General features: G+C 40.0%; 3 protein-coding genes across 4 annotated transcripts in view; 2 read left to right on the top strand and 1 right to left on the bottom strand.

The window, feature by feature from the left end:
* Positions 1–37,947: 37,947 nt before the first annotated feature.
* Positions 37,948–41,469, top strand: LOC111570240 (chymotrypsin-like elastase family member 3B). Its single transcript, XM_035949374.2, has 8 exons — positions 37,948–38,096; positions 38,206–38,294; positions 38,383–38,480; positions 38,667–38,795; positions 38,884–39,020; positions 40,727–40,869; positions 40,970–41,122; positions 41,273–41,469. The coding sequence occupies exons 1-8, from the start codon at positions 38,054–38,056 to the stop codon at positions 41,288–41,290; spliced, it is 810 nt and encodes a 269-aa protein (XP_035805267.1). The 5' UTR covers positions 37,948–38,053; the 3' UTR covers positions 41,291–41,469.
* An 8,517-nt stretch (positions 41,470–49,986) lies between these two features.
* On the top strand, positions 49,987–56,793 carry slc34a2b (solute carrier family 34 member 2b). Of its 2 annotated transcripts, none has more exons than XM_023272884.3 (13): positions 49,987–50,133; positions 50,562–50,613; positions 50,701–50,826; positions 50,927–51,055; positions 51,200–51,343; positions 51,581–51,692; positions 51,796–51,991; positions 52,091–52,186; positions 52,441–52,531; positions 54,534–54,701; positions 54,999–55,115; positions 55,204–55,328; positions 55,755–56,793. In XM_023272884.3, the coding sequence occupies exons 2-13, from the start codon at positions 50,568–50,570 to the stop codon at positions 56,298–56,300; spliced, it is 1,896 nt and encodes a 631-aa protein (XP_023128652.1). In that variant the 5' UTR covers positions 49,987–50,133; positions 50,562–50,567; the 3' UTR covers positions 56,301–56,793. The 2 variants fall into 2 exon arrangements, with proteins under 2 accessions (XP_023128652.1, XP_054860016.1); XM_055004041.1 differs by having other exon boundaries at positions 49,996–50,133; positions 50,566–50,613.
* A 9,404-nt stretch (positions 56,794–66,197) lies between these two features.
* Positions 66,198–71,838, bottom strand: part of LOC111570241 (protein sel-1 homolog 3) — a 14,600-nt gene continuing 8,959 nt past the window's right edge. Inside the window, exons 12-24 of the mRNA XM_023272888.3 lie at positions 71,668–71,790; positions 71,340–71,480; positions 71,124–71,186; positions 70,868–71,044; positions 70,654–70,781; positions 70,207–70,290; positions 70,023–70,104; positions 69,696–69,771; positions 69,482–69,606; positions 69,177–69,298; positions 67,361–67,475; positions 67,068–67,131; positions 66,198–66,868 (exon numbers count right to left, since the gene is read on the bottom strand). Of these exons, the coding sequence (XP_023128656.3) occupies positions 66,633–66,868; positions 67,068–67,131; positions 67,361–67,475; positions 69,177–69,298; positions 69,482–69,606; positions 69,696–69,771; positions 70,023–70,104; positions 70,207–70,290; positions 70,654–70,781; positions 70,868–71,044; positions 71,124–71,186; positions 71,340–71,480; positions 71,668–71,790 (1,536 nt within the window). The 3' untranslated portion in view covers positions 66,198–66,632. The remainder of the gene's footprint in view (positions 66,869–67,067; positions 67,132–67,360; positions 67,476–69,176; positions 69,299–69,481; positions 69,607–69,695; positions 69,772–70,022; positions 70,105–70,206; positions 70,291–70,653; positions 70,782–70,867; positions 71,045–71,123; positions 71,187–71,339; positions 71,481–71,667; positions 71,791–71,838) is intronic.

The following is a 71,838-nucleotide window of genomic DNA, read 5'->3' as shown; positions in this document are numbered from 1 at the left end:
TTCTGATCCTGTGTTAACATACATACTTAATGACCCTCACACAGCGCACAACACAGATTATATTACAGGCTCTGTGTTTGGTGCCTTCATTCTCTCATACAAGCATTCTGGTAATATCCATGTGCACAAGCGTGTTACTTCTGGGAACCGAGCCCAGTGAGTCTCCAGCTGACACTGCCCTCATATTTCTTTGTCCGATGAACATCCCAAACAGCACGGACACTTGCTTCACGGATTCCTCCCGAGCAGTGAAGTGTGCACAACCACAGTCGGGGCTACTCCGTGCATATGACAAATCTAATCCTCCCCCTTCAGACTTCTAACAGGGAAGTCTCTATTCAGATGCGACCTTAATCACATTAACCCCCTTTTTTCCACTGTGTGCCAGACCTGCAGTTTGAACTTTGTTCCAGGGTTCCATTGCATTGGGTGAAGCCCAAGTCGAGGTCGTCCAAGAATTCAAGTTGAGCTACACAGCCAAGTTTACAGACCACAATGTGTCACAGAAAATCCTCTCTTTTTTGATAGGCAGTTAAAAGAAATAACAACAGTGAGGAGAGACTCCTAATGTAACCTGACATTCATGGGTAAAAACTAGCGTAAAGTTCCTATTTTGTTCTGACATGCACATACTCCACAGCCTCATGTATTGATGACTGTATTGCACGCATGAGCAACTGTTGTCCCCAATAATGACACTGAGGAGGAGCAATGGATTTGCATCAGTGCTATCCGTTCACATGCACACAAACAGTCAATAATGTCACAGCTGTGGTTGCATATTAATGTTTCCATTATTTGATTCGAGCCAGTTGTACCAGATGTTTGGCTTTGCAACTAAGACTTGTTGTAACACAAATGTAGTTAGTTAGATAGTTGTTTAACTATACAGCAAACCTTGAACTAACAACAACTGGCTGCAGCTACTATACAAATTATTATATCAGCTCAGGTGTGAGCAGAGGTGGAAGTGAAGCTGCAAATCTGTAATAGTTTTAAACACCATATACTGTGCTCCTGAATAATCTTTATTATTTGCATAACTACTGATAGTTGATTATTGTTTCATTAAAATAATGATTACTTCTTTGAATGTGTTATGTATTAACATGTTTTGGGTATGTAATTCCCAAACCTGTTGTAATGTGTTGTTTTTGCCCAGCTACAGAGGAAGAGGTGTGGCAGATTGATTCAGGGACCAGAGCTAGTGAGTTGCTTGGCACAACCCAGACAAAGAGCTAGAAGTCCAGCGACACACAAAGCCTGTGTGTTGTATATGTCAGAATAGCTTGTGTTAGAGTGAAATATTGTGTTGGTTGCAGCACTGCCTGAGGCTAAGTTTGTGCTGGCAGTTTTGCTTGCTGCACACCAGTCTGACTCACCAGATGTAGACTTCAGGTATACAAGTCTGCATTTTATGCTTCAACAACGAGGATTTGGATCATGCAATAAAGCAGCCCTGCTTAGTTATTTCTCTGAAAAAGCCATTTTAATGACAGTGCTGACCGCCCTATATGCAAAACTTTCACCAAAATATTTCCCCCATCACTGTTTAGCAGGAGCACAATCGCTGCGTCTGTGTTTTTTACGTTACAGCAGCTTGATAATGAGGTGCAGTCAGACCAATCTGTAGCAGTGTGGGGAATGGTTGGACTGTGCACGACTAGCTACAGACTAGTATTTTAAAAAATAAACCTTCCTTGCTTTAACAACCACGGGCATGCACAGCAATGTTGCTTGTAATGTTAGAGTGGCATCGTTTTTTATAGAACTGATGTTTCAATTGGATACAAAGTATCTGTTTCAAATCTGAATTGGTAAAATCCAAGTTTGACTAACTCGCTAGTAAAAACATTTATGAGGACATTTCACATAAACTTAGAAAATGACTTATAGTGAGCTGGTGGAGCTCTTGACCCATAAAGGAACAACCTTGTGAGGCCACCACCAAACCCCTCCTCACCACTTGAACCCTAATCCCACCAGTGTAACCTGGAAAACATGTGATTATAGTTTGACATGACTCTGGATGGCTCAGATCACGGGATGTGCGGCATGTTTGGAGAGAGAAACTTTAAAGTCTCTGAGAAATGTGCTCATTTTGATCATTATTTCCCAGCCTTTGTCAAGCAGAATATCTTTGTGAACAGGATTAAATTACCCCAATTATTCATTGTAGCATCGCTGTGTGTATTGTCAAAATAAGTAATCTTGAGAGCATCTCTAAGGTTGATTCAGATAGGTATTGCATCTGTCCTCTCTTGTCACAGCTCCTCTTCACTGCATCTCTCCTTTGGCTTCAGTGTTTCCATTGAATTCTGTAACACTTGGGAGGAGAATTACTGTATTTTAGAATAATCAAAAGAAACAAGAGACCGAGAAACGCCCTCCAACAGATGCAAGCAATGACATGCAAAAACCTTTCCAGAGGCCAGCTCAAAATGCCTTTTAATGGTCTTGTTTAACAAGCGAGGGAAGTGGTTTCCCCCCATTACCCACAAACCCCGAAATCTTGCCCAGCTAAGGACAGGGATATCCCAGAGTTCAGTGGGAGCAGCATCAATCTTCTTGTCCCCAAAGACATGTGCTTATTCAATAGAGAAGGATCAACCGAGATCTGGACCGTGTCAGAACGCGCTAAACACGCATCACACAACCTTTACTGTGCCGGTTCAGCCAAACCACTCGCACTACACTGACATGCCACCAGAACAATCTACTGTAATTGATGTTTTCTCGAGAGCAGTCTCAACACCACTGGATAAATTCAGTGAATTGTGTGTGCGCTGTCTGGATTCCCACAAAGAAACTTCAAACACTTGGATGGCTTTATTCCCAAAATGTCATCTGAATTTGCTGTGCAGTTTGACATCAAAATTTCACAAGTAACAAGGTTGAAGCACCAAAAATGTCTGATATTTTTTATAGTGTAGTGAGTCAATCCTCACTACAAACGCCTCCATTTAGCAAGCTACTAAAATACAGCACTGATTTATTGTATGTTATAAATGAAACTATTATTTTGCAGGATCTTTGGGAATTTCATACAAAGAGCACAAATAATATTAAAGCTGTAACGAGCTGGTTGAAAATGTTTAGAAAAAGGGTCATTTGCAGCGTCTAGAGTTAACTTGCCTTCACAATGATGTCCTAAAAGTGCATGAAAGCATGAAACATAACAGCTTAACGTGTCCATCTCAACGACAGCTGACTCCATACATTTAAGATTATGTGATATGACTGAGAGTTCAAAGCATTGTTTTGTAAAATTCCATGTTTTATCTGCCTAAACATGCAGCTTTATTTGCAACCCTACATTTTTACACTAAAGGTGACCTTGGGCATGTCAGATCAGGTACGTGCAGTATTTGGCTAAACATCGTCTGAGGTTTAGAGTGGGAACATTTGTTACCGTTTCTCCGCTTCTAAGAGCGTGCCATAACTTTATATACTGTTGGACTGGAAAACTGTGCCCCATAAATTCCCCTGCTTCACACTAATCCCTGAATCGACTCGCAGTTTAAGAATTGAAGTGACGTATAGCCCTAACTGTCCAACTTTCAGCTACATTCACAGAGAGGATACAGTAGCTTGGAGTTGGGCTGCTGTAATAACATTAGGGTAAAACCTTGCTTTTAATCTTCTGCCAGGACAGGCATGTACTTCACCCTCCAAACACTGCAAGCATTTTTATCACCACAGTCTACTCATAGTGATAAAATACCGATTCACATGCAGGTGGGGCTGGTTCCTCCCTGTAGCTATACGCTTTGATGCTGACTGGCATTTATGAGTAAGGTTCATGCATTAAGTGCATCCTTCTGGTCGTGTTCTGCCTGGTGAGTCAGATCCACCTACGCTGCACACCAGAAGGACACCAAATGTCTCAGGAAATGGACAAAGAGTGGACAGACGTCAGCCGATGTCAAATAAAAACATGCATTTATAGTTTTGATCTTTACATAAAGTAAATGTAACAGGACAGTCAGGCTGAGTAGGTAGATTCGATTTCCATAAGTAGCCGCTGCCTATTCTTAATGCAGCTCTAATTGTTATTACCAGAGTACACAGTTGCTTTCAGTGGAAAACCTGACAAACTAGAATGTGGACAAAATATCCAACATCTAGGAGCTACCAGGTGAACACAGTGAGACATTTGTCTGCCTTTCTGAAGCCCAACGGCAGAGCAGAAGCTAAGTATTGGACTCACAATGTGAAATGTTTCACAACAAAGACAAAAGGTTGAGCATTTTTGAACAAAGAGTAAAAGTAATTTTTTTAACTACAGAGGTTACTGCTTGGTTCCAGATCAGTAATAACATTTCACTATTATGGAAAAAACAACTATGTCATGTTAAAATGATTGTAAATTCTGGGATTTTTTAAAAATTACTTACCATATATTGTACAACTGCTTACAGGATGTGAGTCTGGTTACTATCTTCTCATGTAACTCTACAAGAAAGCAAATTAACAAGTGTACGATCCCTATACAAGATTATGAATGAACTGTGCACGGGGGACAAAGTTGTTTTTGACCTCTATGGAAAGCATTACCCAGATCTGCTCTGTTATTTTGGGGCCAGTGGAACCAAACCCAAAGTTCAGCCCTTTGTCCCAAACTGAAAATGTCTCAGTTCAGCATCAGTGAACAAAATCATGTGAAAGCTGAGGGTTCATACTGCTAGTAATCAGTGTGAGATTTTATAAACTCACTATATGCATCCAATCTGTAATATCCGCTCTGCTCCAAGGAAGCAGAGAGGGAAGGAAACATTAAAGCAACCCCCTGATGTTTCCTATAAGGCACAAAGACACACTGAACATTATTGCATTGTATAGAGGAACTATTATCTCCCGAGAAGCTGCTGCTCCCCCTATTTAAACTGCCATTTGAATACAAATTAAAAATGTTTTTGCCACTTGTGTGCTGATATTTTATTCATTCAAAACATTTTTATCCCGATATTGGCGACTGCAATACTATTAAAAAGTTTATGCGGTTTGAAGTAATTTCCTGCTCACAGTATGAAACAGTACTTGTTATATGCAGCAGAGTGTAATTTGACATGTGAAATGGATCCAGAGGATAAAATTCTGCTTAGTACCAAGAATGTTTTCAAAAAAACACTATATTTCCTTTACACCCGAGCGTTTCACATTTCACACGAGTAACAGCTCTGTTTTCTCCCGTTCCTCTCATTTCCCTCTCCTCTTCCTCTCATGCCTCCTCTTCCCTCTATCTGTCATGTTAACGATCCTCCCAGTTGGGGCTTCTGATATCCCGGCTCCTCTCAGAGGATCCTGCTTGGCAGAAATAGAGTTTAGAGCAGCAGAGCTGTTTCCTCATTGATTTTGGATCTGACCTTCCTGTAACCTCGCGTAAAACAATCGCCTGTGTGCCCAGCGTCCCCCCAGCAGCAGGAGGAGACCAACCGGCCGACAGCGGAGACAGTCAAACATAGAAACAGGCAAAGAAAGGGGAACTTTATCACACTTCCCTCCTGACAGCAGTGAAAACACAAGAGGGACAATAGGGTCACACAACATGAGAATACGAACACCCGCTGCATCCCAGAGCGGGTGGATCCCTGCGAGGCATCGGTCAAGAAAGTCGAGTTGAGCAGTCGAGGTTCGCTTCATTACATGGAGTCAGACATGTCCTGTGTTCTCCGAGGAAACAGATAAATTAAGCAGAGGGTGAGGGGGTGAGCCAGGAATATCCTGCTGTGTGTTGGCCTGAAAAGCGTGACTGTGCCAAACTGAAGATGACAGACAACTCCAGGGTCATTACTCAGTGATTAAATGCTGTATGTGCTCCGAGTCAGATCTGGAGGGGGGATGTAGAAGTTCACATGCTATATGTGGCGCTCAGTGTGACCAGTGATTGCCCTTCCCCTCCCTGAGCCCTAAACTTCAAAAGTCCTTTTCTTCATGAAGACCCCAATAACGAATAAAGGTGTTTGCTCACCTTTTCCACTTCCAGCGTGCACTCGGTTCACCTTTACACACATCTGTTTCTACACTGTCTTGTTATCACGGTCCTTGACCACGGCAGGGAGCTCGCTCCATAATAGAGATCACAGTGATGGATGAGCTGGAGTTTGGAGAGACCTCTGGAAAGAACTCTGGATCCTGCTTATGAAGTTTGACGGGAGTCCAAAAAGCCCTGGAGAGAGGCAGGAAAGGTGAAAACCTCAGGCTGTAAGGTTATAATCAGACAAGAGCTAACTGCTCATTTTCTCACTTTTTAGGGATTAAATACTGTATTCTGCAGCCCGTGACCTATGCTGTGATTGTTGCTCATCTTACAGCAAACTGCACTGTAAAAAATGCTAAAACTACATGTTAAAACACACACGTGTTAATAGGAAGTGCTCAAATTCTGCATAATAGCACAGGTTCTTTCTAGGACACAGTCTCCATTTTAGAGCTCTCCTAAACTTAACTTTACTGTCCTGTTGCTGAGGTGAGACATTTTTCCTCAAGACATCTTTTCTCACTGTGTGTGTGTGTGTGTGGGTGTGTGTGTGTGTGTGACATTCCTCTGGCCCCATTATTGTTGTGTTTGTATGAACAGCAGCAGGACAAAGGCCCAGGCAGCTGTTCAGACTGAGTCAGACTGCTGCTTATTACCCACAGAGATATTTTATCACAGTTATTAACAGTCACTGTCATGTGTTTACCTGCTTTGCCTCTTGCACTTTATGCTCATAAATGTGACCCGAGGCCTATTTTTACTCTTTCAAGGCAATTTTTCAGTATTTTCCACACAAAGCTACAATCATTGTGGCTCTGAGCTCCTCTGAAAAGTGGGTGACCTCAAACTGAACAGTGTGCCTGAACATCCCCAGAGTAGACTCACAACGTTAGTTCTTAGATTTCCAGCTATTAGAGCGCTAGTATCAGTCTGGTTTTGAAGAAGCTGCTTTGAATAAAATAGACGAAAACTGCAAAACAGTCTGCATGAAGATTTCATAAACAAAATCAAGTAAAGACAGAATCAGTTAAAGCTAAACCTTGTTAATAATAATACAATTAAACCTCCTGGTTAAATCAGAGTAAAGACTCAGCTCTTAGCTCCAATACAATCTGGTCCAAGACATGGATTCTGTGTTGCACTGACTGGTAGTGGGGTAACATTTACATGGACTTACGTGTTTGTGAATGTAAACATCATATCCTAACCTCAGAAAACTGGAAAAACACAAATATTCTACTCTGATTACTGCGATCACTGCTGATGATCTGCACCTGGTTTAGTCAGATGACAACCAGAAACACAAACCAAGAAACTGCCCAGTTTGTACAACACTATGGACACTGTGAGTGCTAATAGCTGCTGGTCTTACTGTTGTTTCCTCTGGTCTCATGAATGGTTCAGCTGTATCACACAGCAGGCTAAAGGATGCTCTGCTCATGCAGAAATTTTCTCTCCACTCATAGTCACTGAAAAAGACAACCTGAGAAATCGAGGATATGTTTCATGTTTCCTGTTGCCCTCCTCTCCTATTGTTGACAGTAGCGTAATAAGTCAAATCTGCAACTGGTTGTTGTTATCTTATTGTGCAAAGTCCATCATTTTTAATAGCCACAGTCAATTTAATGTAAGGTTAGAGTAACAGTTACAGGAATGTCAGATTAAATTACCAGTTTGTTAAACCTCACAGGTCCCTGTGCAAACAGCACACAGTAATCAGTAACCAGAACACTCATATTTATCACGTATACAGGGAAACAAATAACTACATTTATCTGTGCTCCATGTAAACTTTGAGAATAGCTGAATATTGTCGATTCATTACCTCTCTTATTAATTTACAGTCCTGTTGTGACACTTGTTGATGTTACTAAACTTTGACTTTAGTTATTATTATGAATCATTCTGTAATTTCTTTCCATTTTTTATGTCATTTTGTCTGTCAGGGCTATTTCTCACTGAATCCCTTGTGCAATATTAGCTACAGGAGCCCACATGCAGAGTTTTACAAATGATGTGTTGTGCTCAATTTTTACCTTTAAACAATATTTTAACTGCGTTCAGGCAAGTTGCTTCATTTCTAAATATTGAAGATATCTATTAATAAGCTATGAAAACATTGTGGTGACATGTTTTCTACCCGCCCATATGTGAATTGAGTGCAAATTGGGAAATCTCTCATTACAGCCTCATAAATGAACACCTCTCTGTCTGACAAAAGTACCACAAAAGTAGGATTTATTGTGTTAACATTGTGCTGGATTGCATTATATTCTACATGTGTTCCATTTATTATATCCACCCCCAGCTGGAAGGCCACAGAGAAGTTAATTTACATTGTAGTAGGTCCATAGTCAGATCTAGAATAGCTACATGCCACAGCTGAGGTTCACATTTATTGCTTCTCTTCATCCGTCCCAGTGTAATTTCTCCTTTTGTATGGGGCCTCGCTGTGGCTGTCAAAGGTCTGTAATGAGAAGTATTAGCGTCCTCTCTGCTTGTTAATTGCTTTTCTTTGTCTAAAATACAGAGACGGGAAATTGCTCACTCTGCACATTTCAGATAGCATCGCCTCCTTTTTTGCCTCTTTTTCTGCCATCTGATTTGCTGCACAGGCAGGACATTGTCACTTCTTCTTCTCTGGAATGATAGAAATGTACGACACCAGCAGTAGCAGCAGCCTGTAACTGCAACACTGCGCAACCATCTACAGGTCATAATAACCAACAACAACTACACATAACAGGAGTTGTTGTGGAGTTGTAAGGGCGAGGATCTAAACAAGACATTTGAGCCCCGTATCAAGGGCGTAATCAGCGTGGAGAGAAGGCCGAGACCTCGACACTGAGATGCCCTTACCCGTGGCAGGCCGAATGTGAAAGTGTGTCTTCAGCCTTACATAATGACGGCTCCGGGGTTAATGGTGTCGCGGGCGTTCATATCTGTCATAACTGAGTCATATCTCAAACAGACTGGGTCATTAGTGTCGGTAGATCTATCAACTGTATGTTATGACAACATGGTATGTAGGTTGATGTATGTTTTTATGTAAGAGAGAAAAAAACCCCAGGTTCGGCTTTGTTTTCCAACCTTTGCCCCGAGCTATAGTAGGTGTGATGACTTGGTTCTTCGTCGACTCCCTCTGGATACAAAAGCATTTCTTGGCTCTTTGTGAATCTGCAAAGTTGATAGTTTGGTGTATGTTGTAAATATAACAAATTAGTTGAATTTACACATTGTTTTTAGTCTGAAGTCACCTTTTGCAATTTTTTTGCCATCTTAATTTAAGGGAATAACATGTAAACGTTTACTAATTAGAACCAAACACAGCTTTTGGGCCATAATTCATAGTATGTACCATACTAGTAGTGAGTCTGCAAAAACTTTAATGGAGACACTTAATCAAAATCCTAAAATGTCACCCTCGTAGCAGTGGAAAAGTCCAAATTTTTGGAGCTATTTTCTGTCACTGTTCAATCTGGGGGTATTATTTTGTCATTTTCAGATTTTTTTTTCAGTGCTTTCTATCAAAAACTTTGCCTTCTCTCTCAAATAGCCGCTACTCAGGTGCAAATCCACTCTGCTCCAGCTCAGGCTTGATTTTCTACACTCATTCAGTTTAAATGTGTCTCTTCACACTCAGAATACTGTGCGCTTGTGAAACCTCTACTTAGATTTGTGCTTTTGGATCTGTGTGAAACAACCCTGTCAAAAGTTCTTAGCCAGGGAAAACATAGGAAATCTGAACATAAAATGGAAAAAAATAATGCTCTCAATGTCACGGGGAGTGGTAATTTTGGAACCCAAATTGAGATGTACACAGAGCAGGAGACAGGCAGGTATAATCAGATCTCTTTATTCTGATTAACAAAATCAATAATTAGCCACTAGGGTCAGAAACTCACTAGAGTGAGGCACGACCTCTGTCTGGAGGCCAGTGCTGATTCCGGACTTAGGCGGGGGTCCAGGACCTCTATCTGGAGGTCTTCGCCGAACAAACGGTACTCCCACCGCGCAACCAGTACAATCGCTATTAAAGCCCTGGGGATTGTCATTACCCACAGGTGAGATAGTCACAGCTGCTCTCCCTCTGCGCTGATCACCAAGCCGAGCAGAGGGAGAGAGGCAGAAACCTGTGAGCCAACCACAGCAATGGAGGGATCACACGCAGTTCATGACACTTAAATCAAAACACCAGGCTCATGATGGTTCGTCCTCAGGGGAGAATGAATTTATGCATAACATTTCATGGCACTCCATCCAGCAGTTGTTGTGGTGTTTCAATTTGGAACAAAGTGCAATGAACCTGGATTGCCATCTGTAGAGACATAAATCAAAACAAGGACAAGGAGCAGAATGTCTTTAGAGGGAGACAAGTGCACATTTTATTGCAAGATAAATTTAAAAAGTCTATAATTCCTGGTAGCATTTTATTGGGTCTCAATATCTCAAGTGTTTGAGTTCATTTTGGGCTTCATTAACTTTATCTTATCTCTGCTGGGACTTGGAACCATGCTCAGCACTCAGGTGCTTGTGGTCAGGAGTAGATAAATACTGTACGTTATCAGAGCCAAAGATAACAGGTGATCGCAGAAGCCAAGCTCCTGCTCATGCAGTTCAGCCTTGTCACTGGCTTAAAATAGTTTGCTGTAAATCACTGATTAAAGGAATAAACTGTAGTGCTTGTATTTATTGCTGTGCTGTGCTGTAACATCTGCTTTTATGGGAGGCCACACACACACACACACACACACACACACACACACACACACACACACACACACACACACACACACACACACACTTGTACAAGAGTCATCATAAGCACAGAAGGTAAAGTTTAGCTGTTTTATCGAAATTGGACCTCCCTGTCTGAATGAACATGTGCAGAAACAAGTGCCAGCTCTTAAATGGGAGCTCTTGAAGGAACAGTTGCTCTCTTAATCAAGGGCAAATAGAAGAGGATCAAAGGTAATTCAGTAATAAGACTCATATCCGCAGGTCAAGATCCCTCAGTTCTGTTCCACATCTCAGCAGTCTCTCCTTCTTCTCGAGATTCACAAACAAATCTTTGGGATACTAGCGTTGGCAGTGAGACAGATAACCAAATCCTATTGTGGAAATGCTGTATTTCTGAATGAAACCCAGCTGTCTCCCCCGGTTGGAACTTTCTCATCCTTTGCCATCACCATTAAATTTCAAATCTGTTCAATTCATCCGTCATCTCTTTCCCTTTGCTGTTTCAGTGCCCTCGTCACCCCACCCTCCTGCTTCCTGCCACTCATTCTTAGTTTTTCCACCCCAATCTGTTTTTTCCTCTCCTCTAGCTTGACATCCCCCCTCTTTTTTTATTGCCCAGTCTGCTCTCTGTCTTCTTTTCCACCCTCTCCCTCTCCGAGACCTTTTCCTCTGCAGCCATATCACCTAACGCTAATGAGGGTTTTTAATCATTTATACGGAGGAAGAGAGGGATCGCACCCTGCAGCACGAGATACTGCGTCTGCAGAAAGTAGAGAAAGAGATGAGACGGAGAGAAACGAGTCACATTTGCACTCCAGAAAAAGAGAAATCATGCAGCCACACCCAGCTAGTGACTGCAGCGTAGCCTCGACACTTCACCTACAAAAAGTTATTTATCTTTCCGAGCTAAAGGTTGCACAACTAACATGCAAACTGGATCACAACATACGATTGTGTGTGTGGTTTTACCCTGAGAACGTAGCGAGCCAAACGAGACGACCTGAGGGTTTGATGGCAGATAACAGTTAAATGAATAGATGTCTGAGTAGAAGCGCAGCAACATGTTACCACCCAATTTGGCTCTAGCTGGGCCCAGCCTGCAGTATTTACACAGGATAATTTGTGTGTAAGGATCGAGTCCAAGCAGAGAATCCAGGCCCAGACCCCATAGATCCAGAGCCAGAGCGGCTCTAGTGGCCCCTGAGCTCTTGTAAAATTAAAAGTAGATGGAATGTTGATGCTTTGCAGAGTGAAAGAGCTGCATCTATCCAGCAGATCAGCTGGGATCAAGAGAGCGGTAAACACCTGTCTGTAGACGGGACGGAACCACAATCTTTGAGCTTACATTTAAACTAAATTATATGCATGCAGTTGTGAGTTTAGTATCTGTGTGTGTGATAACTTAAACAGAAATAAATGATGAGCAGGAAAAATGACATCTGTTCAGGGTGATGAAATCTCTTGATTTTTGGCTCAATTTTTGGTTAGTGTATGTAAATGATATTCCATTTTCAATGCACTGACTTTCAGCAATGGTGGAAGATGAATAAATACATTCACATTCTGTGCTTAGATAAGATTTTTAGGAATTTGTAATATTTCACTTACTTGCTATTCATTGTTGCATTTTAAACTACTTACCCTAAAAATAAAGCAGCTAAAATCTTACTTGTGTTTACATGTTATTGCATGTCAGTATGTTGTGTGTAATTGTTCATTTTGCATTAATACCTCTGTGTTAATTTCACTGTATCTGTTGCTAAAACATGTTATGCTGATACTTTTTAGTTAGCGCGGCACTGATTAATATTTATTTTTCTTAGTAATAAAATCATTATTGCAGTGCAATATTGTTTTTTATAAATTAAAATAAATATTTTATCTTAAATATTATTTTTAAAACAAAATGTAAAAATATATTTTAAGTAAATTTTAATACGCATCCATTTTACTGCTTTTCTCTTCATTTTTTGTAGGTGTCTATGTTTGTTAGTTATGCCGAGGTGAGAAGAACAGAGTAGATGCCACTCACAGATCATTTCCACACTTCTCTCAGTTTCTTTTAAATCTGTGGAGCTTTTTAGCTTCTTGTTACTAATTTTTTTTAGTTCGGTGTCTGCAGCTGAAAAGCTAAAATGTTTTTCTAAACACACTTCACAGGAACCAAACAGCAGACAGTAACGTCTAGCCTCCGAGTCAGTGAACACAGTAGAGCATTTAGCAGCTAAAAACTCATCTATTTTTTTAACAGGTGGTGGAGACCCAAACAGAGCTAAAAGAAGAGAAAAATTGGGGCGATTTCCACTTACATAGGCGACATAAATTTTTCTTCTGTGACTTTGTTTTATGATACAATAGAGTTTTAAAAATGGATGAGCTGAATCTGAGACACCACTTTATTGGCTACAACATGAGCTCTGGGGACTGTCTCTGCCCCACAGCAATAATTATTGATTCCTGCATTATTGTTTTTACTGCTTGAGGCCACAACATTACTTATTAACTTCCAACAAATAATGACATCTGCACGCTGCAAAATGGCCCACATGGCAACCCTGGTAATGATTTAAAGCTGTAACCAGGGCAGAAAATATTTAAAGCTCAGTTTATGTCTGTTTTTCATGGGGGGATGTTGTGTTTATTATGTCACATTCTTTCACACGAAGTGAAAAGGCAGGAGTTTGGGAGTCCTTGCGTCCATTCACTGGGGCATTACCATGTTCTTTGATGGACTTCATTGGGCCCAAAGGAGGACGACGTAACCCTGTTTATTTAAATGCACAGCTTTGTGGGCCCTTAAATGCTGCTCTGTCTTCATTCCTCAGTCACTGTGCTTCCATTCACAGCAAAAAACAAAAACCTTTGACCCCTTTTGTCTGCTTCATTTGTTGCTCCATTCGGTTGCAATCTTTGTGCTTCATAGATTTCTCAATTTAACAATTTTCCAGTAAAACGAGGTTGCTTCTCTTTAGACCTGCCTTTGGCTTCCCTGGCCTGGTCTGTGTGCCGTTCTGGTGGGAATCTGCACCTAAAGACCTCTTTCTGTTCTGATGTTCCGATGGGAATGCTTGCCCGAGTGACATTGGCATAATAGATTTCAGTCTTTCTGCTTTCTCCCCTCAGCTTGTTACAATTAAAACCGTAAGCAAAGACACAAAACAGATTCCCAGCCAGGCACTCACTGGGTCTGGCCAGTTGTTCTTATTTCAGATAATAGCAGGATTATCTAATTCAGAGCAGCCCATTATTGGAGCTAATATCGAGCCTTCCTCAATACAGTGCAGGCTTGACGGGTCAATCTCCCTGCACTCTGTGAGATTATAATATTTCATCTCACAAAGGAGGTTTTAAACTTCATGTCTTAATTCAGTGCTCCATTTACTCCTTTTTTTGTTGATTTTGAACTCGCAGTCAAATCACTTCAGGGTGATTCACGGGTCGCCTCTTAATGCAATGACATTATAAGTGGAAGACTTTAAGAAGGCACTTTGATATAAAGTTTTAATGCAGTTAAGTTGAAACAGTTATCAGTTTAAAGCCTCTTTAATCTTGTGCTGCTCTAATGGTCCCATTCAGGTGAAAAGAACCGCTGGCGCTTTAAATTGTTGTTAATACCGAGCAGTTAATGCGTTTGTGTGTAGCTTTGAATGCTTTATGTATCTGGGCTGAGCCGGCTCTGTTAGTGTCAGTTTATGGGCAGCTTTACGAGCTAGTTGCAGCTCTGCTCTCAGAGAATGATGGAGAGGCCTTGAACGGTGCCATTGACTGGGCTAACTGCAGTTCGTCTACAGCCAGCTAAAATCAACACCAGTATTATACGCTTTAGTGAAAGACCTGCCAGTAAAACACTTTTCTGAGAAACTCTGTTGAGGGCAGTCCCTTTGCAACTTCCTTCTTTCCGCATCAGTGTTACTGTCGGTTAAAGATACATCCACTCTGAAATGTTTTGTTACAGAATAAACAAACAATGAGAGTTTGGCAGACTCCCATTTTTAATGACCAATACATCCGACGTCCTTGCGCCAATTTTGGGTTTTGGATGAAAATATGACCTCCTCCTACCCGCCTTAAATTTGTGACCCACCACAGAGAGGGAGTAGAAAAAGGCTGAGGCAGAGACAGACAGGGAAGTGTGGTAATATGAGGTGTTTTATGATACCGCCAGGGATAGTCTGATAATCGTGAAATACTGTAGCAGTGTTGGGGCCAGAAATTCAGCCTTCAAGAGCCTGGGCAGTGTTTCTCTTAACAGGATCATAAATTAGTTTGGCAGGTGGGTTCTAAACTGAGGGCCACACAAGACAAGGACCCCAACTGAGCTTGTGGCTTCTAACTTTCAACCACGGTGGAATATGAACTTGCCAGGTTACTGTGAAAATCATGTCGGTTTGCTTCACGTGTTGAGGTCCGACCAGTGTGGTGAGACTCTTCAAGTGGAGCTAACGCAGCGTTTTGTTGCACATACTTGAGGTAAACTTCAGCACAAGAAAAACACGTCTGTGGAATGAGTCAGTATTTTGTTTTTATAAACTAAAAGTCACATTTGATGGCTCCAAATAAGAGCTAAATGTGTGTGACTGGACTGTGTGTGTGTGTGTGAGAAGGGGACAGCTTTTGTAAACCAGAGGCTAATAAAATGAGCAGGATTTATATGGAGTGAACAGTGTGTCCAAGAGCCACTTCTGAGTTATGTGTCCAACAGAGACTTGTCTTCAGACACTGAGCAGGGAGGAGCACTAATGAAATTCAATAATCTGGTCTGTGTTCAACTTGTTCGGTTTCCAGTCGAAGCCTCCTAGTGGCAACGTGCTTTCATTTACAAAAGCCCACGATTTATACAATTATCACAACAGCTGATTTTAGATCACAGTAGAAACATGTATATAGTATCATATACAAAAACCTGAACAGACAGGCGATGTAGGCAAAACTCCATTTTCACTTTAATGAATTTTAACTGCAAGCAGTCAGAGCACAAAACTAGTCCTGCAATAGCTTCTTTTCACTGATACTGAAATTGCATGACAAATGATTAGCATACATATCCATTAAAATGAGTGAACAAATAAAAAATCATCTTATAACAGCCAAATTTCCAAGTATTTGAGTCAGCAACACGGTTTCCACCTTGCTGTTTCTTGTACTGTAGGAAATACTGAGGTGTGAAGGTTAGATATATCTCTGTCTGCCAAAAATGTTGCAGGGAAAATCAGTAATAAGCAGGTCAAGAAAATAATTAACTTTCATCTCAGCAGTTTCCAAAATAATGATTAAGTTATAGAGTAATATCTGTGATGATTAACTGTTGAGGTAGAAATTTTTCCACCAGAATTCAGTTTGAATATCCGTCTTTGAGTTACTTGTATATTCAGAGCATCTGAAGGTTGCACATTATCAGTGTATATAAATCACCTTTTGACTGATATTTAGACACATTTCAGCACTGTTCTTTAGAAACCGATTAGTCATTGATGTGATAAAATAAATTTGGTTGCTTGTGTAGAAATTCTGGAAACATGATGTGTGCCACAAGAGGGTTGAAGCTTCTACATCAAACTTCACCTGAACCCCAACGTAATGTGTTCATGATGTGTTTTTATATGCTTGAAGGCATATAATATAATGATGATATAATGAATAAATCTTGAAATTGCAGCATACAGATGACGGTCTTAAAAACACAGATTCAGACTTCCAAAGTTTCCTATGTCACAAACTGACAAAAAGGGACCAATCCTGTCAACTTGCAAGGTGGGACTTTCTGTATCATTTTCTTCAGAAACATTTTCTGGTTTGAACATGTATGAATGATTGTATCGCCACCATTTAAGGCAGGAAGGGATTAATTTCATGGAAAAAAACATCTAAAAATGCAACTCTGATATGCAGAAGTAATTTTTAGAAGTTCAGTCAATGGGTTTGTATCCAAAAAAAGGTGACATAATGCTAATTGCATCTGTGATCCATTGATGAAATCATCTCTAGTCCTTATATTTACAGTATTACAAACTGGGTTTCTATGGCAACATTCCTCCATAGTTATCTTCACCACCAGATAAAGTAGGCGGAGCTAATGTGACAGACCGCAGCTCACCTGTGTGCAAAGCGGTGTATGTTGTTCTTCCTCGTTTCAGAGGATATTATTTTCTTTTGACTTTCATGTGGTGACCTTAAATTGTCATACAGATGTGACCCAAGTCAAAACTCCCAACTGACATTTGATGTCACACTGTTCCAATGCCCATAATAACCTGTTTAGTATGCCAGGAAAACATTTAGCATGTCCCAGTATGTAGCGTTTGACATATGGCATGCCAAAAATACCAGCAAGTCCAACTACATCCAGTTGCATTTGCTTTGTTGCCCATTCTTACCCACAATCCTCTGCACAGAGAAAGATTATAGACAAGGATTATGAAGAAGCTTGAGCTGCTGAGCGAGCAGGGACAGATGACAGCTCATTTCAGACTGCTACAGATATATGAGCAGGATGGTTAAAAGAATGTGGCGCAATATTGCAAAGAAGTAGTATGTTCCAGTTGTTTGCATACAGCGTGCAACAGTGAATACTTTGTAAACGTGGGTGCATTACTCACTGAAAGTAAAGACAAAACATGTACCATCTGAAACAAAGAGCAGAGTTCAAAGGCATATCTGCAGTTGCTGTTTGTCACCTTTGCTGCCAAAGAGAATCAACCTGACATCTTCTAAATTGCCCCTTCAAAATCTGATTGAAACTTAGAGAAAGTAAAAACAGCCTTTTAGCATCGTTCTGCACAGGGAAGCTCAAACATCCAAAATAAAGGAATAATTAGCGGTGGGGGGTGGGGGGGGGGTTGTTGTGTGGATTATGACTTTAATATAATCAAATGCACTAATTTAAAGGGTTTGCATGTATTTAGATTAAGATTTAATGGTTATTTTTTGCAGTAGTATTAATTTGTGCTTTAGCTCAACATGTTTTTGCTTTGGCTGCATTGTGCACATCTTGACATCTGAGCCTGCAGGCTAGCCAGGCAGTATGTGTGGATATTGTTGGAGTTAAGGTCATGGTGTGAATCACCAGATCACCCAGGCTACAGTACTGTGTTACCAGGAGCAGCTGTCAGAGTCCAGCTGAACTTTGACTTTGAGGTTGGGGATGGTCATCTTTGTGATCCTGAAAGGCAACACTATTTGCATAAATACTCTCACTGGGATGGTCTGTTCTACCATTTGGCCTCTCTCATGTGCTGGTGCACGGCAGCTGGTAAGAAATCAGCTTCAATGTTGTTGATATATGAACCTCAACAGTTTATGTTTGAACTTAGACAACTTGTTTCAGTCACCACACGTTTGCAGTGCGATCATTAAAAGTGAACATTGGTGTCACTTTACAAACATGGACAGAATGCAGGACGGACATAAAGCTAACAGTGGACAGGCCTGCAGTGGACAGATAGGTGGGTGTGTGGTGAGCAGGGTTCATGACAGTGAGGTGGAGTAGGTCACAGCGAGGTCAGTGGGACTAGCTTGGTGGTCCGCAGATGCTGAGAGTGACAGTTAAAGACCTGGGATCTCCGAGGCTCAGCCACAGCGGCGAGGTTATCACAGTGACCATCGCACACTTCCCAGTTTCTGGTGACATGTTATGGCTATCATTGACAGCAGCTTTAAAGCAACTTACATCAAAAAAAGGCTGCAGCCATGCATGTAAAAGCCCTTTGCTGCAGCATATGAGCCAAATTAAATCCCTGCTTGGTTGATTTTCTGCCTGAGAGGCTCTGTGTTGTTTTTGAACGCATTAGCAAAGGTTACCAAAAAATGACATGGTTTGCGAGAAGGAACCATTATCTGATGAAGAATTATGTGATGTTTGGTTTGGATCAGCTAAAAGTGGACTGCAGTTTAGCCTATTCTAATTTAAAATGAGTGTACACACATGCAAATACACACATACACGTCAGCTGAAGCAGATCCAAGAGGTTTGTCCCCCCCTTTTTTTTTAAACCCTTGGGACTTTTTTAAGGTTGTTCCCCAAGTAAGAATGAGTCATTGGCCTCACAATGGGCCCCAGTGACAGCCCATCCTCCGCAGAGCTCTGATAGCAGGAGAATGCCACTCTGGGAGGGTTTAGTCGCTTTATATTCTCTCCACGCCGAGGTCCTAACCCCCCTGTGTCGGCCCCCTCACCCCTCACCTCCTGTCTCCTCTAATGTGGCTTTATTGACTGTGACACACTGAGCATGGAGACGATGACCAAACAATTAAAAGTACCCCCAAAGGAAGGGCCATTAGAGTCACAAACCATTCTGCAAGGCTTTGTGTGCATGAGCGTGCACGGCCAATGTGCACGGTCCAAAGTGCGACAGTACACAAGCAACGGTAGACAAGTGCGATGGGTAGAATTCCTCTCCCCACCATCCCCCCCATCGGCCCATGAATATGAAGCGGCGCTCTTAGCTTCCTAATCTGCACCAACACCACCAGAGACAACACAACACGTTTCTCATTTTGCTTAAATTACCAGCACATCAAGAGAATCGCATGATTACTTTGTGCTGTTGTTGGCCGATGAAAGTAACTCAACCCTGGACTCTTTAAACTGAGCGTGTCACACTGTTCCTTCCCGAGATTACTTTCCAACAAATTCTGTTGCGCGTCTAAGCCTCCGCAAACTGGGTTATCAGTGAAATCGAGCTCGCTAAAGCCCGGCAAACATCTCAGAGATCAGCTGGATTATGATGAACTTCAGTCTGGGGTGTATTCAGCTGCCACGTAAAGCTTGCTCTCTGCAGAGATACATCACTAATGAAGTGGGGGAAAAACGATGGCAAGTGGCTAATGCTCTTAAGAACACACATGAAGATACACAAATATGAGCGGAGAGAGTTTCTGAGGGTTGGTTGTGTCTCTCTCTGGTTCTGTTCTGTCTGCAGCATGTAAATGTGAGGCAAAAGCCGCATAATGAGGCTGCTAATGGTCTGTGTGACCTCTGACCTCGTGTTTCTGTTCGGGTCTTCACAGGGCCACAGGCCAGCCTCATAATCGCTTCCATGAACTACTCATAGCCCTTTCAAATGTGACTTTTAGCCCTGCTGGAGAGTTAAATGTTAATTTTAGTGAAATGCAGCTAATGCTCGCCTGTCACTTGTCGTCAGGTTTGATTATGTTCGTGAGCCGTTGTTTGTCCTTCTTTATTAGTTTACGGCACGATGAAAAGATGTGCGTTTCATTATGACCTCCTGGAAACAATCCTGTCGGCTATTTAGGCACCAATGCGCTCACTCCCATCCATATCGGTATAAACAATATTTAAGTGGATAAAAGTGAAAGGTGGAATAGGATAATATGAGAAGTTTTACATGACATGAGGTTTTTCACATTTTTCTTGTGACTGGCAATTTTTAAAAAAAAAAAAACTCCATCAGAGACTGTAAAAAAAATCATCTGGCAGGAAGATGTTTGCATATCTTACCTATTAAATGGTGCTTTTTCATAAATGGCCATCTGTGCAATAAATTTTTAAACCAACATCGCTTCATCCACATATACTGTCAATGAATTTCATCTGTGTTACACTTTTACCATCCCCACCCTCCCACTGAGACAATTTCATTACCCTCAGAAATGACATCACCAAAACATCGGGCTCTTTTATCATAGTTAGGAACAGTATCAATTGGATTTGCTGCCCTTAAAGAAAATTGGAAGAACATGAGCCTGAAACGGAGTGAAGCTCTGAGAGGCACTGACGGGCTAACAGGTATGAAGAATTCACTTTTCCTGTCTGCGTGTTTTTGCTTCACGGAGGAAATCATTAACTTATGAAAACATCCCGCTCTTTAGCGAGTTCTTCATCTGAACATTCACAAGTGAGCTGTAAAGTGTGAACTCAGCAAGAGACGGGTTTTCTTCTATTGAAGAGCTTTGTGGATGCTAAAAGTTCATCCAGTGGACTGCAGAAGATTCACAGACACAAAATACTAAACACAATAAAAATATGTAACTTAAATATCCTCACTCTTAAAAGTTAAAGCAGCTCTAGTTAAAGTTTTTATATTTTCAGACACAGAATTGTAGACTTTCTGCCCGGCATTATTATAAATTATTATCGTAAAATCAGGTAAATGCCAGTATCTACTTGATGTGTAAATAAGCAACTGTTTTCTAACAGCGTTGCTGCATAAGCTTTACATGGTGATATAATGTCAATGGTATGTCGGAGCTTCCTTAATTTGGTACAAAATGGCCAAAAAAAAAATCAATCAATGTGAATTTAAAATGATAGCAGCAGTAATTTTGTGACAATAACGTCAAAATGACAAAACCACTAGGTGACAGAAAGGGTTAAAGAGACGCACTTAAACAGCACTCAACCAGGAAGTTGCCTATGCCTGACTGCTATCTGCTGAACCTGAAAATCTGTTGATAATTTTCTTAATCAATCGATTAGTTGTTTAAGCTTTAAAATCGAGGGAAAATAAATCTGAAAATAGTGCAAAATGTCAATGTGTTTCCCAAAGAACAAGATGACGCCTTAAAATGTCTCGTTTTGTCCATAACCCAAAGATATTTAGTTTTCTGTCACAGAGGAGGAACAAAACCACAAAATATTTAAGTTTGGAGCTGGAATTAGTGAATTTTAACTTTATTTATTTAAAGTGCTTTAACTGATTAGTCCATTATCAAAATAATTGGTGATCAGTTTAATAGATGACAACTATTCGAACAATCATTACTGCTCTAATCTTTATTCAGCTAGATATTTGGCTTCCTTGTGCTTCAGTCACACACACACACACACACACACACACACACACACACACACACACACACACACACACACACACACACACACACACGTAGCTTACTTAAAGTGCTATCTTATCTTAAAACATTGTTATTAGTGTTTGCTCTCCTGTAGCATGCTAAAGTCTGGGCACTGAGGAACTTTTGTCTCCCCCATCTGGCGGTGAGAGGAATTACACAAACACTTGTGAGGCCTACGTCTCGCTGCCTGTCATCTTCTTTTTCAAACTGTGATCCTACATCTAATTTTTTATTGTAGATTATCTGAATCATCAGAAACTTTCCTTGGAGGCTTTTTAGTTTTTTCCGCCACACTCATATTTGCCGTAGCGTAGTCCATCTCCTTCTTCGTACAGTTGCTTCATTCTTCAGCTCTAGCGACCAATCATTGCCGGTTGCGATGAGTCCTATCCTTATTGGTGGATCATCGTGGAAATGTTTCATCATCATTGTGTGAACACTTGAATGTAACATACTTTCATTTATATGCAACATATTCTAGCATACTCTAGCCATGTTTATGTTCAATAACTTGAGCTACTTTCATGTGTTCTGTTCTCTCTACTTCTTTGTGGGGCGTCCTGTAGCTTAATCATTTCACAAGCACACCACATAACTGCAACACTGTCAGACATTTGCTGCATGTCATTTTCACATCTCACCCTGCATTTCCTATCTGCATTTCTACAACACCATAAAATAAAAGCTTAGGGCTGTATGAAAAGCCCTTTCACTGATCGTTTTACATCCCCGTGCACTTACATTCTGTTATCTGAACAGATTCATTTTAAGCTTTTAGATTCTTAATATACTGCAGGGACAAGTATAATGATTAGTGTACAACTGATTACAAGGTCACTGTATCCTTAAAATGCAAAATCTTTAAATCATGTCATCTTGACTAATGAATTAACAACTTCAAACACCCTCTGCAGTGCAGAAACCTCGCTCAGACTTACCCACCACTACCATCTACTGGAGACTGCCGTGGCCTGTCATCAGTTCATCACACTGTCACAACCACCTGCACTCATGACTGCTTTTAACAAGGATGACCTTCTTGGATTTCAAGAGTTGGACACGTAATCAGCACTAAACAAGACATGGAAACCCTAAAAAACACAGCAGAAACTGATGAAATTCAGCTGATGTGAAAGCAAAAACTTCCAATTAAATTCTCAACACGCTGCTCCGGAGGATTGTTACTCCGATGTCCAAATATGATCTCAGAGCACTTGTGTGAGCGGAGAGCTGAGTTTAGCCAGAAAACAGGGAATAAAACAGCAAGTGTGAGCCACACAAACACAGGAGCTGCCTACTGTGATGAGGTCAGGCTGATTTGGGCCTTCTACTGTGGCCAAAGTCATTAAAATGAAAAGCTAAACAAAAAAGTCATTTCTCAGGCCTCATAAATAAGGACTGCATGAATAGGACTCAAGTTTCCTTTTGAGGTGGCAGAAAGTAGAACCTGCAAGATGTGTGTTTTCTCTGGAAAAGAATATTTGAAGAGAATATTGTTGATCTTCTCACATATTGTAATAAAGTAGCTGCAAAACCGATCTGTGCTCAGGATAGGTTTCAATTGTGCGGCCATCATTGTCGCATGATTCCTGTGACATGCTCCACACAATATTTAAACATGTCACAAACATTAACACATGATGCCAGCTGGCCATGCCTTTTGAGACAGTGCCCCCCTCTGGATCAACTTAGAGAAATCATCCAAGACCCTTCATGTCCTCACAGGTCACACAAACACTGTCCATGTAAGTGAGCAGCATGTATGTCAGTCACTGTTAAATATTAGTTTAGTAGAACAGGTGCACATCTGTGGAAGTTAAATGTCAGCACTGTGATTATGAACAGCTATTAGAGAATGAATGGCCGTAGCTATCATAATAAATCCAGTGTTTTAGTGGAAGTTTGCTGTTCGCACCTTTTCCCTCCCTGGTTATAGAAAAGATTAATGCAGCCTGCAGTGTAATTTGGAACATCTGCTCAGCACTAAAGAGGATGTGGATCCTGTCATAACATTCCTCAGACCAACAGCGTGTCATTCCCTAATCAGATGACTTCGAGCACATCCACTTGGATTTGAAGACATTTCCAGTCGACCTTCTTCACACCCAAATACTTACATAACCCCCGAAGAATCTGCCTGAAGGGGATCCGTGAGGAGACAAATGGGCTACAACAGGTCTTATGTGAATTCGGTCTGGTTGTAGCAGACAAACACCAGAGACGCCTGGAGACAGACAGCAACATCCTGGACTCCAGAGGTCCAACAGGGAGTCTGCACCTGCTCTCAGTTTTGGACTCAACTGTTTGAACGGAGCTACTAGAGCTACATGAAGCAGCCTTCAGTGTGGAAAGTGAAGTAAAGTAGTTGTTAGTATTCCAGCGTTTTGAAAGTTTTAAGTCTTTAAAGCAATGATTCAGCAGTTTGGAAAATAAGCGTGTTCACTTTTATTAATTTATATATTATTATTATATATATTATTATATATATTATTATTAAGTGTTAGATAAAATAGATTAACTAGATCAATACCACTACAGCCAGCAGAACGCTAGTTTAGCTTAGAATAAATACAGGAGCAATTAGTTATCCTAGCTCTGCCCAAAGCAAGGGGTTTCCTGCACAGAGGAATTTTGCAAACCCCCTGAAAGATGTTCTAGCTGTCGAAAAAAGGATATTACCCAAAATGATAAGAATTGAGAACATAAATCACAATTGAATTTTTTAACCTGTTTTGTTAAGTGAGATTTCATTTTCTTGTGCATAACAGACATTCTTGTTTTTTTTCCCCTCAAATATTCATAAATCACAGGAAAAAGCAGAGTTTTATGTCAAATAATGTAACACAGACTTTTCTTGATTATGTGTAGACCGCACAAGCTCTATGTTGAATGTATTCACCCTCCAAAGGCCCACTCTGAGTCAGTCACATTCTTATTGCAAGTAACATGGTTTTATTTATTTATTTATTTATTTTTTTTAATTTTATTATCCCATTAGTACTGCATTAATGTAAAAGTAGTATTTTATTATTGTAGTTGGTTGCGATTAGTTTCATTTTAAACTATTCTGCATCCAACTCAATGATTATTTTCATCAAAGATTAATGTATCGATTGTTTTCTTCAATTTCCCCTTTAATGTGATTTGTAAAAATTCTTAAAATAGTGAGAAATAGATTAATCATTTTAGCTGTACATGTTAAAACTGTTGGGCAATTTGATTTATAACAAAGCATTACACTTTATTAGCCCTTAATATATTTTGCGTGCAAAAAAACTTAATTTGTAAAGTAACTAAGCTCTCAGACAAATGCGGTGAAAGAAAAAGTCCAATATTTCCCTCTGAGATGTAACAGAGTGGAACTAGAATCAGATAACAAACTACTCAAGGGAAGTACCTCAGATTTTACTTAGGCATAGTACTTAAGTCAACGAACATGACCAATATGTCAAACTACTCCTTTAATACTACATATTCTTCTCTTTCAGAAGATGTATTTATAATTGGGGGATATGTTGCATTCTGTGCACTTTTGACCAAATGATATCATTCTCATCGGTCCCATTTTCCTCCATTGTGGTGGCAACAATTCACAGTTTTCGAGCAGCCATGTACAAGATTGTTTCTCAGTGAGCGATGATGTCTTGATTTCTGTAAGTTGAACCTTGGCTTGACATCAAGCATTTCCTAAACCACCGAACAGAGTCAAAGCAGCTGTTTAATGCTAAGCTAACCATCCCTTAGCTTTGAACTCATATTGAAAGAAGGAAAGTAAAAGTGGTTTCAGTCTTCTCGGCTATTTCCTGGCAAAAAATACAACTATATTTTCCAAAAAGAAACGAACCTGTCTTGTAAAACTTACTTTGCTTACAAAGATTATGCAAAACTGTCCTCAGCATAGCCTTTTCTGAAGCTGAGGAGAGCTTGGTGCACTGTTCAGAGTTGGATCTCTGAAAGGGCAGCAGCCAATCATCAGCCAGCACACCTTCTTTTTATCAACTGTTTCAGTCCCTGTTGACAGTGGTGGTGCCGGCACCTGGCCGGTCAGGCCTCAGCCCCTGTCATCCCAGCGTACACAGAGGACTGGTGAAATTACTAGCACATGGTCCCTAACACACACACACTCTGCTGGTGTTTGGAAAAAAACTGCACCACAGTCCCGACCCCGACTATTCTTTTAAAATAATAAAAATAAATCCACCTGGGAAACATGAGATGATTTAGGATATCTTTAAATATTTAGAGGAGAAATCAAACGTCGGGTACGTGTTGTGAAGGCAAATGTTAATAGCAGCAAGATTCCAACACAATGTGTGTTACTGGTGTTGGCGCATGTGTGAATGCTTACATGTTACACAGAGAGCTCTTTGTGTTTGGCTGTAAACTTCAGGAGGCACCAGCAAGCAGTGGGCTCCAACTTTATGTCAGCGACTTTGTGACAATATTTATTTAATGTTTGCATAAAATTCTAAATATACAGGTGTATTTACCTGCAAGGATGGAGGATGAGGAGGGGGACAGCTAGCTCTCGTGTCGTCTCTGAGGCCCGGCTGGTGTTGGACACATCAGGGCAGTGATTTGTATGTGTTTGTTTAAGCCTCAGGTTTCAGGTTGAGCTGAGTACGTGTCATTTTCATTAACACGTCGGTGCTGCTGGCCATGTGACTGCAAGGTCATCTAGAGTTACACTCTTTCACTTTGTGGTTACCAACAGGCTTTTATTTGACAGGCTAGAAAATATAGAACTGTGTGCAGGATATCTGTGGACTGGATAGCTCAGCGTTTTCCAAATTGCTTCTGTATATCATGTCAGTTCTGATATTTTTATCCAAAAGACACATATTTGGCGGCACCTTTTGGATTTATGTACACTTTCTGGAATCCCGTTCTTTTTTCTTCACTCAAAGATCCTATGTATTTTTCATTTTGAAATGCAGGAGATAACATTTTTTTTAGAAAGATGTTTTTGTGAGTGTGGCTTTCTCTTTTCAGTGGTCTGAAAGCTGCATTATTAGCCATGTTGCAAGAGATTTATGAACTCTTTGCAGCTCAGTATATTAAACCGCTACCGCCTGCCAATTTGCAGGGGTGTTGCAGGTGTCAGCGGGAGTGTGAGGTGAGCTCAAGCTGGTCAATGGCCCCATTATGAACCCAACACATTCAGAAAAGTTAAAAAAAAAAAAAAAATCCTGAAAAGGGCCTCTTGCCATGATTAAACTGCATATGTTGAAGAACAAATATACATACAGCCTGGCAATATATTATGTATTATGTTTTGCACTTCTGCAAAAATTAACATAACTTTACCATTAAATATGCCCGCTGTCTTCCTTAGCATTATCACTCTTGAACATGTACAGGCTCACAAAGGCTCAGATGCCTGCAAGGTTTCAGCTAATAATGCAGTTACTGTACTTTCTAGGGAATGTTTCTGTCCAAAACTTCTCATGAGCAAATTTCTTCTTCTTTCGGCTTTGAACAAAACAACGCCAAGAATGCAGGGCCATGTAATAAGCTTCCTGAGGCAAAACAATGCTTTGAGTTTAATGCTAAAGTCAGCATGTTAACAAGCTCACACTGGAGCTGAAAAGACCAAAGAACCACTCGTTAGTCATGTGTTTTCAGCCCGTTAAATATTCCTACTTCCATCTTTTTTTTTCCTACCTCAGTGCTCAGTAGCAATATTATATAGATTTATGCTGTTGCACCATTGTGGTCATTTCAACTTGTGTCCACTTTTTGTTGTACAGAACTGCAAAGTGAGAGGAGCTTTTTTTTACGCGACCCTGTTCTGTAACTAAAAATACCATTATTTTTCTTTAAATTAATGTTAGGTGATTTGTACTTTGGAGTACTTTGGTAGTTTGGCTGTAGTGAAACTCTGTAGGTTAAATTATCAGTAATAACTGCGTACAAAATATCTGCTTCTTTGATTAAAAGTTGAAGGTATCAGTTTGTGTGCATGAAGTTATTAGGGGGGAAATTAACTGGAGTATTTTGGCAATAAACGGCTTAAAATTCCATCACTTTGCAACACTAGTGCTTGTCATAAGGCTGAGAATAGTGCAGTGGAAATCACAGTTTTATCTACATAGGCTTCAACCTTTGACCTTTTTATCAAAGAAACAGATAGTACCAAACAGATAAAGTTTATCTTTTGATTAGCCGACTAGAAGAGTTTCACACTGATTCAAGCTGTGACAACTGAGTTCATAACATCATATAGGAACAATTATTGCTAATTTTGCTGTCAGAACCAAGAGCACCTGAAATAACTCACCTCTCTGCCCGTCTAACGTTCTCCTTTAGCTGGTGTAAGATGTTTGTTTGTGATGTATTACAATTACAGTTTTAATTAAAGTTGCTCTACATTGCTGTACTGCTGCTCCTTTTTAGGCATCCAGTCATATATTACATGAGGCCGAACTCATCAGGTAACTCACAAAATGAAGGAGAAGCTTGAAATGGGTTCTGAAAGGGTTCTATTTTAACCCAAACATGTCATCTTCCTAAACATAAGTAGACAGTTTTGGTGCCTAAACCTGATCAGATAGCGAGTGAAAGTGAAACTCAAACCTAAACTTTAAGTTTCCAGTGTTGAAGTCCTGCTTCATACCTCATCTCCATCCACCCAACATGGACTTTATGTCTCTTTCAGACTGGAAATGTTTCTTACAACTTCTTAACTTTCAAACCAGGAATTGGAATGCAGTTTAGTTGAATAAAGACAGAATATCTGTGAGACTGGATTGAGATGTTAAGGATCACTACAGGGATTATGATTCATCATGTGGGGAACATGGGGCTGCACAGTGGCGTAGTGGTTAGCACTTTCGCCTTGCAGCGAGAAGATCCCTGGTTCGCGTCCCGGCTTTCCCGGGATCTTTCTGCATGGAGTTTGCATGTTCTCCCTGTGCATGTGTGGGTTTTCTCCGGGTACTCCGGCTTCCTCCCACAGTCCAAAAATATGCTGAGGTTAATTGATTATTCTAAATTGCCCGTAGGTGTGAATGTGAGAGTGCTTGTTTGTCTATATATGTAGCCCTGCGACAGACTGGCGACCTGTCCAGGGTGTCCCCTGCCTTCGCCCGAGTCAGCTGGGATAGGCTCCAGCCCCCCCCGCGACCCTAGTGAGGAATAAGCGGTGTATAGATAATGGATGGATGGATGGATGTGGGGAACATGAATGTCTGTAGAAATGTCTTGACAGTCTATGTGACAGTTGTTGAGATATTTCAGTAAAAAATCAAAACAAATGTAAACCTCATGGTGGTGCTGGAGGATCAGAGCATCATCAAGGCCATTAGGACTTTCCATCTCATAGCTTTCCAAACAATTATTGAGATATTTCAGTCTGGACCAAAGTGGTGGAGCAACTGACTGACTGACTGACTCTGTCATCGTCGCAGAGCCAGAAATGAAACAATCTTTTAAAAATGAAATTTTCAGAATCAAGGACTGTTGGAGACGTAAGTGCATGTGGTTTTTCCATTTCATTTGAAGTCTAATAACAGAATTCCAGATCTTATGAGAAGAAAAACAGCATGGCGATGACAACACATAACTATGAAATATGGAGGCTGAGTATGTAGGGAGAGTTTCTTTGTTATTGTCCATCAGTCACAGCCAAGAAACTTAAGCCTCTGTGGGAGACGGGACTAAAGAGGAGGACCATCTCTCAGCTCTCCCTCCGTCTGGTATTTCTCTGTCACTGTCCCTCTGCAGGCTTCTTAGAGTTTCTCTGAAAGCTCCCTTTGAAAGTAAGATTCAGTAGAATATTTCAATCAGCTCTGGTAGGTTAGTGTTAAGCTCTGAGCTGTCTAATCTAACCCGACAGTTAATTTTGGGGTCATTAGCCATCAGAAAGTTGGCGATTAAGCCCTATTATGTCGATTTCCTTTTGATGTCGTGGACCCTGAATTATGGATCTGTTCGGTTCAATTCAGTCTCACAATAACCAGGTGGCACCTCTGAAAGGTTAGTGCCAAAAAGTGTTAGTCCTAAATCTCGCATGTTACCAGAATTCATTTCCATCTGTCACAACTGTTTTGTTTGCGTGAAATCGTATTTCATAGTCAGAATCACTCCCAGTGATCCAGATGCTTCCTCATTATGATAGAATTGAGCTTCACAGTGAAACAGTAGGCTTTTCATTTACACCCTCCTTAATAAAATACTTGTATTTCATCAGGGTCTGTAGCTGAACCCATGTCTGATTTGTGAATTAAAGGAGCAGAGATAATAAAAAGAGCTTCTGTCTTACGCGACCAAAGCACTTTGTGTTAATGTGGTGGTGATGTAAGCCAGTGCAGTGGGCTAAACTGCTCTTAATTTGACCAACGAGGTTTCAGTTAGGCAGCAGGCCGAGAAGCGGGGGGGGGGAGAGTGAAAATGGGGTGGCCATGAATCAAACTGAAAAGTGTCGCCACAGGAGCCTCAAGGTGCCCAAATGGAGCCGATTAACAGTAAAAACTTCTGAACCGGCCGGCAGGGGTCCAAGGTGTTTAGGTTGAATCGTCAGACAGGGTGTGAAATAAAAGATGATGACTGTTAAAGAAGATTCAGTGCAGCTCCAGCTGGTCGACCCAGAGGGGGACTGCGTTTGTTTGGCTTTAGGTTTCCTTCATCTTTCAGTGCCAATTATCAGAATGAGATCTAATTGTCTTGTTATGATTGGCCCTTTTGTTTTTCTTTGACTTATTTTGTTTTGTTGGCTCGAGGCTCCATGACAGACAACAAAGACCTTTGCTTTGTAGTTGTTCTTCCTTCTGACAATGACCTCAGAATGAGAACAAGACACTCGAGGCCAAAACAAATTTGACTTTGATTTTATTTCCCCGACTTAAATGTTACAACAGCAAACTCTGTTAATGTCCCGGGGTGAGCCCTAAATGACCTCAACATGAGAACTGTGGCCAAATCCGTCCAAATGTAAAGTGACGTCTAAATATATAACAGATAGATAACAGCACTGATGTTTAGCATTCTTCTAATTCTTTGTGTATAGCGTAAGAAATCTCCTCTTCTGGTAAAACACTGTTGAACAAAGCAGAAAAGTGAAGCAGCGTCCAACAGAGAAAGACTGCGCAGCAAAGTGTGAAATAAAGCCCTGCTGAAAAAATTACTCTCACTCAGCTTTTCATGGTTGAGTAAATGTTTTAGAAAGTAGTCAGACCCAACATCTGCTGCAATAATTAGATTAATCCCATCCCATCCATTCCGACCGAGAGGAGGAGCAGCGATAAGAACAGAGCAGGCAGGCTCAGTCGTTGAGGAACTGGATTGCATGTCAAAAAGCCAACCTGAAGGCTACAATTTGAGCGGAGCTACTAGCAGACGTAATCATCTCTGACTGGGGCCTTCAGGCAAACTTCACTCTGCTTCTCAGTCACCAGCAACCATCGTCTGAAAACTCGGGAGAAGTAAGAGAAGAAGGAAGGTACCCAAACAGCCAGGGGAGGGTCAGAAGAAAGGCGTGGATTGTGATTGATCTTTGAAATTAAATCTTTCAAATTCTCATGGAAGCATTGCATTTTAGGAATAGTTTGACATAGGGAGGAATATTGAGACTAGCCATATGCATGTATATGTAAATCTACCACCAGAATCCAATTAGCATAAACGTGTCAATTGTACCAGTACAAGACAGTTTTACACAGAATAAACAAATAAGACTAGCTAACTAGTGAGCTTTAGCGCTAGATGGGCGGTGACAAGCTGGGCTAGCTTGGTACTGGCTTTAGTTTTTTTTAAACGAAGAGGATCACTTCAATTTAATAATGAATAAATTCCACCTTTCTTTGACTCCCATTAGCCTTTTACTGTTTCCTTTCTGCCTGTTTAGAAGCTCAAGTCAGTCACCTGCAAACTTAAGTTGGCACAATCCTATGAAAATAACAGCTAGCCTGACTCCATCCAAACCACTCTATATACAAGATGGACACAGCCTGCAGGTCTGAAAAGTGAAGTCCTGCAGAAGTTTTAAACCTGCGTTCTTCCTAGCAACCAGCAGGAGGCGACTCCTCTGTTTGCAAAAGAAGTCTGACCTCCATGTCAAAATTATCCTACTTCTCCACTGATTTGTCATCTCGGTGAACATTTTCCTAATGAGTTTATGGTCTCAGTCTCTAGTCTCTAGTTTACTTCAACACAGTATGATGTTAAATTTGTCAATAATGGTCTCATTTAGAAAACAATAAGACAGTTTTGCGCTGCAGGAACTTGTGGGTCTTTTTAGTGCAGCTTGAACCTTTGTGCATAATCTGATAGCAAGGGCTGTTTTCAGAGAAGAAAAGTGAACTTATTTCAGGATTGATACTTCTCTGCATTTCTAAAAAACTGCTGTGCAGGTCTCTACACTTACTAATTAGATATGTAGAAGACAAATACTGATGGCTTAGACTCAGAGAAGACAACAAGTGCTATTTTTCTTCCCTCCCGATGTTCTTGTTGAGTAGCAGCCATCTTTTACCGTCTCACTATGAACAGCATAAAGGCTAATATAACAATCTTCCAATGTTGTATTTCCTATGTGCTCATAGAACTAGAGTTACAACAAGTAACCTCTATTTGTTATTGTTTTGTTGCACTCTTAGTTGGCATCCTGGTCAAGGATGCCAACTAACAGGAAGGCTGCCTATAGATGAAAAAGCATCGTGTTCATGTGTTGGGCTAGCTCATGATTGACAGGTTGCTATCGTGTTGAAGTTAGTAACATCTGGTTTCAAAAGGCCAAGATGTCGACAGCCAAGACTGCAAACTTGAAGCTGCAAAACAGTAGTCCACAAAGCAGAGGATGATGTTACAGTGGCTACAACCATCTTTAATACACAGTCTATGAGCCAACAGTAACAAAATTCCTACCAGCCTCTTTAGTACATTATATCTTGTTTTTTTAATCTGAACAAAGATGTATAAAAACAACACTTTTAAGCCAAGCGAGGTTCATATTTACTGTACAGACATGAGAGTGGTATCAGTGTTCTTATTGAACGAAAACGTGAACAATTCTGCATATTGTACCCTTTTGTAAAGTGTAATTACTGGGAGATATACTGCATGGTTTTGAAAAAATAATGTTCATGCGTCAGTTTTTTCCTCTCTTGTGGTGAAAGATGATATCATGAACTACCTTGTGTGCTGCACATTCATTCAAGCTATTTTATGCCTTCTATTAATGACTGTCAGTGGCTGGAAACTGAATATTGGCCACTTGATGTGACAGAGCAGTAAAGTGTGATTTATGTTTCAGGGGTCTAATTGGCAGCATTTCCTCTTACTCCAGGCTGCTCTAGTCAGATTTTTGACATATCTGAAAACCTTGGGAGATATATACTTGGCCTTAAACTGTGCTGGTTGGCCTCAGATAATTTATCTCTGTCTTGAGCTACCACTGAATAAAGAGCAGACCTGCTTCTGCGGCTAACTGCATTTCTCTTTGGAAATATCGATTTACATAGTTCGGCAGAACAATGTCTTGATGGAAATTATTTTTTTTCAAAGCAAGAAAAAAAAACAATAAAAAAGTTATAGCTGCAGGCAGTTTAGGAGCAGCCCATATAATTTTACACCAAACTATATTTTTCCATCCATTTCATTATAGTCTAAATGTATTACACCATAAAATGTAAAATGATACTACAATCATTTCCTGATAAAGTAAGAAATAACTTGTTTTTGGCCATGCTGGCACTCTGTGGATGGCAATAATGGTTTGCCTCAAATGTCTCAACAACTAGCACAGACATTCATTTATCCATCAGGATGAACTGTAAGTCTTTTTTTGTTTTGTACATTATGACCATATATCTGTTAAACCAATGACACTACCATTAGCTTTAGCCATGTTTTTTGTTCAATGCTAATGAGTAAATATTAGCATGCTAACATGCTAAAGCAAGATGGTGAACATGGTAAATATTACACCTGCTAAATATCAGCATGTTAGCATTTTGAGCACGTTAGCATGTTGTTAGCATTTAGCCTGTAATGGAACAGAGCGGATAGCAGTGCTGTACACTCAGGCCTATTTATTATCTCTATCCAAAGGCCTTGTGCTGAGTGAGAGAGTTGTTGAGAGTTTGATCCGCTGCTCAGTTTATCAGTCCTTTTTTGTGATGTACTGTTCAAACCTTTCACTAACCTACCAAAACTCAGAAGAGTTATGAACATCTGCAAATGCTATTTGACTGAAAATACAAACAACTCTACAAACGCGCAGTAAATAACCACAACAGTGAGCAGCCAGATGCTGACCCATACAGACAAACTGATTTTCTCCCCTTTACCATCCCTACTATAGCAGGTCTGTGTACATTTTACAGCAGAGCAACCAAGTTTATACGCCATCAAGTCCCACAAAAAAGTCTGTAGCTGTGCAGGCTCACAAAATGTTGCACAATGGTGTATAAATGTTGGCACCAGAGCTCTCATGTATCTTGACAATGGAACTGCCCTAATCACTCTTACACTTAGCAGGAACATGCCTCAAAGTTCATAGGTGTAAAGACCATATCCATACATTGGCTTTACTTGCTTTGTCTGTAGAGATTCTTGGAAGGCTGGAGTTTTGGTTTTGTCATCTCTGCAGGTATCACTGCCTGTGGAGCAACACGTTTCTAATCTGCAGTTTTTGACCACACTAACCTCCATAGTGTTTGTTGTTCTCTTACGCACTGACCCCATCTGATCAAGACAGATGGCTGCCCTCTCTGTATCTTTTTCTGCTAGAGGTTTCTTGCTGTAAAAGCAGATTGTGTTTCTAACAATTGTTGCCAACTTGCCCAAGGGAATCTTTGGATTTTTTGACCTTCTGTGGTCTTCAGCGTACTATGTGAGGTGCTTTGAGATGACTTCTGTTGTGAACTTGTGCTATATATAAATACACTTGAATTTAATCCAAGCTGACATTGAACAAGAGGCAGTGTAAACCCAGGAGAGGTCTCCAGTCCATCACGGGGCTAATACAGAAAGACAGACAACCATGAACCCTCCCACTCACATCTACACCTAACTATGCATGTCTTTGAACTGTAGGAGGAAGCTGGAGCATCCGGAGAAAATCCAACACATACAGAACATACAAACTCCGAACAGAAAGGCACCAGCCAGCAAGCAGGTTCCAACCCTGGACCTTCTTGTTGTTCTAACCTTTGTCCTTTAATATTTTCTTTGAAATCTAACAGTACTAGTTTCAGTGTGATCTGTTTTGAGTGTGTCCTGGCATCTGATATTAGTATTTAGCTCAAAGGGTTGCAGTGGTGGCCTCACAGAGTCTCTGCTATGACTGCAGTGGAACTTTTAGTTATATTAACATGCAAATTTTACTAACATTATTATTACCTGTTTGAAACTGATACCGAATGCACTTAGTCATTTTATTCCTGCCTTTTAATGTATTACTTTGATCTCCTTTTATGGACCAGCAATGCAGTGAAACTGCAAAGGAAATGTCATTGTAGAACCTGGCACTCTGTGCTTATGACAGCAAAGTCTTTGAACTGTCTCCAAAGTTTGTTAATAAATTGACTTTTACTGTCAATTTGATAGAAGATACATTCTAAAACACAATATTTGCATTTTAAATAATGGTGCATCACTAACGCTGAAGTAATTTATAGTATAAGTGCTATTGATTTTTTTCACACTGTTTAACTTTGTATAATTTATTGTTCAACAAACATGCAATCCTTATAAATGCTAAGTTCCCCCTGAGTGACCTCCTGTAAACAGTATCAGCAGTTAATTCATTGTGAGCTGTAACTTTTGCAGCCCTAATCAGAATTATTCACAGTTCTGTCACTGCTATGTTATGCAAACATACAGCACATGTCTGCTTCGTAAATCTTCTGGCTGTATCTGGTGTAGGGAATTATCTTAACACGGCAAGAAAACAAGTAAAGCCTTTTAGCCGTTGAGGCGGTATTGATTTGATTTGCCCCCTAAAAGGGGAAATTTATAGATGCACGGCGACTTCTCCCAAGAGTGATATTAGTTTGCCTCAGGAGGAAAGGATACTGTCTGAGTGAGGCGTGAAGAATTGGGTCCAGATTCTGCAGGAGCGTGGGCCCCTTTGTGAATGTATAACATGTTATTAAAGGAGAGAAAGTTGTTACAGGGCTGTTTCTCTTGAAGGTAACCCAAAGCTATCCAGTTCTGTGGTCGCAGGAAGAAAATTTATTTCTCGTAGTACACTGAGCACCGAGACAACTGACGACACTAAAACCCTTGTCTCCGATTCTGCCTGGTTTTCTTCTTCACTCACCCTGAGATGCTTCCTCAGCTACTTCCATTCTCACTTTCACACAGCCCACAGTTCCACTCTGGGAACAGTTTGTCTGGTCTGGAGGTTTTTTTCATGTTCAGATAAGGTTTTTCATGCAGTTATATGCAAAGAATTGACTAAGCAGCTATATGGGGGGTTATTTTATTGCATTATTTGGTCATACGTTTTGTGATGAGAGGTTATTGGTGCTTTTGTGCTAGCTATCTATGTTACAGTAAGACAAACAGCGAGCAAATTTTCTGCCTGTGACATGCACGATGTACATGTTCAGTGGAAAAATCAACCATAAACCACTTTCAAGACTTGGGATGGAACGTTAATTTGGACCTTGGAAACCTCAGCGCAGTTCTATTTTGGATCGGATCATATAGTCTTCCTCAGCAGATGTCCAGCTGTAAAGTGACTGTAGGTGCTAGTTTAAATCTCAACTCAGTAAAAATAACAAGGACAAGATAAAGTGCCCAGAATAATAGATCTTTTCATTTCATGACACCTCTTTACAGATAGGCGGGTACATAGTAAGACATTCAGGTAGGCCAATCCAACCATCCCATGCAGACTTAAAGCAATGTGTGGCTTTTTACAGGCCTGTGGTTGCTACAGATGACAGATTTTGTTTTCTTTTTATTATCAGAGTACTTTGACTGGTGAAGAACAGCCAACAGTTGTGGTATCCAGTCTTTCCATCTCAGCTACAGAAGCAAGTAACTCCTTCAGAGGAGTCATAGGTGTCTTGGTGGTCTCCAGCACTATTGTCTTTCTTGCACAGTCACTCAGTTTCTGAGGACGGCCTGCTCTAGTCCTTCTATTTCTTAATGATAGATTTCATTTACTCCAGAGGATCTCTAATTCACTATATGTGAGACTTCCAGCACCAAGTGGCTGATTTAGGTGAATCACTTCAAAGGGGATGAATATTTATAGTCATTTATTTTAAGTTTTATATTTTTAATTGATAACCATTACTTTGTAGGAAGCAGTTTTCACTTTGCCATGAAAGAGTCTTTTCTGTAAATTTTTGCCAAAAAGCCAAATGAAATTGACCATGATTCAATGTTGAAAAGTTAAAAAAATGGAGGGTAAATATTTTAATAGGCACTGTAAAGCTACAGACACAGAAACAATCCATTCCTGAGCTAGGCAGAAGGTGTGTGTTATTTTCAGATACAGACTTAGAAGACACGTTCTTGGGAGGACCTCAGAGACACATAATGACTTACTGACCAAAAAGGAGTATGAGAGGTGAATTTTATGATCAAGAAAGCGCAAGGCATCCATGTACTGTCCCTTTCCTCATTTTTAGCGGGGAAATAGATTTTTTACTGCTGCAGAGAGACACAACACGACACAATAAATTATAAAGAGAATGTAAGAAATGTTAGGTTGGTTTAAATATGCAGATGTGACATTGCTTTCTGGGGAATTAACACATTTAGTTCACTATTGAAAAACTGTGAAATAGTACCATAGCTTAAAATTCCAACATTATTTAATAAGATTGTCTCCAAAACAGTGCATTTATTCTGGCACTTTTCACTAGTATGATTCTAAGGTCCTTGGATGTTGCTCAAGTATTTCAATGTTATAAAATTTTGTACATACAATCGGCAGCACCCCAAAGATAAATAATGGAAGTTTTACTCCAGTTCATTTATTTGACAGCTGTAGTTACATATCAAATGAACAACTCTGCACACCTGCACAGATGTTTTGATTTTCCCTGGTTGATCCGAATATTTCAAGAAATTTCTAGAATTCTGTAATGAAACTAAACATTCTAAAGTCCATAATCCCTGTGAAGGTTTTCAGTCTTCTGTTTAAGCATTTATCATAATTGAACCTCTCTGAATTTAAGTTAAGGCTTTCTGTGACGCGTTCTGTTCGCACCGTATTGCACAATGGTGTCTTGGGAAATTATGTGTGCAAATATGTCATCTGTATATAAGCACATGCACACTGGCAATCTCGCATACATGGATCGGCCTATCTCTAACTTTGTCTGGCTCACATTTGATAAAACTCCCATTTTTTCCATCAGCAAGCAGCTCAGTTCAGCAGAACCAACTGATGCATCTGGGGAACAGGAAGTTTTTTCTCAGCTACAATCGGCAGAGAATGCTGATAAGAGAATTGCACAGGTACAGTGTGATCTGTGTTGGGGTTGACAGACATGCTGAGCAGGTATAAGAGAGCTGAACTTGAACTGAGGGTGTGGATCTGTTCCTCATACTGATGCCATGCTGCAGACACTGGTCCTCCTGCTGCTCCAGGCAGCGTATGGTGAGTAGCTCGGCTTGATTAGTGGAGCTATCGTTGTGCAGTTCTGTCAGACATGGATGTTAAGCACTAAAGACATCTCAGTTACAGAATCTATTGCTGTCTGTTTTAGTTTTTGGATGTGGTACACCTGCTGTCAAGCCTGACACCAGCAGGGTTGTGAACGGAGTGGATGCTCGCCCTCATAGCTGGCCTTGGCAGGTAACTACAGGGCATCAATGTGCCATTATTCTTGTATTCCCTCATTTAGAATAAGTGTAAATTAAAAATAGTCTTGTTTTCTTCACAGATCTCCCTGCAGGTGAAGCATGGCAGCCGTTTCCATCACACTTGTGGAGGGACTCTGATTGCACCTCGCTGGGTGCTGACTGCTGGACACTGCATCTGGTGACTAATTAGCTGCTGCATGATCAAAGAGTGAAAACTGAGTGCTAGAGACAGAAGGACTGCATGAAAAGCATGCAGAAACAATACAGTGGCACAAATACAGAAAGAAGAAAATGAAGAAATAAAAATACATGATTGAAATAATATTGCTAAATGCATTGCTAAATAAAGGAAACTGTCTCTCAGGCCGGGAGATGTGTACCGTGTGGTGTTAGGAGAGCATGATATGACCCAGCAGGAGGGAACTGAACAGATCAGAGACATCCTGCGTATCGTTGTCCATCCCAACTGGGACATCGACCATGTGGCTGCCGGGTCAGTATATTGCTTGGTAACAAACTTCACAGAAGCTTTCATCTCCTCGATCAGTGAAAATCTAACTATAACACTGACTTTCCCCCAGCAATGATCTTGCCCTGCTGAAGCTGGATAAGAGCCCCATTATGAATGACAGTGTGGGTGTAGCTTGTCTTCCAGAGGCTGGAGAGATTCCTGCCCACGGGACCCCATGTTACATCTCCGGCTGGGGCAACCTTTACAGTAATGTCACTGTGTCCTTGTCTGTCATGCTGTTTTTGCAGTGCAGATCACTGCAGGTCATTAATTAGTTCTATCTCGTTAGGACGGAAACTCAGACTTCTGCAAGTGTCAGCAAGAAGGACTTGCTCAAAGTCATGTAATCTAATTCTCTTTAACAAGCAATGTAAGAGAACAACTTCCAATTCTGCAGTTGTGTAACATTTAGTAAATCATGTGCCATTTTACAGGCACATTAGAAAGAAAGGTTACAGTTTCTGATGACCTGTGTGAGAAACAGTTACCTTCATTCCAATTTGTGTCTGTTGACTTGTGATAGATTTTTTTTAAACTTCCCAACAATTACTGGACGTAATGATTTTTTCTTCAGAAGATGAAAATTATAGCGCAAGTCAACAGAAACTGTCCGCTTACGGTGTGTCTGGAAATTGAATTGGAGAAATGCAATTTAAATGATTTAAGCTGTTTTACATTTTAAAGACCATTTAAAGGTCAAAAACAACGAGGTTTATACAACAATTCCCCTTTGGTGACACTTTGTGGGAGAGCCACTCAGCCATAGTGCCAGGATTTCCCAGTGGACCCTTGTGATATTGCAACCAAAAAAAAGCTTCTGTGGCCCCTATTATAAAACAGATACCTGTGAAATAGTTGACAGATCAGGTTTGTAAAAATCTCTCCATGAAAAAATTTCTTTAAAAACTAAAATTTGTGCCATCACTATACTGAAACTCTATCTCTGGAGTGGGAACACCAGGAAAAACACCAATGTAGGTGTGCAATCAGCCACACAGTCTAGTAAATTCCTCCTTGACACATCCAGTTATTTGGATCACGAGAGGCAGTTAAAATGTCAGAATCCTTTTGACTCCAAAGTATGGGAGTATTACAATCTCTGGATATGGCACTACCACTTTTCCCAGTGGTCACGGGTGGTATTGCAATGTCAAAATAGCCTCCGGCCCAAAAGGCATTTATCGATTTACACCATTATAAAAACAACATTTATTGACCAGGCACCTCCAACTGCAAAGTTTTTCCGCTTTTGTTACATCATAAGACATCCATGTTTACTTTTTAGAATATTGTCGAAAAATGTATCGTATTTTTGTTGGGCCATTGCAATATAAAGTTTATGGGCTAAGTGGTAATGTGTGGGCCTAGTCAGAAAGGGAAAACCCCAAGACACTTTTAGAATGGCCACATGCAAACCCAGAATTTAAAAAAAAAACAAAAAAAAAAAACTTTTTTTAGCATCAGACAACCAAAGTCTTACTAAAAAGAATTTGAATGAGAAGTTATAGAGGACTAAATCCAGAGGAGGGCAGTAACACAACTTAAAGGATGTCAACTGCTGTAAAACCTCTAAAGGAGAGGAGGAAGAAGAACCGAAGTCTTATGACATCTTGTTTGTCCAGAACTAGCATAGTAACGTTAGCAAAGGCTACAGCTGCATTCTGGAGTCAGTTTAGTTAAATAACTGGGGGGAAAAGCAAAAAAAAAAATCCATTTGCTCAATTAAAGTTTTTGTTGCATAATGCAACAATCTGGTTTTGTAACTAGTAAAGCAAGACTATTACTTTTCTGAGTAACAGTGATGAGTGACAGGCTACAGTTTGTACAGTAGTGGTTATTTCCTGGCGCATGTAAGATACAGTATTTGGTGCATTTCTGTGTCGCTGAGCAGCTCTGTCCTCTCTGTGTTTCAGCCCACGGCCCCATGCCTGATAGGCTGCAGCAGGCCTTGCTGCCCGTCGTGGAGCACAGCGTTTGCAGTCGCAGCGACTGGTGGGGCATCAACGCCAAGACCACGATGATCTGTGCAGGAGGAGACATCGTATCTGGATGCAATGTGTGTGAGGCATCGACAGAACGCAGCTGTCAGACCTGAACTACCTGCCATGAACAAGGTCAGCTACTTCATTGTGTCCCTGCCTCTGCCTCTCTCTCAGGGAGACTCCGGTGGTCCTCTGAACTGTTTGGGTCAGGATGGTAGGTGGTACGTTCAGGGCGTGACCAGCTTTGTTTCGTCCCGAGTCTGCAATGAGGTGAAGAAGCCCACGGTCTTCACCCGCACCTCAGCCTTCACTGACTGGCTCAGTGAGGTAAAAATAATCCTGTTTTCTGCCCTATTTGATCCACAGCACCAGCTCACCTCTGAGTGAATCTATCTATAGAGACACTGAGATGCACTGCAGCCAATGTCACTGATAAATAAAACATTTTATCTGTCAATAAATTATGTTTTTTTCCAGGTCATGCTTCGATACTAAGGATCTGGTGGGGACTAATTGATCAACTGCAAGCGATAATGAGATCCCACGTCAATATTGTCTCTATATGGAGTGAACTCATGTCCAGGTTTCACATCAAGGTCAGAAACAGAGTTATACTGTACTTAAAAAAAAACATTTGAAACATATATTTCAATAATAAATTCTTAAAAGTGAAATATTTGAAACGACAGTGTTTTTCTTGCATATTTTAATGTCAAAATAAATCCATACAGCACAATTTGTGTGTTTCTCATTTAGATATAAGCTCTCAGAGCTTCTTTCTAAACCAGATCAATCCTTTATGTCAATCAAACACATCCTTTAAAAACATGCAAGAAAGCCGTAGAATTATCTCTGTGGTGCCATTTCATATTTCACCTCTCCTGCTGTGTGATAAGAAGAAAGAGGGATGGCTGCCCATCGGCGTGTGTGGAGGACTTAGGAATTAACATTTCCTATCAATCACCGCCAAGGTCGGCCAAGTGTCGGCACCGCTGAAGCACTGTCTGATGTAGGTGGGAGCTGAGCTGGAAAGCAGCATTTTATATCAGATAAATAGCAGCAATAGGTTACCTTGATGCACGACCTCAGCAGTCCGCCGCATCAGATACCAGCAACCTTTGACAAATACACGTCCAGTTTCTCACAACAGGCTGTTATTTTTAGCATGATAGAGAGTGATAATTAGATAAGGTACATGACCAGCTTATACCTTTTAATAAAAACAGGGTTCTCTGCACATCTCCAAGCAAAATGCACCCAAATCAGGTGCTTCTATGGGCTCTGATGAAGTCACGGGAGCCTGGAAACATTTTATACAATTAAAGGCTGTGAAGTCATCAGTTGTATAATTTACTTTTGTCATCCAGAAGTTCACAACTTTACTTGAATGAGTACAAAATTGAGTGAAATTATGAGATGAATGTCAAAAGAAATAAAAGTGATAAAGTCCAGTATCTGGGTTCAATGGCAGCATCCAGTCTGCTGCTCGCTGACAAAATTAAACCTTTAGTATCTTGTTTGGAAATGCTTTTCAAAGCCTTTAGAACAGCTGCCTGCAGTTCATGCTTGTTTTCAGTCGATAAAATGCTCAAGAGGGTTTAAATGTGATGACTGTCTCGGCCAGTCTGAGACCTTCCAGCTTTTTTCTTTTTTTTTTTTTTTGCCGCTCTTAAAAGTTTAGGTTGCACAAGCAGGGCTTTTGAGGTCATTGTGTTATTGCAGGGTAAAGGTCCAGGAATTGCTTTGCACTTGTGAATTCATCCTGCTATGAGTCAGCCGGTTCCAGCAGCAGCTTCATGCCTGGGTCATGACACAACCTCCCCCATGTTTCACTGAGGAGGTGGGATGGTTTGGATCATTGGTAAATGTTCATATTGGTCTCATCTGGCCTGTATTGGCTTGCCTTTGTGCGTTTTGGTCAGATTTTACTCTGGCCTTTCGGTTCCTGCTGCTTATAAAAGTTAGCATCCTGCAGTGCAGCTATTAAAGCCAGGAACTGTTCATTCCTGTACACCTGAGCTCTTTCTACTGGCGCTGATGTTGCTCCCTGTTGTTTTGAGGTTCGTCACAGTGCAAAGGTTGTTTCTGTTATCAGTTGAAGCAGTTGTCATGTGGTCACCAAAAGCAGATTTTCTCATCATGCCGAATCATCTACAGTTGTTGAGAATATTGTATATTCTCCCCCAGAGATCAATACGGTCTGCGACGCTACTGAAGTCATCAGATAAATTTAAGTGAGTATTAAGTGTCTCTGCAATGTAACAAGTGTCTAAAATGTAAGTTTGTGCTTCTATGCCCAAACTGTTTTCTGTAAAACTATGTTGAGTGGAGGAAAGGCTTCCTCAGACATGCACAGCAGACTCATTAACCACAGCTTTTCTCTGCTTTCTAACCTTTATAAAGAACTGGTCTCAATTTTCTGCAATAACTGTGTGAAATCAAACTATATGTCTCTATAGGTGAGTCCAGTTTTGCCTCTAACCCTGACAAAAACACAAACCTTTTGATATTTATTTGTCCCCATCTGCTGGTGCATGTGGGAACTTCACAAGAAACAAATCACAGACCAAACTGCAGTGGTGACCGCTGTAAGCTCTGCTCCATCCAGTCTTTAATTTGATTTAAACATGAGTGTAATTCCCACTGGGGACAGTTTCCAAATCCTGTTTCTGCTAATTTTTTCACTAAAGTCTTGTCCAGTATCATTCTCCCACTGTCGAACCATGAAAATCAGGAGAAGTTATAAAATATTGATTTTTTTTTGCTTTTCCCCTGTCAGGTTTGCTGTTCAGGCTACACATCCAGTACATTGCGCCATACACTCCCTGGAGGAAAAACCTGCAAACACAACTCTGGCCTGTAAAGGTATTTAATCTCTGCATGTTTTTCAGCTAAAAAGTAACCGTAATTTAGTTACACTTAATGTAATCTTAAAAAGCTACTGAAACAATCAAGGACCAAAAGTAATATTACTGTTGGTGGTCAAGATGCAAATAAAACACAAGATATAAGTCAATGACTTTAAATAGGATTAGTGAGGGTTTAAAATGCATTTTTAAAATTGTACAATTAAAGAAGCACAATGACCAAATTAGTTAAAATTAACTCTTTGTTCAGTAAATCTGAGCCTAAAAGTAGCTAAAAATATAGATTTAATTATATTTTTCCCTAATAAAATAAAAGCTAATAAATTTTAAAACTCTTGGCGAAAATGTTGGAATTGTTAATGATTTTTTCTTCAGTGTCTCAGTGTCTGAGGGGGGGTCATGAGACCTTCACTGATATTCTGCTGCACTTTTGTGCTTCAGACACAATAAACCATATGTAACATGCATCACATAGTGAGAGGACGTCGCTGCAGGTGCAATTATATGCAGTTTCGCAAGAATGATAGTCATTTGTGCACTGTGTGTTCTCGACCCCCTTAAAGAGTTGATTTTAAAATAATTCTCTGCAGCTTACAGTCTCTGAATTTACACTGTGGCCATGTGGAGGCAGCAGGGTCTCACTCAATTCAGCACAGCATTTTGGCTTTATTTCTACAAAATATTAACTGTACCTTTCCCAACATGTCCAGATATATGTTATCTAAAGTAAAAAGGGGCTTTCCGTACTGCTAACGGTCTAAGTGGATGATGTAGTTATCACTGCTCTTCTACAAGGAAATTCAGAATATACTGTTAGTGCTTGCTTCAATCTTTCAAACTGTCTTTTTTTGACTAAAAAGATCGATACAGACCTTCCATCGTATCCAACGTCTGTGTCACTTTGGCCGTAACCCAGATAGCTGCTTGGTCTCACCGCACCGGGGAGCTTCAACCAGTTTGGACGAGTTCTAACAGCTGAGTTTTATGGTTTTATGGATTACAGCACAGCCTACACACAGTGTAGTAGTACACGCCACCCCCCCACCCCTTCAGCCTCAACATGAGGGCAAACTGTGACCCTCCGTGGACCGTGCCAGCATGGCAGATAGACGGCATCGACTCACAGGCCCTGCAGGCAATCATTGACTCTGATACCATAACAATCCTCAACAAAACATTCCAGATGTTTCATAGGAGGATGAGGAGAATGCTTTATACAGCCTTACACAGGGAGGAGGGAGATGATATGAGTTTGAAATAAATAGGGTTTCTAAATGAGAGAAAAAAAGACAAAGACAAGAGAGAAATACATAATCACAGGCCTGACCAAGAAGCATTTTGATCAGCATGTGGGTGGAGGGACAATGAAAGCAGCATTCCAAAGGTTAAAGGTAAGAATCGGCTCATCTTTTCATATGTGGGTCTCCTGAAGTCACATGGGGAGAAAAGCAGCGCAACAAACCTAAAAGGTTAGTCAATAAATAACTCGGCGAACTTTAAAATATAGCCTCTTTAAGAACTTGACTCGAGCACGACTGTGTACACTGCAGAGAGGTCAAGGTCGCAGCCAGAAACGCTGTTGGAGCCAATCATATTTCCATTACACTGAATATTACTGCTCATAACTGCACAGAAGCTGAGCCTCTGAGCGCAGGCACACACAGGCAATTATCAGAGAGATAAATAGATATTTAATCAATAATCAGCTAATGATAATGCGCCACACCTGGCTTTTATGTCTTTTATCTGCCTGCTAGTTATGAGCCGCTAAGAGTTACTTCAGGTGAAATGAAGTAATGTTCGATGAAATTATGAAACTGTATCAAGGATTTAGTGCTTTCACAAGGAAAATATTTACCATATATTTATTTTATAACAATATTCCAGCTTTTTTTATGAGGTACAGGTTTGTGTTGTAAAAAACACTATTTTAACATGCTTTTCAAACGGGTTTTAAGGAGTGCCAGATACCGTCGTGTTGCCGTGGTTCTTACAATATCATACTTGATGTTGTTCCATTATTGCAACTCACAGCTTTGGGGGTGGATGACAAAAATACTAAAGTCCAACTTGCTTTGCCTTCGGGGATTTCTAGCAGAAGCTTTGGGAAGTTTAAAGACCGGCAAAGTCCATGTAGGGTGGAGGCTGTGTTGGATGAACTGGTCAAACAGGACTTTCACCCAGGAAACAGCAGTTTGTGTTCTGCTCAGAACCATATATTTATGTCGAGATATCATTTCTACATTTAGGTCACTTTATATTTTCCTTTTTCTAAAAATAATTTCCAGTTTTCAGTCTTAGTTTGGTAAAACTATTGGTTCAAGTTGATAAAAACACTGTGGTCTCAGTTACAATAGATGTTTTCAGCTGTTTAATCAGTCAAATTTAGCAATTTTCAAACAAATCAACTGCAGTTCAAATGCTTTGCAAGAGACTAAAATAAAAATAGGATTGTAAAAATAGATTGAGAGTCTAAAACATGCCAAAACACTGGAATAAGATGAGATTTTTTAATAATTAATAATACATTTTATGCTTTTAGTACTTCTACTTTCACAGTGTTAACCAAGTGTTCAGCCTCTTTCACTCTGTTACATTAATCTGACAGCGTCTCAGTTTCTTGTGTGAATGAAATAAAAGTTGTAACAATAATCCTACAAGGTAGAATCAAACAACATGTATGTGTTACTTTGAACAACAGCACTAGTCTGAATCACATCATATTAACAAAAAGGCAAATACAAGATTATGATTTAATGATGGAGAATGTTGTTACAAATTGTGTGCAACAAAAAAGTCACAGAAGTACGCTGTAAATAACTCCATCACATTAGATTGTATCTAAACAGCACAAAATTTATTAGTCTGACTCTTTGGATGTAGACTGCAGGGAATATCTTGCATTCATGTGCTTTATCCTGGTCCTCTATTATTTATTTGTTTGGAAATATTCTTCACTTTAGGAAACAACAAATACCTCTAGGAGAGAAAACTATTCCACTGAAAATTTTAATTTTTAAAAGGTGTTTGGATTAAATAAAGCAGCCCTGCTATATATTTTTGTTTTGTTTTGTTTTGTTTTGTTTTGTTTTGTTTTGTTTTGTTTTGTTTTGTTTTGTTTTGTTTTGTTTTGTTTTGTTTTGTTTTGTTTTGTTTTGTTTTGGTATGTTTTATTTTGTGAATATGTCATTTTAATGCCAGCACTCACCGCTCTGCATGCAAATGGTACAAAACAATTCCCCTGACACCAATATGATTGTGATTGGTAAAAAAAAGAAGAATATTTTTCCTTTCCTGTATAGCAAAATAATTATGAGATGCAGCCAGATTTTGCAGAATGGTTTGGTTAAGCAAAACGATCCCAATTCAGACACAAATTGTGTATCACATTTACACGTTTTAAGCACTTTCTAAGCTTTTGTTCGTTAAGGTTAGGGTTCAACTCAGGGAGAGGGAGTCTTTCATCACAGTTACGTGGCATACAATGACATGCAAAATGCAAAAAACACATTCTGACAACACATGCAGTGGCTTGGTGTCTTATTAATATGGCTTTTTATGATTCAAGGCTGCTGTAAAATCTGTGACCTAATCATTTCTATTCGATTGCACGGTGTTCTAAACAACAATAACATGAGAAAAAAACTTATCTGGAACACGCTCACGTTTGTCCATCGTGTTGTAGTAGGAAAACTCGCCCCTTTTTCATTATACGTAACCTAATGTAATGTCCAATCACGTGTACAGCACACACTGTGGCTCTGTGTGTTATTGTGGTGGGTATGAAGCCGTGAGGAACATTAATGCAGAAGTGACTGATGTCTGAATGACAGAATGCTGTCAGAAAGGCCTGAAGGCAAATTTCTCCCATGCATGCATTTTTGAATCAGCGCTAATCTCTATTTTTGTATTTTATTATCTTTTTCCATGAGTTGCAAAGCTACAATATAACAGCAAAGGAGTTGGTCAGTTAAAACAACAATTAAGATCTTGTGGAACAATATATTTAGTTTATTTTTAATGCGGTGCTGCTGAAATAAAATGATTTCTATGATTTAAAATGTGTTTCAGTGGCAGGTCTCAACAGTTTATTCAAATTCTAAACTGCATTCTGATTTGTGCAAATGTTTAGAATAGATGACATAAATTCAGGATTTAGCTTGTTTTTCCTGCAATGTACATTTTGATTTTAAATGTGTGCTGTTTTGCTCACATTTTACTTTATCTTTGAATCATGTTAAAACTTTCTGTGATCTTCGAATAGAATTCATGTAAGTATTATTCATTATTTACATTTGTATTTATATCGGGACCACAGGGATTCATCATGTTGTGTTTGCAACAACAAAGTCTGTATCAGCGAGAGTTTTCTTTTGTGTGTGTGTGTGTGTGTGTGTGTGTGTGTGTGTGTGGGTGTGTGTGTGTGTGTGTGTGTGTGGGTGTTTGAATTTTTTATTTGCATGTCCTGCTGTTTTGCTGAAGCCTGTGTACGTGATACAGCCTACAGCTGCAATCATCTTATTGGTTATGTAGCAGTCAAGCGGTGCAGGATAATGATTGATTGCTGTTGTTTTGAAGCTACAAGATACAGGATCAGTTTCATTAGCTGCCGAGACAAATTAAGCAAATGCAAAGTCACAAAGAAGGCCTCTTTTTTTTCTTTTTTAGTAATTTCATTCCAGTGGAGATTACTGGTGGGTTTTTCACTTACAAGTTTGCCACTTGAAAAGAGATAAAAGGGGCAATAGAAGAATGTGACAGGCTTTTTAGACGTGTGCAGCTAAACATCCAGAGGGATCAAAATTGTAGGGAGCACGTAAAATTAACTGTACCGACCAAAGTAGATTAAATGCATGAGGGACTTTTGTGGCTGCCTTTGGAGTTCATTTTCAGAGACTGAAGTCATTAGAAGTTCAGTTTTTAGAAGAAAACATCATCATCACTCAAGCAAGTCCCACATCTACCATAAAATCAGCCGCTGCACCCAGGGCTTACATGGAAAACTAAAACAAGAATCACATAACAATTACGTGCTGCGATAATAACAATAATCATCATCTGCTATTAGAGATTTAAATATATTTACTGAGAATTTAGCTGAACTTTAAAGTGCTTTAAGTCTGTAAAGTGGATTTATTTCTGTCAACTCAGTGAACCCTTTTTTTTTTTTTTTTTTTAACAATGTGATGTTTAAACTCTGATTATTTTATTGCACTTTGGGAGTAACTGCAACAAGATTGTAGTTTAATCATTTACTCATATTCACACCATTTATTTTATATATAATATGCTGTGTTGCTACAGCCCTATCTCTGCCCTATCTCTCACTATAAACTTGGACTAATACAGTTAGCAATAAACACACAAGCGCCTGTCTGTGTGTTTATTGTGTGTGTAAATGTGTGTGTGTGCACGTGTTATCTAAGGAGCTGTAAACCTGTGCATGTGTGTGGGTGGGAGAGATGATCAGAGCGTGTGTGCGCACGGCCGGGCCTGTGTGTGAAGACAATGGATTTAGATAAGACGCATGCAACTAGAACTATACATTATATCAGACGGGAGCACTCACTGTTGGCTGTAATTATAAATAAAAACATTGGTAAATAAATAGGGAAGTGCACAATTCTGTGTGACAGGAAAGCAATGAGCTCATTATTATTATTTTATTTTTGTTGTATTTGACAACATGGGTCAGGACAACTTGCAATGATCATTAGTTTTATCTATAAGAAAAGAAAATATATTTGTGGTGACCTCACATTACATTTCGTTGTGTTTGTGTGGACATGAGATGCTCAAGTTTAAAAAGTCCTGGAGAGATGAAACCATCGAGCATTTTTTAGAGCAAAAATTATAAGAAAAGCGCAAAACGACTTTAAAAAAGGGATTATTCTTTGAAGAAGCTGGGAGCCTCTAAAACTACATATTTCAATGAGGAATATTCCAAAGAAAATGTAGATTAATGTTCCATTTGCAGCCACCAGGAGGCAGCTTGCTTGATTTCATTTGCACTTTGATCAAAAGTCTGCACAGGTGTTAACCGACAATATGCATTTCATACTTAAAGGTTAGTTTTAGTTTGGTCTGCAACCTCACTAAAACCGACTCGTGTGTTATTAATGTCTAAACGAATTAATTATTATTATTTTTTTAATTACGATTAAATTACAAAATAAAAGCAGAATGAACTTTACCAAACTTCTCTTTTTCCTCATTCGGTTCTATAAACCGTGTGTCACATTCAGACACTCCGTCAGAAATCTCGCCACATCATTCCTCTTCGCTTTTATGAGCTCCCGCATGCAGAAGCACCGTCAGGGTACCTGGACTCTGCGCGACCTTTGCACTGCGCACAGCGGGTGTGCGCTCCTGGCTGCGCTATAAAAGCTGCGCTGCGGCTCGCTGAGAGCGACAGGTGAAGCTCAGGTGAAGCCTCCAGATCTCAGCTCTCAGCTCCGGGTTCAGCTGCAGGTGCGTGATATGCTTCTCACTATTTTCCTCCTGTAACATGAGAAAACTGTTGTAATCGAGGAGATATTTGTCAGATATGAATAATTGGATGATTCAGGGAGGGTGAGCTGTACCTGCGTTTGGGAAAAAAAAAAAAAGCTAAAACAGCTGTTTAGATAGATTTTTACTACTCTGAGTATTTGTAGGAACTGTGACAGTGACAGAGATTGTGTTTGGCTTATTCTAAGAGCTTTTTAAGTCGTCAGTCAGCCTTGGAAGTTTTGGTTGATCAGACACTAGTGTTGAGGATGTAGGATTTCACCTTGTGTTTTTCTTGACACAGCAGTTTAGCAGCTGTGAAACACTGCCACATACTGCATTTAAATTGCTCTACTTTTAAATACATGTAATTTTCTAATGTTTCCATCTTTTGTATCTTTTTCCCCCAGACAGTCATGGCTCCAAGACCAGAAGTGGAGACTGATTCCTCCCATGCTCGCGGTATAACCTTTTCTTTTGGCAACTTTCTCAAACAGTTGCTGCAGCGTCTTTTTCCTCCTAACATTCCTTCTTCCTGCTCTGAATTAGATGACAAAGCTAAAGATTCTGCCATCCTGCCGGCTTACTCCACCGTGGACCTGATAAATGAGGAACCTGAGGAGGTAGATCCCTGGGCTCTCCCAGAGCTCAAAGACATGGGGGTCAAGTGGTCAGGTGAGGCAGCTTGCCATTCTAACTGCCCTTTGCAATGTCAATACCTTCACAAAACCTGACTGATTCACTGCTTTGTGTTTTTTTTCTCTTTTTCTTACAGAGCTGGATACTAAAGGAAAGGTTTTGAGAGTACTGACTGCTATTGTGAAGCTAGTTCTGCTGCTTGGATTTCTTTACCTGTTTATCTGCTCGTTGGATATTCTGAGTTCTGCTTTCCAGCTAGTCGGAGGTAAAAAAAAAAAAAGAAAGAAAAAAAACACACCTACCTATGCACATTTCTTTACTTAATAATGCCAGGTCCAACAAAATGTAATGTAATGTAATGTAAATGGAGTTCAGTGTTTTTGACCTGAGGGTGTGTCTATGTGTGCAGGCAAAGCTGCTGGTGACATCTTCCAGGACAATGCTGTGTTGTCCAACCCTGTGGCAGGGCTGGTCATCGGTGTGTTAGTCACAGTGCTTGTACAGAGCTCCAGCACCTCCTCCTCTATTGTGGTCAGCATGGTGTCCTCTGGATGTAAGTAGACACACACACACACACACACAGGCGTACAAGACACATGTATACACTTGCACTTGAAATGCACAAAAATGAATTGACTTGACTACTCGGACACATGCATGAAGTTTGAAAGGTTGCAAATCATGATAAAAAGATACTCAGTTTACTATTATATAAGACAAAGACAGGCATAAAATTTCACACTATTAATAGCTGCAGCTGTATTAATGTGATGCTTCTCATGTTGTTTAGTGCTAGAAGTCAAGTCTGCAGTGCCGATCATCATGGGAGCTAACATTGGAACATCTGTCACCAACACTATTGTAGCTATGATGCAGGCAGCAGATCGAAATGAGTTCCGCAGGTAAATCAGAGCATTTTATTAATTATTAACCTGCAAGGGATTAAACTAACTCTACAAAAAGTTTCTGGCAACAAGGATGAAGAGTGTTTTCCTTCACTTCCAGGGCATTTGCAGGTGCTACGGTCCACGACTTCTTCAACTGGCTGTCTGTCCTGGTTCTTCTGCCCCTAGAAGTCGCCTCTGGCGCTCTGTACAAACTCAGCCTCCTTGTGATTGAGTCTTTCAATATCCAGACTGGAGACAATGCCCCCGAATTGCTCAACGTCATCACAGACCCCCTCACAGACTCCATCATTGAGGTATTTATCAAGCCATGAAGGAGGTGAAACAATATTCTAAATAAGAAATACCTTTTAAAAAAACAAACAAAAAATAAACCTAAATTCTTCTTCTCCTAGCTGGACAAATCTGTTATCAATCAGATTGCCACTGGCGACCCGGAGGCCAGGAACAGAAGTCTGATCAAAAGATGGTGCAAAACAGAGATAAACATGGTAAGAAATCAACAAGAGCTGCATCACATGCATTAAATTATTAGCTACAAGAGTGAAAACACATCAAGCTATGGTTACCTCTGCTTCTCTTAATGACTGATATTGTCCTTCTCATATTGTGACCACAGTGATTCTGCTGTTAGATCATACTGTCTAAAAAGGTAGAATGCTGTGTACAATCATTAAAAGACAATCATCAGCAGGTGCATTAATAATTACTGTGCTGTCTGTGCTGTTTCTGCCGTCTCTCTCAGACTTTCTGGAATGAGACACTGCCAAACTGCACTGCCCCTTCCATTTGCTGGGTTGAGAAGAACAAGACTTGGACTGAAAACGTGGAGAAATGTAAGTGTGCTTCCAGGCCTGCTTTTTAGGGGGTACAAAAAAGAACATTTACATAGCAATTAGGATTACCCGATCCACTAAAGCTCACTGAAACATGAGAGAGCCATTTGGGCCACAATGACCTCCTTCATCTAGATCCTCTGATGTCGGGACAATGACTACCTTTGAGATGTTGTAGTGACTCAGCTAAATACTCTCCCCCAACCTGTCTACCTGCTCAATAGCTCCATTCATGCTATGTCGCTGAAGCATCGCAGTGATGAGCCACATAACCATAAAATGGATCATTTCTTCAAAGAATGCTGCCCCCAATTAAAGTAAATGATTTGGTGCTTGGTTTTGTAAACAGAAAAACTCTTTATTTTTTAATTTGATAAAAGCGGAAGCTAATCACAATCTCTCGGCTTGTTTTACAGTGAAAATGAACAGCAGTGTTGAGGGAATTAAGCTGGCAGGTACTCTACCAGAGATGAAATTTCAAGATACTGAAGACAGAGAAATGTAGCAAGTTAAGCAATGCCAACAGGGAAAAAATAATGTATTACATCAGAAGATACTTTTTATACTTGTATATTTATCTAATTTCTATGTTTAATTTTAGTCATTTGCTGCCCACTGATAGTAAAGCACATGTAGCTATCAAAGAGTTGCTGACAAGCTGTTTGCAGACTGAATCGTAGATTAACACGTGATGTTCCACAGAAGGGCTTATGTCAGTTCCGCATACACACCATGTACTGAGTCCAGTTGCCTAATATTATGTAGGTCTGCCTTGTGCTGCCAAAATGATATAGAACCTCTGGGGGTGTCTGGTCGGTTCTGACACCAGGACTGTAGCAGCAGATCCTTTGGGTCCTGTGGGTTGCAGGGTGGGGCCTGCACAACTCAGATGCATGTAGGGGGATGCCACTGGTATGGGGGAGTCTTGCTACTGCCATGGAAGGGAGTAGTTGGTCTGTAGCAATGTCTAGGTGGGTGGTGCGTGTCAAAGTAACATCCACATTAATGCTAGGGCCCCCGGATGCAGAGCATTGCATTCTAGCGAGTTGATCAATTTCATTCACCTCACCTGTCAGTGTTTTAATATCGCAACTGATCAGTGTATGTCTCTGCATGGTCTGGCCATCATCTTTAGTTTTATATCAGACCGCACTGAAAGCTCTGCCGTACCTGTCGCTTCAGAAATGTACCTCATCTACACAATAGAATATAAAGATGGACGAACCTTCTGTGACATCAGTCATAGGTTTAATGAACAGCAGTGGTAGCTCTAACCGTCACCATCTTGGCACTGCCTGACTCCTATTAACTTCCTGCTAATCCAAAAATGAGCAAAGAGGTGGAATCATGCAAATCTCTCAGGGCCATAAACTGTCCTATGAAGGCACTCACCTGTTACTCAAAGCAGTTACGCCTTTAAATATGCATAACTTCAGACCTTAATCTAGTTATGAGGTGTGGGCTATTAAAAAATTGACCCCAGAACACTTGTCATCAGTGGGGAAATTGGTGTTACAGAACAAAACAGTTTTTGTTCCAGGCTGTAAACATGATTATTTCTGCTGTAAAGTTAGGCATTTTATCATGGGGGTCTATGGGGACTGACTCGCTTTTGGAGGCCACCTGAAGTGGCAATTCAAAGAACTGCAATTTTTTTGTTCGCTTTTGTGTCGCCTTCATTTTTTAGCTCCAGAATTTGCTTCTTAGTGTGGCTGCCATGGCATTACTGAATCATTAACAGAGCCTCACAACTGAAAAGCTTTTTGATTCAGAAAACAGCAAGATCAACAAACCTCTGAGAAATACAATTGATCTAGCAATCCTGCTACTGCCCAGCACAGATGAATACCCTTCTTTATCTCACAAAATAACATTCCTGTTGTTTCAGCTCCATTTATCAAAGTGCTTTGCTCTAAAGTGACTCACCCACATTAGGCTATTTTTAGCTGTCACATAATGCAAGCTTAGAGTGGACACTTAAATGTCAATCATTTCTTTGCAGGCAAACACATCTTCGCCAATGTGCAGTTGCCAGACCTGGCAGTGGGCCTCATCCTCTTGGCTGTGTCTTTGTTTGTCCTCTGCACCTGCCTCGTCCTCATTGTCAAGCTGCTCAACTCCATGCTGAAGGGACAGGTGGCTGTGGTCATCAAGAAGGTGCTCAACACAGGTACAAAAACACTACAAATGAGCATCTTCTCTGTATTCTCTGTGCATCCTGTTTGATAGTCGGCACATCTGCTTTGGTGGTGATGCCTGATGAGCAACACAGGTACAGCCTTCCTGTTGCTTCTGGCTTGTCTCCAGGTACAGCAATCCTGTTGTGTGACAGAGAAAGCTCAGGCACAAGTACTGTTTTGACAGAAATCCTCATTTGCTCTGTTTATGTGGTCATAATGCAAGGAATCACACTGTGTTCACTTAATCGGGTTTATTTCTCACCTCCTCTGTTTCTGTTTACCGACAGACTTCCCCTTCCCCTTCGCCTGGGTTACTGGCTATCTTGCAATTATGGTCGGGGCTGGGATGACCTTCCTTGTTCAGAGCAGCTCCATCTTCACCTCAGCTATAACACCACTTGTTGGTAAGTCGCCATTTGTACATTTATGTTCCTTCTCTTTGTCATTTTTTTTTAATACACCAGAGGTTAAATTGTGCCACTCTTTCACTAGGTATTGGTGTCATTAGCCTTGAGAGAGCTTATCCTCTGACCCTGGGGTCCAATATTGGTACAACAACCACTGCTATACTTGCTGCTATGGCTAGTCCTGGAGAAACGTTAGCCAACTCCCTGCAGGTAAGGTGCAATTCAGAGTTGCCCTTATGTGACACTTTACAGCCATGCTAGCAGCGATGTTGGTTTGTCAGTTAGTCCATGCTGAAATATTTCTGCAACAACCAGACAGCTTGTGATGAACTTTGCCAGAGATATTCATTGTCCCCTGAGGATGAATTCTCCGTACTTTGATGATGTTTCATTTATCACCAAATATCTGAAAAACTAACACAATCTGTGCTTGCTGCTAATTAGCAAATGTTAGCATGCTCAACATCAGAAAATGTAGCAAATCATCAACATAAAAGAGCTACAAGCTAATGTGTATTGTGAGGATTTTAGCATCTATGGTCAGTCCCAGTGAGCTGCTAACAATGCTGTGAATTCTATTTTCTTTAATAAGCTTTGTTTGAATGTGATTTTTTTTTGTGTGTATTTTTTGTTTAGATTGCACTTTGCCACTTCTTCTTTAACATCATGGGCATCATACTGTGGTACCCAATCCCCTTCATGCGGGTGCCCATCAGGCTGGCAAGAGGGCTCGGGAACCGAACCGCCAAATACCGCTGGTTTGCTGCCTTCTACCTTATCCTGTGCTTCTTGGTTTTACCTCTGTTTATATTCGGCCTGTCGCTGGCAGGCTGGCAAGTCCTGGTTGGCGTTGGAGTGCCAATCGTTGTTCTGGTTGTCTTTGTGATTATCGTCAATATGATGCAGTCCCGCTGGCCCCGCTACCTGCCCACGGTCCTGAGAAACTGGGACTTCTTGCCGCGGCCCCTGCACTCCATGGCACCGTGGGACAGAATGGTGACCTCATCTTTAGCCTTCTGTGGCACACGCTGCTGCTGCTGCTGCAACTGCAAATGCTGCAAGTGCTGCCAAAAAGAGGAGGAGGTTGAAAAGATCAGGAGAAACAGCAAGACGGGCCTGGAGATGTACGATAATCCAGCCATGTCTAAAGACGAAGAGCATGGCAAATCAACACGTATTTAATATTATTAAATGAAATTTGCATCTGTAAGCAATGCTAAATGCAGTAATGTACTTGTAGCACACTTGTAATTGTTCATCACTTCTCAGGTTGTGGTGTGTCACTGATTCCCTTCTATCGGATGATACACTGAGCACCGTAGTAAACACTGTTGCTATCATGCTGGAGAGTATGAACAGAAGTGTTGTATATATTCTCATGAACCCACTGTTGTTGGGCCTGTGATGTGCATTTTATAATGTTTTCAATTTATTGTTCAGACTCGCTGTCTGCTATGACATAACTATGGGTGGCTGCGAATGTTGGGATATATTTTTATATTTTATGTAACATGGTTTTATTGTCAACTCTGACCATTTCACCTTCAGATGTTTAATGTAGCATTTAAGATATAATGTCATTAACACGTTGTGTTATCTTTCAGTATTTAATAATATGTAATAATGTAAATAACAATAAAAAATAATATGTAAATAAAAAAATACTATTTTTAAAGTGCAGTTTTGTTACTTTTTTTCATCTACTTGCAACACTTATGTGGATAACCCAGACTTGACTAAAAAGTCTGAGTTTTTATAGTTATTGATAGGACATTTTAATCAGTTTATTTGATACTGAGCTCTGATGTTGCAGGACATGCATATGTTTAAAAAATAGATTAGAAAATACACTGTGAGCATGCAAAAAGAATTGGCCTCAGTGGAGAAAAGATTCCCACTTTCTTATCTGATGCGCCTTAGAACAGCAAGTTTGCGAGGACTTCAGACAGAAACACAAAGCAAAATTTAACTACTACATAATTGCAGCAACATAATCCGGTTCGATCTTGATTCCATTAGTTTTAATGAAAACAAATGGAGGAAGATGCTTCAACAAAATGCTTTTAGGTGCTGTTTTCGAATTGAAAAGAATTTGAAAGACATTTGCAATGCGGTTCGGAGAATGCAGGTATGACTTAGGTAAAAATTACATCAGATGGTCCTGAAAGTGCTGTCGTCCTCGGACCTTGTGAGTCCAATCAAAGTCTCCACTCCTCTCATACCTCCACCCACGTTGCTGCACCTGAACACTGCCCTTCCTGTATTTACGAGGTCCAGGAGCAGCAGTGGACTTCAAGTACAGGACATTCGTATCAAAGGGAGACTTTAACCGCGTCCTTTATTGCTGTATTTATTACTTGATGATTATTAATTATTTCTAGGTGTCAGTGCAGTGGACAATGCTGACCCAGTTGTGTCACTGATTGCAGGATCATTGTAGATTTTTCATTGCAAAATGAATAATTTATTAAATGACTCATAGAGGCTTTCATGAGCATACTGTGTTTTTGTCAGGTCAAACAACGTGACAACTTAGTGAGTGCACTGGCAGCATGAAACATATAATTATGTTCAAATATTTCATATATTTGTGCCAAACATCAAGGGCTTCACTGCTCTATAAGCAATATCTGAAGACCCAGTGAAAGCAGAGTAATGAACAACCCATGTACCACGCACTGATGCTGGTCGGAAGGTAGTTTTTCTGTTATCAGTGTCTGATTCTGGAGTTCAGGTAAAGTGCAACCCATTTTTATCTTCACTTCTCCAGAATTTTGCCATATTTCTGCTTCAGTCACAGACATGTATTGCATGTGTTGCATAATTCAAATGCAACATTGGAGAGCACTGCAAGCACAGAATTAAATGCTATGATAAAGTACAACAGTGGCAGTAAACATAAATATTGAACCTTACTTTGGAGAGGATATCAGTTACAAAAGCCACTGACATTATAAAGTTCATAGTCTAAGAGCTTTGAGATATATTTAATTTTGGTTGTTCACGATTAATAAGAAACGAAAAAACCCTGACTTCGTCCATTATAATCCTTTACTGTGGCTTTTGTTGTGCCACCGGTTTTCCAAAAATGCCTCCAGATTGTTCACAAAGAATCTGTATGCTGATTCAACACCATGGAACTAGCATGACTTGCAATATGACTTATAATAAGCATATTAGATTCAGTTGTTCTACCTACCAAGTCAAGTACATTTATTACTATTACATTATTATTATTACATAATTAAATGAGATATATTTGTGTGTGTATATATATATATATATATATATATATATATATATATATATATATATATATATATATATATATATATATATATATATTAAAAAAAATAATTCTAGTAATTTGGCAAATCAACAAGACTCACATTCAGTAGTTTATCACATTTCTCTAATGGTTTGCCAGGAACCTATTCTTAACCAGTAATAAACTGAATTATCAATATTCAAGGCCAATCATAATGCTATCAACTCATTTGAAATGAGGCAACTCAAGAGGTTAAGTGCCGACAATAAAATGTTTGTGACATCTCCAACTACTCAGATCATAATCTGTTTATTTGTTCCTTAGATCCAGTGTCTAATGCTCTAAGAACAAAAGTGTCTTTGGTGAGCTATCTAAAAAATTTTGAGTGATACCACATGGCACACTTACAACTTATCATATTTCCATTAAGTGACGTCACCTTAAACTGCTCAATACTTCTTCCAAGACGCAACTGCTTAGTTAAAGTTTGGTGGACTTAAATTAGGTCAGAAAAGTGTGTCATGAGTAAAACCTAAATGTATTTCAGCTCAACATGTACAATGTGAATTTAAACCTACTGTTTGTTTGTTGGTTTGCCATTTTGGCATGGAAATTATTCAGATTGATGAACATGTTAGCAAAGTGTCTAGCAGTTTGCTAACAAGATAAACCTAAATCCATCATTCACTTTTCTTTATAGCTCCTTTGTTGGTCCCCACCACCTCCTAGGTAAAAATCTGGCTGAGAAATTGTGTACAGCGTGTGTTTATGATTGTTTTTTTGTTTTTGTTTTTTGCTGCTTTATTTTAATGTAATTTCAGACATATACAAAGTACACAGCAGGGGGATTTTTTTATGTTTTCACAAACTCTGTATTACAACATGTAGCACAAGAAACAAGAAATAGTGCAAACAACATATAGCACAAATTTGTGTAGTAATTGTACAGAATAGCAGATTCCCTTAGTATTATGTTAGGCTACTTACAGTTATGTTTTGTAAATATGCTGCTTTTTGTAGTCCCAAATGTTTTTGATGAGAGCCGTGAGAGTCAACCAAAACAGTGAAAAACCAAAACAAAGCAGGGAAAGCTGTCGAAATAGTCTGTGATTTCTTGTTGAGCTCTTCGAGAAGTTTCTAGGTAATTAGGTGGTAGTTGTTTATTAGTTTGTCACTGTGTGAGACAGATTTCACATTTCAAGTATCTGTATCTGTGCCATTGGTAAAACAAATATATTGATTAGAGCAGCTTTAAACCCTCAATAATGTGTGGACATCACTATACATTACAGCCAGTTTTTCTCACTTGTAGCAGCTGTGTTTGTGTGCATATATGAATAACAGGCTCCTTTTTCTTTTATAAAATGATGGCTACACTGCAAAAGTCTTTCTAGTAAATTAGTGCTGCAATGGGTATCACTCTACCAATAATTAACAGTGCTACTCAGGCCATACACATGAGCAATAAACCAGATATATGACCTTATATAAACTGATATGAACATGATAAAACGGTATGTTCTCCCATTTAAACAGGTGCAGCAAACGTAATTGGAGGGTCAATGTCAATCAAGTCTGCCCACATAGCTGAGAATGTAACATATTCAGCAAAATGAGTGGAAACTCCTCAGAGGGTTGTGCAGGACAACTTTCACATTGAGAAACACTGCAAAATACTAATGTGGATGCTATACGAAATAGGCCGCACACGCTGATCTGATACACAGTCTTCTTTGAATGTTGACTTGTTTGTTGCTCTTTTGGATATAAATGCTGAATACAACTGAGAATATTCAGACCGCCTGTGTAGTGCAGCAGCAGTCAGTTCTAAATTGAGCAACGTTATCAAGCCGGTGCGCTTATATTCTGCATCAGCAGATGTGTCTAAAGGATAAATGGACTTTTCTATTTTGGTTTCATGTGAACACACAGGTTGAAGTGTCTTTAAAGTGACTCTAACGCCTGTTGGAAGCACAGTTAATCTGGTTATTAACGGTAGTACTGATGCAGTAGGCTAGTATGTAATTACTGGCTGCTGACGAGTGAAGGTCCACGGCAGCCAACCGACAAGTGAGGACACACGGCTGGACACAATCAGTTTCTCATTGTCAAGGTTTTTGCCGCTGGAAAGGAAGTCTGTATGTGCACTTTACTTGCTGGACTTAGTGCGGTTTTTAGGGAGGCATTTTAGCATGATTTAGCAGGCAGAGCACAAGGTGTTGATGGCAGCACGCTCTGTCACTGACATGATGTACTGGGTCACGTTGCCTTCTTTTTCTGCTCTAAAATGTCAAAATGCATTCTGTGAAAAAACATAGATTGTCCAGCAAAGCCAAATAATATCAAAGACAGAAAGGATGAATATGGAGTAGTTAAGTGTGAAATGTTCACTGCCTGGAGGCATAAAAGCTCCAAGCACTCATAGTTTTTGCCAAAGTATGCCAAAAATAATTGGAATATTTAATATTATGATTAAAATGATGATAATATATTTAGAAACACAGTAATCACATACAACGTACACAATTTCAAAAAAAGAAAAAAGATCTAAGGCTTTTGTCTGGCAGGAGCAGATATAAAACAACACGTGTGCATATTAAAATAGAGCTGGGATACAACCCACGCATAGCGGCACAAACGGCCTTCATCAGGGGTAATCACAGTACACTATATTCTCCTTTAGTGGATAGAGGATGACTGGAAAAAACTGAGCAGAAAGCCAATAAACTCACTGGTGATAAATGTATAGTATGACCAGTAGAGAATGTAAAAAAAGGGGGAAAACAATAATAATAGATAATAGAAATATACATTTTCCACTTCTTAGTTAAGCACATTTCTAAGCAACCCATTTCATTTCAGCAAGAACTGATATCTTATAGCTCCAATAAGCATTATTTGTCATATCAATTCATATTATCCAGTATCAGCTAAGTCCACTGAGAACAAACAATTCTCCAGCTCAGCAGTTCGCATTAATGAGACTCTGTTTATGTCACTGTATATGAACCAACAAGTGTCCCTTCCTGTAAATACTGAAAACTCTGAGAGCATCAACACCTGAAAAACTACCAGATTGTGGTGCTGCATTCCAGTCAGCAGCCTGACGCTGAGTCTGAGAACAACTCCTACTACGTAGTTATCCTCCCTAAAACCACTCTGAAATAATTCTGAGTAGGTAACTACTGCACACACTGCCAGTAACTGTACTGGAAGCATTACAACTTGTGTTCAGTGTGAACACTATCACTCTCCACTGTGTGATTTACTCCGACAGTGTAGCTTACTTTCCGCGGTGTGGGTGTTGACACGTTTTCCCCTGGAGGCCACCCGAACAAGCTCAGATGCACTCAGTCTGTGCATCAGGCCTGTGTGTGCTGAGAACATTCAGTGCGTTTTATTAACTGATGACATTTTTAGGCTAAGTGCTACTCTGACCTTGAGTCAGTCGGGGCTCTGTGCTTGCATCATTTCAAAATGTTGATACAGTGTAAAAAAAAATAGCTTGTTCTGCAGGGCACTGGGGGGCCTGATAGCATTGCTGACTTATTTCACATTGTACTATTGCACATTAACTTTAGTGTTACATTTACACATTAAAAATGATCCCTGAGTCCAGCAGGTGTGAATCACCAGAGGCAACACCAGGAGCTGGAGCTGCTCTGATCAGCCAAGGCTAAGAGCCAAACAGACAGATTCCCTGGAAGGCCTGCCGTAAGGTGTGTGTCTGCATGTATGTGTCTGTCTTCAAGCTGTTGAGTTCAGGGTAACCAATGAACACTCACTGGGCAGAATCGTGAAAATCTGCTGCTGTAATTTGAATGCCAACTGCCCATTCTGAATTATTGTTTCACAGCACAAAGCCTCATGATTCAAACAGTGTAAACCGTTTCTAAATGCCAAATTCACTGCAGCAGAATCAATCGTTTCTCACTTTGTAATAAGAGTGTGCATAAAGCAAAACGGTAGTTTCTTTCCTTTTCTGCCATATACAGCAGCACAGACTTAATGAATTATTGTGAGTTGCACACAATTTTCACCTCAAGAGATCAAAAAATAAAATGCCTCCAGGCTTTTTGTCTTTCTTGTAAATAGGAGGTGAATATTTAGAGGTTAAACTGATTTATTAGCACTGTGACTGCAATCACAGTTATTTGTGTTGAGTTCGTCAAAAAAAAAAAAAAAGTCCTTTTACTGAAGCCTACAGCAACACTGTAACCTCTCGAAAGCACCAAACTGGAACTAACAAATGCTATTCTTGGTCCTGGAGTATATACATATGCCACAGATACAGTGCTGTGAAAAAGTACTTACCCCCCTACAGATATCTTCTATTTTTGCGTATTTGTCACACTTCAATGTTCCAAATCAAGTGTGGGAAATACACAAAAACACAACATGTCCGGAAAGCGGCAGATACTTTTTCACAGCACTGTACATGGCATGATTTTCCATTTATAGTGAGTCGGTCGGGGCTTCTTAAGCATTTCAAAACTGAAGAAATTCTTGAAATATGGTATTTAAAATTCACTTCTCGTAAAATGCAAAATTGAACAAGTAGTGTCTATGATCGTCGGTGTGATGGAGCTAAAACACACTCATGCATATTTACAGAATGAAGCCTGCAGCAGGGCACGGTGTTAACTTTAAATAATCATTAAAACAGACAGGCCTCACTGTATAAATGGGTAAACTTGAAGTTGAGGGAAAATACTAATTACCGAGTAGCTGCTTATTATATTTAGGACTTTTATTTGCTTTTATTGTCTCAGCGGAGAGTGTTGCTCATCAGGTTGGTAGATACAGATGTTGCCAAAGTCCAGCTGAGGTTGCACAGGGATACATGCTATTTTTAGATATATTATAGCTAAGCAGGGCAGTATACTATACGCATGTTATTGTTCTATCTTGTTCTTGTATCTGTAGATTTTAGAGCTAAGGTAAAACGGGTGTTGAGGGAGTCGATGCATTGCTTTCACCTTTTAGTGTGACTTCTACAGATATCCACAGCAGAAAGTGTGCATATGATATAGGCATAGTCGTGGAATACTATTAGTCCGGACATTGCGCGCATACCATGAACACGTGATACGAGTTGGTTTTAGACCACAGGACTTTGAAACATGTCCGGAACAAATCAAATATTAGTTTTTTTCTGAACAAGAATGCCTTCTGGTGAATATTCCTCCATAATGGCCAAATATTCCAAAGGGTTCAATAAAAGTTTAATTCAACTAGAAAAGAAGGAAGAATGTGAAAGCTGTAAATCAATGGAAGTGTCAGTGTGCAGTAATGCTGGTCAAAGTGTGCGTTAGCCACGAACTATAGCACACAGTGTGGCAATCCAAGGTCACATCAGCCAGCATGTTATCTACTTATTAAATAATCAGCAGAAGAAGAAGTCCATCTATTCATCACATAATTGCAAATCACACTCGAATAATGCCCGCCTCTCTAGTGGACAGTGGTTTTACGGTTTATAACTTAAATAAATGTAATAATCAGTGAAATCATATTAGACCAATGAAGATTTTCTGATCCGCTGACTTTGGTCTGAGACTTCATAATTAATGAAGAAGTAGATGATGAGTCACAACTACAATATCAAACTGTGACTTGAATAAAGAATGGTGTCAATGAGTAACAGGAATGGGTGAAAGAGCAGACAGCAGCTCCAACACAGAAGTGGTGAGCAGGAACAGATACATGTGAAGTTACAGCCACTTATGTTAGCGAGGAAAAAAAAGGATTGAAAAGTTTCTTCTTCTTAAACATACTCCTGGCTGACTTTTGCTGACAACAGTGAGAGACCGTGAAATTTTAACAGATATCAGTGATGTCCAGATGATGAATGAACTTATTCTTCTAGCATTAAAATAGTTTCACCACGCTGCCTTCAGCCATCACTACTTTGTGTTCAATCTAGTTAACATACATCCACATCCACAGTAAAATCAATGAGTCCGTGTTACCTTATTTGACAGAAATCTGTGCATTTTCCTGTTGTTTCTGACCATTTGATGAATATAAGTATCTGCAATGAAAAAATGGTTAAAAATACATATTTTTTAAATTTGCAAATCTTATAATTTTGCCACTGATGACTTTCCTATGGTCCAGTGTTGAAGCAAAACAATTTTAATAGTAGTTGGTCAGACTCAGACCATCACTTAAACTGAGGTATTAAATGTTTTCCGCATGCCAAATCGCTGTAGGTGAAATAGTTCTATTGAATACTGCTATGTAGAAGTACACAAGAATTTAGAAGTAATAATATACAGTCTACAAAAAGTATTCAATCCATCAGGAAGTTTTCTTCATTTTGCTTTTTAACATTGAATCATGTTCAATTTATTTGGACTTTTTGAAGAATTTACAAAAAAAAAGACAATTTCATATCAAAGAGAAAACAGATTTCTATAAAGGAATGTCAAATAATTGAAAGTGCAAAAAGTAAAAGAGGGGGCATTTTGAGCATGTTAGAATGGATGACATTAGCATTTCACTGAAAGCAGTGCTGTGCAGTGTAGCGCTGCAAGGATTAATCAATTAGTTGTCAACTATTAAATGACTCCAGAAGAACTATTTTGATAATCACTTCACTTTAAAGAAGCAAAAGTTACAGTTTTATGTACCCAGGTTCTTAAATTTGACTATTTTTTTGTTTCTTTCCTCCTTTATGATGGTAAAATGAATATCTTTGGGTTGTGAACCAAACAAGATGTGTGAGGATGTCATCTTAGGTTTTAGGATACACTGATGGACATTTTTCACCATTTTCTGACAGTTTCATAGACCAAACCACTAACCGATTAAAAAAGAAACTAATGGACAAACAGTTCAACTAAAGAAATAATTCTGAGAGGCAGCCTTAGTGCAGTGCCTCCTTACAGAAGTGCTCGAACTGAATGAGCTTAGTCTTGTTTTTATATACCGGCAACTGACATAAGTTTAAGCACATGAAATTCGTCACACTTCTTTGAGTGAAAGTATTAATTCTTCTCATTTTAATTAGATTTAGAAGTTGTTTGGGTTTTTTTTATAGGTTCACTGTTGATGGTGATGCTTGTTAAAACTACATCCACAAAAACTGCAGAAAACACAAGAGACTGCTGCAGTTTACACATTCGCAGTGTTTTTGGTTTGATAACTGGTCTCTTTAAAGACAGAGACAGGCGGCATCATGGGACAGAGATAGAAGAAGGAAAAGGCAGATCATTAGTCCATCCCCAAATTATACACAGACGTCACTCTGATCTGTAGGAGCTCCACATGGAGCTGTTTACACTGTGAAACTCCTTATTTAACTAATGACAGCTCCATGAATACCAACTGCACATCATCACAACAGTCACTCAGAGCTGTAAATAACTGTTAAGAACTGAGTAACTGCCTATTCTTTATATTTGTTAGCAGCCATAGAAACAAAATCCCTCAAAGGATATTGCCCATTGTGTTATCTTTATGAGCGCACAAACAACAGCACCACAGGGAGCATTAGATTTTGACTAATACCCCAACAAAGGGCTCTAAAGGTGTGTTTCACCCGCTGCATCGCTGTGGCAACTTTCTTTGCAGCCAAACTCTACTTAGTGATGGTAGAACAGATATTGCCTTATCTTATATATCAGTCTGGAGCACCTGCCCAGCAGGAGACTAAATCAATACCATTTGAAATTCCTCTGCTCTGGCTTTGCACCAGACAAAATGTTCAGTGCTTCCGCATGCTGTTGGGGCATGTCCTGTCTTCTGATCCACGTTTATCACCAACATGCCACTGATAGGACCAGAGTCAAGCCTTAATAGTTGACTCATTAGAACACGGCTTAAGGTACAACATCTCTCGACACATCCATCACTGAGGCTGAGTCTTTATGCTTTTTTATACACAAATGTATTTTTATTGGTCCCACACGTCACATAAGTGAAGGCTCACTCTTCTCCCTTTGCACCACAATAAACTACAATAAACAATAAACTGGCAATAACTAAATGAACTCTGTGATAAATATTTTAGTCTTCACAACACAAAACAATGGAAAAAATGGTAACCGAGAACACATTATCAACTCACAGATAAAGCGGCGTTTGTCTCCTGCCCGACTTAAAATGAGTCACATGCCTCCAAAACCTAAATGTGTCACACGAATAGTTCTATAACTCATCCCCTAAATGCATGCTCTTACAATATGTTGTGTCTGTGGCTCGTGCTGTGGCTATTGAGTCACTGTGCTGGGCATTGTATGTCAGAAGAGATGATAGAGGAGTGTGGTCCAGAAAGCACACAGGCACACGCCTGACAGAGTCACTGCCAAATCGCTGGTCTGCCGGAGCCACTGCTCGCCATTCTCGGTAAGCCATAGATTCCCCGTCGCCCTGTAGGTTCTTCCCATGATGCCATCTTGCTCTCTGCTCAAGTTGACACCATCATTGGTGACAGATGATGTCCTTGCCCTCAGTGCAATCAAACGGCATCTGCGTTCTGTGTTGATTTGCAGATGAGGAGGATGAAGGGCAATAAAGACACTTGCCATGGCAAACATTACATTAGAATTACACTGATTATCTTTAAATACACAAATCAGAGGAGTAGGAAGTGTGAACTAATATATGGGGAAATTGCACCATCTTGTGGCAAATACATGCAATTAGGTGCAGTAGTAAATAGCAAAAATACTTACCGAGGCAGCCTTCCAACATCACAAAGACAATGAAGACACAGACAGAAAGAGGAGATGCATATACCTACACAGAAATAAGAGAAGAATTTAAATAAATTATCATATTTTCTTCCTCAAAATAGCTGTCTAACTTTCATGTTTGACTTGTGATCAAAGCTACATTTTCACAGATTTCAATAATTAAAGGTCGATCAAATTATGAAAGGAGGATAATATAGTGAGCGAGTGCAGCTTGCAGTGTGTTGAATTTCTCTCTTACTACATACAGGATGAGCTGATTGCCTCATGCCTACCAAGAAGAGCTGTGCACCGTTCTGAGTCATTCTCCTCAAGGCTTTTCCCATCTGGAGTCTGAGCAGAGTTAAAGAACAGGGCGTTACTGCCTCTTCAGCCTCCGTATCCACACATCTTAAAGACAAAAAATGGAAACTGTGTTACAGATGATAGTATCATCAGCCTACACACTTTGTTCAAACAACAGTAAACGCATGACATTAAAATGATGAATGCTGTCAATGAGCAGACGCGGGGGTCTAACATAAACGTGTTAAGCATTAACACCTGTGAACCGAGTTTGCATATTTGCATTCTTACTAAGAATGAGAACAGTGGTACAACTCTCTAGCAAAATATATAAGCGATCAGCAAACATCCAGTAAACTTAGCTCAACTCAAAAAATGGAAACAGATGGGAACAGCTAGTAGAGCTGTCAAAATCTGCCGAACAGTTTTTAATTTTACCTTAATTTTTTAATCTGTACAATGAACAAATTGTTTATCCAGCTGCTGATTTGATTTGTTTCTAGTCTTTGTGCTGAGCTAAGTTAGCAGGTCACTGCAGATATCCACATAGTTTACCCAACAGACTGTTTTCCAAAGCACGAACTCAGGACAGGTGTATGGTGGCACAAACGTTTACAGGAACATCCTGCTAACCGGCCCTTTTAGCCTCTCTCTAGGATTCAAAAAATGTTACTACAACATTAACTCTCAGGATGCCAAAAGAATAACACACAGTAGGTACTGTAGAAAACACTAGGAGCACGCTGGAAATACAGCAACAGAGGTTTTGCCATGTTAGCCTGTAGGGTAAGTTTTATGTTATTTAATTGCAATGTTAGAGAAAAGACACTCAATGAAGGCTTCAAGAGGGTAGAAAAATGACTTGCTTGATGTTCTGTCTCTCTCTCTCTCGCTCTCTCTCTCTCACCAATTTGCATTTTTCTCCTCCAATGTTAACTCAACATCGTCAAGACCCACACAACAATTTTTCAGGGCTGCTCAAAAATAGCTACAGTGGAGTGGTTAGTTTTTACTCCCATGAAAACGACCCTGAAAGAAGTTTTACAGGAGCGGTTCTTCTTAACTTGGACAAAGGTTCAGGCCGCTCAGTTCCTGCAGTTCAAAACAGTCTGTAGGAGTTCTCTGAATCCTTTCATCTGACTATGGTGTGATTGTGAGTTTAAATGGTTTTCTGTTTGTGTTGGCTGTGCAATTGTCCACAAAGTTAGCCAGACCTCCATCTCAAGTTTTCCACAAATCTACTTTGCATTTGCAAATAAGACCTTCAGGCAAACTTGCAGCAACATTGCCAAAGGCTCACCAAAGATGTCTGCCAGAAACCTTAAATTTGAATACGGGACTCATTTACAACAACAAAGCTTTCTGTGGCGTTACACTGGTAACATCAAATATCGAACATTTATAGTTTTGGAAAATAATCATAAAAAAGGTTATTGGAATTTTAGGAATGTTTTGTTTTCGGTGAACCGATACAGGAGTCCAAGTGATACTAAATGTGTTTAGCAGCTTCTACCATTAGCAGACTGACTTTGAAATGTGAGTTTTGGCAACATATTTGCTTGCCATGAGTTACAGAAGAAAATTGTTATGACCCATGTCTGTATGGTAAATAATTATCAAAATGTAGCACAGAGACAAGCCTTCATATTTTTGTTTAAAGAACAGTAGAAACATGTCAGAGTTAGTCTCATTTCTACAACATACTAGAAAGTGCCCTGGGTTGTTGAATATGTGCTAACACTGGTCACCCTAAAACACTGATTGTCTTCATTCATTGTAGTGTGAATGGATTATTTTAAAAAGTACCTTTTCAAGACCTTCTCCATCACAGTATCCAGCTTATCAAGATGTGACATGTTAAACAAGCCGTAGATGCTCTGAGGAAGACTGTGTCCTTGTTGTGCCAAAACAACCAAGTTGTACATTCCCTGTGAGTCAGTGTGAAAATAAAATCATAACAAGAGGCTGATGGGTTATTCACTGAGAAAGTCTCCAAATAATAACACTGTATAATGCTGTTTGTTGTTTTTATTGCGGTGGGCCTGAGCCCGTGGAAGTTTAATTAAGTTTATCATAGGGTGATGAGATTACAGCCCAAGTAAATCTGTCACCTGAGGGCTGCCTGCTAGAGCCGCTCTGCCATACATTGATATGGCCTGCTCAGCCAAGGATAATGACTCCTCTCGTGTGCTGGAGGAAGAGTAGTAGTAGTAGTAGTCTCCCATTTTCAGCAGAGCTATAAAAGAAGATAAATACTTGCTGTACAGTGGCCAGATTGACAGGGAGAGAGGGAGGTTAAAGCAAAATGAAATGAGATGAACTCACCGGATGGATGGGGATCATGGTTTAATATAGAATAGTTATGATATCTCCACTGACAATCATATCTGAGGTTCAGTTCCTGCATTTGGGAGAATGATTGCACAGTGAAAAAGAGCAGAGGAATGATGAAGGTTATGTTATCAACGGCTAATAATTTCCCTCTGGCTTTCTTCTTTTAGTCCGTGACAGGAATTGTGTACAATTTGTTCATCAGCTGCCATCAAAACTTCAATTATGAGACATTGATTGCAGAATTGTGCTTAAAAATCAGATTAGAGGTTCAGGCGGTGTTTAGTTTAAAGATGGGCGCAAAGCATTAAAGTTACACACCTCACACAGGTGTGCGGTGTTGCTCTGGGCCAAACCCAGACCAGTTTCAGCTGCCAGGACATACTTCACAAATGCTTCCTGCCTGTTGGCAACACAATAAAACACATTTTAAAACAAATAGTACCGACCAGAGGAAATGATTAAATGAGGACAATTGAAAAGTAATTGAAATTAATGTCCCTACTGAGTGCCCTGGAGGTAGGCCTGAAGAGCCTCTCTGATCATAAATCCAAGGTGTCCATTCTGCTCACAAACCTTTTTTAGCATTCTGTGCAGAGGGCAAAGGACGGCTGATGAATTATGGAATATAATTTACAGCACATAAACGGAAAATATTTCAACATGATCCAAAAATAGTTTCAGATTTGTCGAGGTCATCCTAAAAAAAGCAGCAACAGCCGCAGGAGGAGCTTCTTTAAATTCATAAGATACCAGAGGAACATTGGTAAGCAGAATCTCTCTGTGCCAGACAATAACACAGTGACAGTGGCTCTTATTTTTAGATATGCAAATAATGGTTTCTGACCTTGAATTAGCCACTGTCATTGAAATTAGATGCCACTGAGCTGCAGGCTACAGTGCAACAGCCCATAACAAAGCTTTCTTCACCAAGCTAATGAAAGCCTCTTACATCACAGCCCGTTCCACATCCTGAGACACCCCTTCCAGGCTTCCTGTCGATAGGTACCACGCAGCCTCCACTGATGCAGCTACATGGCCAAGCCGAGACGCATTCAGAAACTGCTGGAATGCAGCTCTCTGTGGATCACACGGAAAATATATCAGCTCACTCATCACACCTGGAGAGTGACAAAAATACATTTCTGAAGGCGTGGAACTCAAACCTCATCCTTCCAGGGTCTGTCAGGATTCTTCCCACTGAGATGATAAATTCCCAGGTTAAACATCCCGTCCTCACTGCCATTTAAAGCAGCTTGTTCGAAGTATTTCACTGCATTTCTGTGGTCTTTCAAAACAAGCCCATGGTACCAGCCTAAACCATTCAAGGCGTTAATTGAGCCCTAAAGCAAGGAAACAGACACTGCTATTCATAGTGAACACACATACTGTAAACACACCGATTGATTGCTACACGCTCACCATTGCCGCCGCTTTTTCCAGCAGCTGAAAACCTCTGGTGTAGTTTCTTTTCACTCCATGGCCCTGAAGGAATCAACATCAATCAGTGAATCAATAACTGTCAAAACAGAAGCAACGCACACACAAACAATCACACACACGCAGACACGCACACACAAAACATCCAGTGTTCGATTCAATCATAAAGTAGGTTGAGTCTTTATAATCTCACAGAACCTTCATCAGGAGGATGGAGTAGTCGTACATCGCAGAGGGATCCTTCATTTGCATGGCACTTCGCTCAAACCACTTCACTGCGGCTGCTACGTCTTTTGAGAGTCCATTTTGTCCCCAGTAAAGCATTGTTCCCATGCGTTTCTAAAGTTAATAGAGTTTTTATTAGACGGTTCTGGACACTGACTCGGCAACTGACCACAACGGACAAAATTAAAGCAGGAGTGAACTCTTTCTAAGGTTTTATACATCTTCAATAGAAAACCATACCATCTCTTTTAGTACAGTGCATCTCTTTAAAAGTCAGACCAGTTTTATAAATCACACATACCTGGGATTCTATGTCTCCTCTTTCTGCTTGATATTTCACATACTGGAAGACATCACTAGTCTCATCTATCAGACTGTTTAAATCCTCTTCATTGTTTAAATAGATAGATTCAAGTGTGCTTTGCTTTGGAAAAAAGAAAAAGGATCATTGTTAATAAAACACTTCTATTAC

This window comes from Amphiprion ocellaris, chromosome 2 (assembly GCF_022539595.1).
Source record: "Amphiprion ocellaris isolate individual 3 ecotype Okinawa chromosome 2, ASM2253959v1, whole genome shotgun sequence".
NCBI classification, from domain to species: domain Eukaryota; kingdom Metazoa; phylum Chordata; class Actinopteri; family Pomacentridae; genus Amphiprion; species Amphiprion ocellaris.
The sequence above is the reverse complement of the archived record's forward strand: the minus strand, read 5'-3'. Positions and strand labels throughout refer to the sequence as shown.

Bases quoted from the DNA above. Each gene is read 5' to 3' on its own strand.
- LOC111570240 (XM_035949374.2), top strand. From the start codon at position 38,054: ATGCTGCAGACACTGGTCCTCCTGCTGCTCCAGGCAGCGTATG. The intron at 38,295-38,382 runs GTAACTACAGGG...TTTTCTTCACAG, and splicing joins CTCATAGCTGGCCTTGGCAG to ATCTCCCTGCAGGTGAAGCA. The intron at 40,870-40,969 runs GTGTGTGAGGCA...CCTCTCTCTCAG, and splicing joins ACATCGTATCTGGATGCAAT to GGAGACTCCGGTGGTCCTCT.
- slc34a2b (XM_023272884.3), top strand. From the start codon at position 50,568: ATGGCTCCAAGACCAGAAGTGGAGACTGATTCCTCCCATGCTCGCG. The intron at 51,344-51,580 runs GTAAGTAGACAC...CATGTTGTTTAG, and splicing joins CAGCATGGTGTCCTCTGGAT to TGCTAGAAGTCAAGTCTGCA. The intron at 52,187-52,440 runs GTAAGAAATCAA...CGTCTCTCTCAG, and splicing joins GCAAAACAGAGATAAACATG to ACTTTCTGGAATGAGACACT.